The following is a 52,999-nucleotide window of genomic DNA, read 5'->3' as shown; positions in this document are numbered from 1 at the left end:
CATATAAAATCACACCTCAACTGTGAATGAAAGTATTTCATGCTAAAATGTTCTAAGTATTGTCGTAAGTATTGCTTTATTTTATGCTGCTTAGAATGCTTTCATTCAGAGACCTCTGTTAATTGTAACTGGAATAATTACTCTCTCATTGATAAACCAAACCTGCTAATTGCCCCTACTATTTAACCAGCATCTGTCAGGAGCTTCAATGGCTTGAAAATTGATATAAACTGCTTGTCTCCTGGAATACATTTTCAGTTCTGCTTGCTGTTAATTAGGCTGAGTTTTACATTGCACCCAAAGGTCTTAATTAAACTCTGTCCATTTATTTTTTATTTGTTACTTAAGGATTTTATGCACTATCAGGCAGCTTTACAAAGTATTATGTTTTTCATTATTTTAAGCTGTAATTAAAATTCTCTATTTTATATTTCACAGATGTTGATAAGACATGCAATTTCTGGCTGAGTCTATGTAAATGTAGATTTGATCTTATTGTCTTTCTCAAAACTTTTCTTAACTCATTATTTTTGGCACTGCAAACACTGGCTTTCATTGTAGTCAGCACCCTGTCATTCCAGATTTCTAAAGAGAGTCACATGTGTTTGGAAGAAGTATATTAATACCTTGCTTACAAGCCCTATACTGCATATGACAAATGCTTTGTCCTAGTAATATTTATTGCTTTGAATTGGGTTTTCAATGAGTGTATGTTTGTTCATTGGTAACCTCTAAAACAAGATCTACTGTATGTAAGGAATGAAACTTTCTTTCTTTTATTTGTAAAAAAGAATATGACAAATGTTATTATTTTTTCATTCAGTGCCACTCACTAGTTTTATTTTAATAATATAGATGTTCTGTTGTTAGGGGGTATTGATGGTGGGATTATGGAAAAAACTATCCAGCCATGTTGTCCAAACTTAAAACTGGCATTTTAAAAAAAAAAGAGCTGGGTGAGATCCTTAGATACTTACTACGAAAAGGCTTGATAGCCATAAATGGCCTCCTTAAATTTGGAATCATTATGTTCTTCTTCAGGCAAAAACACCTCTAAATAAATCACATATTTATTAGAAGAAATTAAATACAGGAGGTCTTTGTTTCTTTCCCACAATTACATTTGAAGCTTCAAAATTAAACAATTCCATAATCTTTCGAGTGCAAGATGTCGTATGAAGAAGTTGAGTGTTTGACTATTCACTACTTTTTTTTTTTGCTGATAGCAGGAAAAAAACTTCTTAAACTTAATTTATGTACAGTTTTAACGAGTTTACCCAGAGGGTACATTTTTAAAGGATTTTTTTATTTTATTTTAAATTAATCTATTTGAAATGTCATCTTTTTCCCCCCCAATAATTAGCAGCCTCTTCACAGATTTGGCAACTGTTTCGTTTGAAGCCGTTGCCACAGGGGGTAAGTGAAGCAGTGTGGGGGCACATTGTGTACAGGATTCCAGAAGAGTTACGGGGACACATGGAAATTAACGTTATCCTCCAGCAACATAAGGAAAGGAAGAATATAATATAACAATCCATAAATATTGTGAAAATTATCAAGAGGACTGTGGTAAATGATGGTGATGGCTTCGACAAAACGAATGAAGGTAGACTATGACAGAAATGTTTTTGACGGTGAGATAAATCACAATTAAGAGAGAATAAATCAGAAGCACTTTGAACCACGATACCAGAACAGATGCAGTATATCTCCCATGGGTCCCTTGTAACTTTGGTCTGACTTGTCATCTTCTTGAAGAGCTCAGAGTCTCTGATTAAAAGAACTTCTATTTGACTCATAGTTAAAAAATTAAAACTGACTGGTGAGTTAGCAATCCATGTAGAAGCCTACCATATAGTACCATACACTTTCTTACACTATAACCATATTTACTGAACTGGGTTTATGCCTACTGTCACATCCACAGCTGGCCTTATACAACTGCCATTGCTCTAATTAATAGACAAGTAATTAACTAATTATCTTTGCATAAATGTCATAAATGTAAGAACTCTTTTCTGCCTTTAAATATCTTCAATCTCTTTTAATTTTAAAAAGTCTGTCTTTAAATGTGCATACACAAAAATCTTCAAATTTTGTGTTATTTATGGGTTTGATTTTTAACACTTCCCACAGCTTCACTTCTTAATTCTGGAGCTGTAATATTCCAAACAAAGATAGAATTACAAGACATTCCTCACTGATTTTTGACTTTCAGTGCCTTTGAACTGTCTTCACAGGCGCACATAATGCATATGAAATGCCAACGAGACAATATAATCTAATCATTTACTGAGCGGGTTCTCACTGCCACATGGGATAAAAGAAACAAACAACATTCAAGAGTATTTTGAAAAATTAATTTGTCCCCGGGAACATATTTATTCAAGCCAGGAAAACATTATCATCACAGTATCATTACTGTAACAGAAATCCTTAATCTCTTATGTTTAAAGGGCATTTCTGAAATGACTCTTTTTTTTCGCTACATATTAAAGCTTCTCTTTTGCAAGGAAGCAACAGTACTGTAAGTATTTGCTGATTCATAGACATAGACAATTCATTAAGAAGAGGTCATAGTAATTTAGGGGTCTATTATTTGGGGTTAAGAACTCGTTACTGTAATGATGAGATGTGTTTCTCATAGTCAACATGCTTGGTCCAATCATATTTGAGCTAAAGATTTTAATTATTCATTTTGCAGAGCTCTTATCCTCTCAATGCATCCATAACCATAAAAGCAGGAAATTTACTTTCTTGATCTCTCAATAACTATTTTCTGAGATTTTCTGAGAATGTTACAAACATATTCCAGTTTGTAACATTTAGACACCTTATACATTTAAACTCTTTATATATTATATTTATAAATAAAATATAGAAATAAAAAATTAGTAAAGAAAAACAGCTGAATCCGAGTCATGTATGTTTTCAGCATTATAAATTATAACTGCACCTGTAGACAGTCATGTGTTGCTGTTTATAAAAATGCCATTTGCCTATGATTTGCAAAATCTATGTTGAAACCCCTGCTAAACTGCACTACAAAAAATGTGTAGGCATTAATAACTCTCCACAAAAATGTAGAAATGTAATTCCCTCTCACAAGCACGACTCTTGTCAGACTTCACAGGAATAAAAGAGACTTTCTCTTTAGCCTCTGCTTCATTCATCCCAAGTCTCTCTGCTCTGTGGCCAAGAGATTTAAGAGTGGAATCCAGAAAATGCCAATATAGGAAAGAAGCTCAGGCAGGAGGGAGGAGGAATATGGCAGAAGCTCTACAGAAAGCCCCCATGCTCTTCCCAAAGGATGTTCTGCAAACTGTCCAGCTGTATCTTTCCTGGATAGTCAGAACAGTCTGTCACTAGCAGCAAACACAAAGAAAGGCCCTAAGTGAGCAGTTCGTTCTGGTGGAGGCTGAATTTGATTCAAGGCCAATCAGAGCTTTAACTGTTCAGCTGTCTCAGGGTAGTCAGATAGCGATCATAACAAAACAAAAAGAAAAGGTAAAAGGAAAAGGTAAAAGAAAAAGACCAACACTACAGGCTGAGAGGCTGAATTATTGGCCATTCTTAACTCGAAAGTCACACTAGCTTTAAAATCTCTTTAACTACATCAGAGAGAGAAACAATCTAAGAATAATGTTATGTCGCTTTGTAAATACGATGAATGCCCCAGTCAACGGTTTGGTTATTACCAACTGGGCTGAATCAAACAAGCAGAATATACAACAACCATATACAATGCAGGTCTAGTGTTATATCCAGCCACATAGTCTTTCATCCAAACACACTTGGCAAACAGGTCTATCTGTACAGTGGTCTGATTGAGCCCAGGCCTGTCTACGACAGTTTCCATCACAACTCAAACACAACAGGGTATGCATAATCCTTTTAAATTTATCCATTGCTATAACTAAAACTTCCTCTTTGTTTGATTCTTATTTAACTCTTTCACCACGTTTTAATCATTCCCTGATCGGGAAAAAAAATATTGCCTCTCGATCTGTCACAGAAAATCAATAGAAACAAGCATTTCCAACTCAGATCTCCTCTGTATCTCAAAGATTAGGAACCTTCCCTATAGGACAACAAGCAACAAGGAGTTTCTTTTGGAAGACCAACTTTGCTGTCATCTTCCTTCAATATTTGAACAAATCCCATCCTGGAAATTGCTAGATAGATATTCCAAGAATAGAAAGGTCTTTTTCAGATGACGAGTCTATTTTTCACTGTAGAGCTCCTTCTGATAAGGATGCATTTATCTTCATTAAAATATGACAAAGAACAGTCCTGATTAATAAAGCCTGAGGTCTTTGAGTGCCCTCATTAAGAAGAGGTAAGGCAGAGTTACCAGGAAGGGAAACAAGACACAGAGCAGGGTGGGAATTTGTAAAGAGACTCCAGGTGGAAAATGGCATATCTTTCTTAAAAAGCAAAAACACAGTTTTGGGTACCTGTATCACACATACATCCATGGACTTGGGATCATCTGGTGAGTCATTTTCATTTTGGGATCATTCTTGAGATCATTCTGTGAGCTGACACTTTGTAATTTGATATAATTTGAAGTAACTTGCTTAATTCATTTTTTTTTCTTGGCTATCACATAATTTAGTAAATACATTGTTTCGTTGGCCAATACATAGTTTAGTGACTTTCTCAAAAAGCTGTGTAAAGATGGCATTTTTAACATAATGGTCACTTTAAATTCCTTTTTGGAACAAGTTAAGCAAAGGCCCCAGTAGTCTTGAACAATACGTGCAGTGGCCTCCAGATTTTTTCATTCTTTCCAAAATCACATAATAAAATGGGTTACAGAATGAATAGTATGCCTTGTTTGAAAAAACTTAAAATTTACTTTACTGTAATCAGAGTACTGCACTGCACACAGGAAACACAAGTGTCACTTTTCTTCACAATTTCATGTTTAAAAAAAAACGTGCCAGAAAAACAAATTTAGAATAACATTCTGCTCTTCGAAAGTGCAACTGCAACCGCCAGAACTACGTAGAGGCTCTTGAAGTCGTGTGTCAGTTGTGGGTTGCACTCAAAAGGGCCTTTCACAAATAGAAACTGTCACGACTATAGTCCCCCCTCCTTAAGGGTGCTCCAGCCCTTTCACTTCAGACTTAATTCTGTGCACCTGACCCCTGTTCCCAGCCCACCTTTAAAGCCAGGCGCTGACGTTCATCCTGGCTCTGCATCTGGTTTCCGCACCGTGCGAGTCCGGGACCTGGAAGCGCCTGGTCCCGTTAAGGTTTTAACCTCTGTTCCTGTTCCTGTTCCTGTTCCTGTTCCTGTTCCTGTTCCTGTTCCTGTTCCGACCCGGTTCGTGTTTTTAATTCCTTGTTTGGATGGATCTCCTGGCTATGGACTTTCTTGCGTTTTTGGATTCCCTCTATGGATTACGTTTGGATTGTTTGCCTCGGCCACACCTCCCCCGTGCACCAGCGCACTATGGACACGCCCCCCCTGTTTTCAGCCCCGTATTCCTGCATGACTTTTTTCCTAGTGTTTCCCACTTCTTCGGATTGTGTCGTCCGCATAGGGTCCGGAAAGAACTGTTCGTTACAGAAACCAAAGAGACTGAAGGACACAGACGTGCCAGAACCTCACTGCACGCTACCGGAGGTGACTTAAATAAAGACACAGGAAGAAACCGATCTGCTCCTTGTCATCAGAAAAACAGCCTGCAGTTCCTAACCTTGCAGGATGTTACAGCTAAGTCAATGGTAGACCATGTTCGGAGAGACTGTAAGTTTCTATAAGACACCTCACCAAAATCATGGGGAAATTAGCTACAGTATGTGACAGTCGGAGCAGGAATGTCTAGTTGCAAAACTTGACCTGTAGTGACTGGTGGCAGCATTGCGTACGTGGATCAAGTGCCGAGACCTCCCCTGCTGCCCTTCCTGCAGGCTCATCCTGTTGTTACAATATTCCTCGAGGACAACACACGTCCTCACGCTGCTCGTCTGACACCTCCCCGTCTCACTATTCTCCTGCTGCTGCCTCATAACGTTCACAGCACACCTTCTGTTGATCAGGCCTGTTGATGAAAGATTTTAATCGGCATAATGAATTTACCCGTGTCGTGTCTGTCAGTGCATCTGCAACAAAAACGATTTTTCTGATAACCTGTTGAAGTCGTTGCATTTATAAGTGATCCGTTTCTCTGGATGATCAGTGTAAATACAGTACTGAAAATGGGCAGAAGCCTACTGTCTAAACCATGCAACTTTCTACAATTAGGCAATTCCCAGGAGCCGTCACTCAATTTCTTCCCATCTCCGATGTTCTATTTTTAAAAGCATGAAGACGTACAGCTCTGTCTGGCAGCTGTCTGGAAGTGTGTTAGTAGATTTCATGTTCAGGTTTTTCACTGAAACTCAGAGAACACAAGAAAAACTCACATTGTTGCACATTTGTATTGTCATTGGCTAGCACCAGCCAGGTCAAGATAAGGAAAATAGCAATAAAGAACGACCAGCTTGACGTTCAACTCAACAGCCCAACCTAACTCCACTCTTTAAAATAATACATTTCCTATTGCATTCTCCACAAGTCTTTCTTATTTAAATAGATAAGGGAAAAATGAACAAGGGCTTTATTTTAAGTTCACTGTGGCAGTTTGAAAACTCTACACTAGTGCCTTTTAATCCCACGAGAGAATAATGTTTTTCCTGTGTTGTGGCACAGTCAAAAAGAGAACATCAGCATTGGGCTTGACAGTTCATACAAAATCTTTCACGCAGCCGTATCCAAAGAAGGAAGTGTTTCATTGCATGTCCTGAGAGTTATGGAAAGACAAACCATGTCAGGTGGCAAGAAAATTGTGTGTTTTTTGATCATATGATTTTAGTCAATCAAATTCTCACTCTATTTTTGTGTCATACACCTAAACTACACCTTCCCATCTCAAAATGTTCCATTCAAAAGGTGACTAATGCCATCAACGTAACACTTCAGTTTTAACCCTGACTGCCATGGCTGGTCAACACTGCCCTTTATTTTACTATGTTTTCAAACTCAAAAATCTCTCATCACAGCCCTAATGCACCTCAACATTTGCTTAGCTTATTGGTGCGCAAATAAAAAAGAGTTCCTTAGTGTGAAATGTATCCTTAGGCATGTTTTCATACCAGATTCTTTGAAATTTTGAAAATTTCTCAAGCCACTGGACACTGTGTCTCATTTCCATTCTCAAATAACTTCATTTCTAACATTAACTACTCAGCTAAACCAAGCAAAAATATTATTATATATAACTCTAGATACCCTATGCCTTCTTGGCGTAGTGGTAATGTCATCAACTTGTATGCCCTTAAAAATTAGGCGACGCTTTTTTAACTTTAAGGAAAACGGCACTCAACAGCATCTGCTACACCCTGAATTTAAAAATACAGATTATAGCCACTTAATAAAATAACAATGTACAAAACATCAGATTATAATAAACTTAAATAAAATAACCCAAACTCTGTTTTGGGTCCTGTGGGCATTTTGAAAACAACATACATACTTCAGGCAATGGTATAAGCTTTTTTCTTGGGTAAAAAAAAAAAGCCAAGGGCATAATGCATTATTTAATATTACCACCTACAAAAAAGAAAGTAACTCTATTATTTTTGCAACCCTAAGAAATGACAGAAAAGCCTGCTGAAATTAAAGGAAGGGGAGTTCTGCACAAAACTCATTATATGAAGGAGAATAACCAATTAATATCCTGTTTTGTAGTTGTTTCCTCGTAGAAACGGGTCCAACATTTTGTCTCTTTTATTAACTTTTATCATTTTCTCCAGGGGTTGGGTAATATTTACATAATAAGAATAATGAGTTCCAGTCAGGATTCTGTTTACTTCAATCTATGAACATGTATTTTGAAGTCAATCTGCTTTCTTAGTTTATTCTCCCATCTCTAACCTTAAAAAAATTTAACTTGGTAGAATAGTGCTGCTTTATTGGGCAAGAGATTACCAAAAGGAACAGTCAATTATCGACTTTTATCCACTTCTTTTTTAATCAAAGCTTTCACCTATCCATGAACAAAAGTTAAATCTTATTTGCTGTAACTCTACCTTGAAAATGATCACCACAATAATAAATGTGATATTATCTATTCATACAATCAATAGATTGCCTTTATAAAGTGGATTTTTAAAATGTACAAAAATTGCTTTGTAACCAACCCTCTACAGTTCAAAATGGTTTTACAAACAATAACTGCACAATAATTCTACAGTCATAATTCCATAAATATATAAAATTATACAATTATACACAAAACGTCTTACACCCTATTTTCCATGTATATCACAGAATGTGTAAAAGACAATTTCAAACATAACCCTAAATCAGTTAAGAATCAAAGTCCATATACAGCAAATCCTTGTTTTTATTTAAATCTGGAAAATATCTAAAAATATCTTGGACAATGATATTTGCTCTGTTTCTTTGTTTTTTTTTTCATTCCTCTTAACCTTCATTCTGTATTTGGTTTGTATGTCAGTAGAGATACACTGTAGCTAGAGGTGGGATTTCTGAAAATTAGGTCGTTTTTTTTTTTATTTTGCTACACATGCCAAGAAACAAAGAGACAGGAAAATTAGAAAATTGTAGTACTTAAACTACCACTAGCTGAGAGGATTTCAGACATTTTCCTTGTTCACATTCAAATTACTTATTGGATAATATGATTATCTAGATAATTGAACCTATACACTAAGCATCAAAAGAAAGGCACTATCCAGATATAGTAGTACATGGATTTTAGATGTTTATTAAATGTTTTTGGCATGATTTGAATTTGATTATCATACATCAGTAACTGCGATAACCTAACTAAATCAAAAACAATTAAATGTACCTGTAGTATAAACCAGCAAGTCATCTGAATTGTCCATATTGTTAGTGGCCTGTCATTCAATTTTGCAGGCAGAACCCCTCCAGGCTCCTATATTGTCCATTGGTCTCCTTCCAGGAAAGCCCTCACAGTCTTATTTGTTGTTTGTCTCAGGCCTCCACTCAATTAGCTATCTCCATATCTTCACTAATCTACTGACTCACTCTATATCACCCACTTTCACACTGTTTTACCAAATCACTACAACAACTACTCACTCATTCACTCTTGTCATTCCTAACTAAACTGGTCGATCCTGTTTGGCCAGGGACATCTCTATCTTCAACAATCACCGCTTACTGTATATTACTGACACAGCAGCAGCCAGGTTGTTTTTTCCTAATACTTCACACTCTCTCCCTCTGGGACTGCACTCATGCTATCGAGACCTCCAGGCTTGTAGTGCCCCTCAGTATCACCTACGTTGTATCTTCCCAGGCTGCCTTTGCTCACAGAGTCCTGCACAGCTGTAAACTAACTCAAACATTGCTACTGAGCCCTCACTCTACCCTTCTTCCCCTCAGGCTGGAGCCTAGATCCAGACAAACTTTTTTTCCTCCTGGCTGTTTTTATACATCATTCCTTTAGCCCAGGCCTGTGGCCAATCCAATTTTGAGCCTATCCTGTCAGCCCTTTTCCACCCATGTGGAATTTCATTCACTATGAGTGCCAGTTACTCAATCAGCTTGTTTTTACAGGTTTTTTCTTATTGGTTGATGACTTTCTCTAAAAGCCCCTCTCTCTGCCTCACAATAAGAAAGCTAATTATAGCTTAAAAATCTCAGCCATCAGCACATTGAATATTGAAAAACACATTCTGTGTTTCAAGGCATTCTTTAGCTTATTAAATTCATTTAAGGTATCCACTGACAGTGCTGATATATTTAAAGGACATGATGTCACAGCCCATTTTTCTCATGAGAGATTAAATCTTCCTTTCTAAGCTGAGTGAAAGAAGACTCAAAATTAAAAGAATACAATTAGTGCAACAAAGAAACCAGAATTAAGCCATAATAAAAATAGAAAAGATGAAACTTTCCCAAGTTCATTTTTTGTTTTTATTTGTGTGTGTTGGGTATATTTCAGATTTGTATACAGCATTCCTGTAATTCGAATTATAAAGTTTGAGACCCTTTGAATCCTAAGGGTTTCTAAATGTTTTCTGATTATTTCTTCTATTTGCCAGTTACTTTGTTCATTTTGCATAGCACAAGAAGATGCATTTGTACCGACTTTGTTTTACATCTGCTGTAAGTGCCTTAAATTTATCACTTGGAGCTTAAGTGGGCTGTAAGTCTTCTGTGTTAGTACACAGTTAGTTAATCACTGTACAAGTGCTTTATGATGTCTATTGACAGTAATTGTAATCAAAGTGGATTGGGTTGTTAGTGTGAGTAATGGTACTTTATCACATCAGTGGATGTATTGCAACAAAGGATTAGATTGCACAGTATAAAGTTTCAGTGGTTTTCTCTTTCTGTGTGATTTAGTACTCCTCCTCCATTCTCCAGGTTGGATAGCTTGTGTTGATTCGCAGCATTTAGATTTGCCCTGTAGTTTACATTCTATATTCTGCAAGCAACCAGGGATGGAGTAAAGCAATGAAAGGTACATTTTCCGCATCTTTGATTGCACAATGCTTATGTTGTACAGTACAGAGTTCCCTTTTTAACTTTTCAGAACAGTCAAATCAGCTTCCACTGTATTTATTACAGCATCAGATCATACATTTTCTGGTGGTTTACCTCATCTAGCAAATGGCAGTGATATGATATTTTTCTTTTAAAAAGCGTCAAAATTATTGCTGGTGCATGGAAAGACCATGCTTCATCATTCTTCATTTAAGTCTTTCAGAGCACACAAACCTTTTTATGATGTACCTACAATTTGAACATGCAGGGTCTCTTGGCTCTGTCATTTAGGTATGAAATGAGCTCATTTAATTTAGAGTCTGTCATCAGTGATGTAAGGGATAATATTCCTGATGAATACCTAATTCTGAAATTAGTGGAATTGGGGTATACATTTTCTGTTCTTTTCCTTGGCATTGAGCTTTAGTCCTCCATATTTGCTGTAGCTGGATGGATCATTGTTAGCTACCTGTATCTCGGTGTCATAATGCAGACAGACTGGGACAGTATTTCTGGGCTTTTCACAGGAGGTGACTCAAGGCTGTTAGTCAGGCGTCCGGCCATCTGCTGCTGTAACATGTAAAGAAAGACCCTAATGGGAATTTGTCTGTTTATACTGTATATTCATTAACATATCTCTTAGAAAAAGAAAAAAAGTCAGAAAGGGGTTCCAATTATAAAAAGAGCACAGAGGCCAAACCTTAAGGTGAAGTCACTCTTGTTTGATCTTCTCAAGAGGCAGGAGAGTGAAAGACGGAAAGAATTGACATCTTATACTGGGTCTGCCATGAAGTTTTTTTTTTTTAAATGAAAGGTACCCATTTCACTCTTTGTCTATGGAGAGATGACCTGTTTTCTGCTACAGACCCTGACAGCTGGAGAAATTATACAAAGCTGAAGGGATGAATACTATAGGCTTGGCAGATTAATGTCAAGCATCTGTCAACAAAGATGTTATGTAGCTTCCATACACGGTAAATACCTATCAACAGGTATGGAGATTACTTGAAAAACACTTAAAACAGCCTCTAGTTTTAAAGTGACAAGTCACTTACTAATAATCAAAAACATTTCTCATCTATTTAAATTATTTCATCATCTTAAAATTATGCATGAATGCTAACAATCAGGCTAAGAAATGCAACTAAGTTTCACAAGTGAGGCAGTAATGAGACCTCATATGAAAGTTATTTGTGCTGTCTTGTTCTTCATCTTAAAACCTAGAAATGTTCTGGATCTTCTATGAAACACACATAAAATGCTAGATGGACAGTCACAGATTTTCTTGCATATCATTAAAAACGTAATATTTCGGATATTTTAAGAAGAAAATAAAATCCTCATCTGTTTTCTTTTCTTAAAAGCTTTATAATTGAACCAAGTCGCCCTCCCGTCTTACAAATTAGTTGATTTGTTCATTCTCTGCCTCGTGGAATTCTTCTGGAGGTTAGTTTGACTCTTAACTATAAGCCATGTAAAAAAGGTAGGAGCAGCATAAACAAGTAAAAGAGCTGTTTTTCTTCTGATGATGTTTCACATCAGTCAAACCAATCAACCTCTCTTTCCTATTTTTTGACCTTATCCTGTGTTATTACAAGCTTTCACTGAATTTTCAACAAGGTAAAGACTCGGAGGCACTATTAATAAGGAACGCTGTGGTTTCTGAAATTCCTCCTAATTGTTTAAATCAGTGTTGATCTCACGCTTCTCTCAAAGATGCCTCTGTCTATGGGAATCACACGATTAAGGTGCACCAAATCACCCCCTTCCATAACCTCAGTTTTACCTCTTTATCAATTCAGCCAAATTCAGCAATTTCCACACGATGGACATCAGCCAGGAAAAGGCCAGCAATAGACTAAACAAGATTGGAATCAAACTGTTCAATCAGGCTTTCCTGCTAACGCATTCCTACTGAACAAACCGTGTTGCGCAGCGTTAGCTATCTCCTCAAGCAAGGTTGGCGAGACCCCTCTGCCAGAGGTGCTCATCATTTCAGCATTTTGAAAGTACCAAGCCATCCATTTCCTGGCAACGTCATCCCATCCAGGGTCACAGGGGAGCTGGAGCTTATCCTGACAAGCCATGGGCACAAGGTGGGGTACACCCAGGACGGGATGCCAGTCCATCGCAGGGCAGACAGAGACACGTAGTCAAGCACACATTCGCACCACAGCCAGTTTTCCGAGAGGCCGGTTAACATACCAGTCGGTGTTTGGACTGTGGGAGAAAAACGGGGGATGAGAGAAAACCCACATGAACATGGGGAGAACATGCAAACTCCACATAGATTTTACCCCAGGTCCAGAATTGAACCCAGATCCGCAAGGCAGCCATTCTAACCAAGACGTCTGTGACCCCCATTCTGAACCTATGTGAACCTTTTCAGCAGTCCCTCCATTTTTACACGGTGGACGGTCATCCTCCTCAGCTGAGCGCCACACTGACATACAGTAAGTTTGTCAACTTCTGGAACCTGCAACGGCTCTACTCCTGGCAGAGCTCATAGCACCCTGACATTAACTTGTCAAAGTGGAATACTCTCCTGTTGCCGTGGTGATCTGAGAATGTCAAGGCTGCCACTCAGCAGTCCGCCACTCATAGCTACAGCTAATTGAAAACCACATCACATGCACCATGTGACTCGGCACAAAATGTTCAGATGCTGCCTGTTAATAATCTCCATTCCATTTTTTTCCAGGGAAAAAAAAACAGGAGGCCGGTGTAAAAGATGCTACAGATGTCAACACTGAGCCAGAACAGCCTGGCTATGCTAGCTTCTTTGAACTCGTTTCTCTCTTTTCACAAAAAAAAGTGCTTCCTCCACTCTTTTGTAATGAAGAGAAAGCTAAGAATAGTGGATCAAGGAAGATGAGATGTTAAACCTTCAGACATCATCATGAGCAGTTGCATTTCTTTAAATAGAGTTCCAAGGTCTACTTATCATGCAGTGTTAACACACAAGTTCTTTTCCTGCAGTGCAAGGCGAGATATTCATGGGTATATTTCAGCACAATGGTGCTTTTACCCCCGCCCATCCAGTACAGTACTGAGAAACATCTCCCAGATATGAAGCTCAGACTATTACACATTATTCTGAAGATTCTAACACAAGCTTTATTAGATTCAAGAAATCTGGTGTAATTTTACTTCAAGCCAGATCCTTAATACTTTCAGCATTTTAAGGTCTACACCCTTCCATATCTCCCACACTAATCCTAAAATACAACTCAAGAGATGCTCATTATTTTTCTCCATGCAAGGAAACAATCAAACACAGCTGCACTTTTCTGCCATATTAACACAACGTTCAATGAAACACTAGGAGCTTCACACAGCACTACCTGTCAACCGTCAAGACGCTCCTATAGAATACCCTGCTACAATACATTGAACATGCTGCTGCTGCCACCTACTGTTGAAAGACAGCACTTCAAGTGCGCTTGCACCACCTCCAAATCAAGTGTAAAACTGAAGGAATGTATTGAAGTATTGTAAATTACTAACAGATCAAAACAAAACTCTTGAGCCTTAATACCTTTAAGAAGTCAAGATCAAAAATTGGAATGCCTCAAAACAGATAAAATGTATCCTGTTAGCCATACATACAAGTCCTTCATAGATATAATTCAGCGCTAACAGCCTTCCTGCCACAGAATCAGCACCATGAACAAAGATACAACGCAATTTGTTTAAAAAATGTGAAGATATCACAGATGTTTGAGTGATATGCATCAAATAACTCCACAAAGTTAAATTTGGACTTCAGGGCTATTCAGAAATTTTGCAAGAAAATTTGCAAAAAGGGCAGTTATGTGAAACATTTGAGCTACCGAACCACAATCCCTCTGAAACCACCAAAAGATGCTGATCCTCAAGAGAAATGAACGCTCGCACACAAGGCATTATTTAACTGTTGGTGCTTTTTATTGAAAGTTCCATAGAAACTACTGCTCATTTCTTCTTATCCACATCCTGCTCTGCAGCTTCCTTTGCCCTCTTGGCGCGGATGCCAAAGAGACGAGCATTGGCACGGGCCATGCGCAGACTGGCAAACGCCTTGAAGTTCTTCTCGTCCTCGGAGATCACCCGGGCCTTCTCTTTCTTATACACCTGTAACGCAGAACAAAGTCAGGAGCTGCCAACTTCACAACCAGAACTCTCAGGTCTAACGTCAGGAAAACTCAATTCTGAGGGTCATCTGCTTATAACTTTCAACAGTATACAACCTGTACAATCAAGGTCTGATTCACTGCAATAAAAACTGTACCCTAGCATTATAAGCTACCTGGAATTACAAAACTGATACCAAGCACTCCAACATGGAAAAGCATTCCAAAAGATGTCACATTTAATTCACTCATGACATCAAATGACCACAGGGAAACATGCTACCTCTTAACCCAAGAAGCACACACACACGTACACTTGCTTTCTTAAGCAGGTTTGTCTTTCCTAAACCTAAAAATGTAAATCTTACAGAGGAAGTCTCTTTAACTTACACTTCTGATTGGCATAACAGGCCCAGTGAGCTGTGTGGCCATCTTGATCTCTTCAGCCTGGAGGGAAAAAAATATGTATTCCAAATATGAGTTTGCATTGTTGCCAGCATTCGGAAACGCATCTCAAAAGCAGAGCCTTTTAATTAAAATAAATACACTGCCTGACAAACATCTGAAAAAAAACCCAAGCCCACTCAATTCCGACCAATTCAAAAATGTACTTTACTTTGTGGTTGGATCTTATTTCCACTAAGGAGCAACTTAATACTGAACAAGCAGGAAGGATGTAGAGAACAAGATGAGAACCTTGTTTTCATGTTTACTGATTACTGTTCAAACCTACTTAATCCTGAATCTGTCTCTGCAAAAGTTTTTTTTCCCCACCAGAAAAAAGGGGTCACCTGGAGGAGCAGAGAAGAAATGCTATCCCCAGATCATTTGTTATTTTATCTCTTGATTAGTAAACTTGTCCAAACCTGCAGCAGTTTCACTTTAAGGAAGGCAGACATAAGGGCATTTATAACCACATATAAGCAGTCAAGATTACAAGGTTTTTATGCTTTTGTTTTCTCATATAAATGTTTAGAACAATGTAACAAGTTCCTTTTATAACCCTTCAGTCTTTAAAGACCTTCACTCTCTCAAGGAGAGCCAGAAGGACCCAGAGTGCAGTTAAGGGTGCACCTTGCCTGATGATCAACTCACTGGGAAATTAGAGGTTCCTATAATACCAGTTCATAATTGGGGTATGAAACAGACCAGTCTTAATTGTTACTGGTAAAGTTATCTCATCAAGAAATAATGATCATCACACCATAACAGATGCATGCCAATAGCTCACCCTTATCTATAGAAACCATTTAGGTTATGGTAGCAAGCAACCTGCAAAAATCTGTAGACAACATAGGGGGAGTTGGAAATAGGAAGCTGCAGCCAGGAAATGCAATATTCAACAGGAGACCTAATTTAACTTTGAAAAGAGTAAGGTAATCCACAGTACACACACTTAAAGAGCATTGCATGGTTGATTCAATGCTGAAGGAAAACTGCAGTGAAGGGATCAGGTGATCAGATAAGATTGTCCTCATCAGGACATGAGGAAACAAAACATACAATACTTCGCTACAGAACACAAAGCGTGGAATTGAAATACATGGATGACCAGCTTTAAGACGCAACAGTAAGATTGAGAATTCAGTGAAGGATGACTCCTGGTTTCAAGACCGTCAGGTAGAAAGGCTACAGAAACTAACAAGAAAAGAGATCTGATTCATGTAGTTTTAAGGGGTACACATAGGGTCAACCCAGCACAGTACGTCACACTAGTAGTGAAATGAGGGACACGTTTAGAAATTAAATCGTTTTAGGACATAAAAAAAGGAAATGTTTCTTTACACAAAGTTGTGGAGCAGACTTCCCATTCATATAATAAAGGCTCCTTAAAGAGGATGACAATTGAGTTGTTTAGCTTCATTTTACAGGCTATCTCTCATGATCGAGAACGGTGGTGTTATTAACTGAATTTGCGTTTGTGGAAGACCAATGCAGGATCCACAGACCCTGGCAGGAAGAGCAGGATGTTGTCTCCTTGAATTTCCGATTGTGTACTGTGCAATCCAGCTCGTTGATGCTCTCACCTTGCCTCTTGAATCTGACACCTGCGAGTGTCAAAAGTGCTGGGCCCATCCTCTGTTAAACTAACAAATGTGATTTTCATTTAAACACCCAAATCAAGTTCACTTCAAAACCGACTAGTGGGGATGGATCATGACATGATATGCAATCAGGTGGGTCTGATTCAAGAAGCTTCTCTGAAACAGTCTTACAAACGACATACAGCTTCAGAGCACTGAGTGCAGTCCTACTGGTCAACGTCACAAGTGCAGTCTACTGCCACCTCACCCCCAGCTCTACACAAGTTCTTCCAGCGCTCTAGTCCGCTCCGATATGATGCAGGTAACTTACAGTGCTGTCTCCTTTCCTGGGGGCAGAGGCCTTCCTGGGGAACAGGATGAGTTTGGAGCGGTACTCCTTCAGCCGCTGCACATTGGCCTGCAGGGACTCTGTTGATCTGTTGCGGCGGCGGGGGTCAACAGAGATGCCAATAGTGCGGGCCGTCTTTTTGTGGATACCAGCTGCCTGAAAGACATTGCAGAGTGGCATGACGTTAGTCTTTACAAGGACAGAAGAGAACAGCATGGGGTTGGCTTTTTTGATGTGATAACACGCTTTCAGGACAACGTTTGGGTTCAGCCAAGCGGTGACAGCAAGAAAAAAAAGGCCTCTCTTCAACATGTGCAGATTAAGTGTAAAGGATCCATCCCTGCATCTGCCAGGAGTCAGACCTGCATTTAATCTGCTGAACCATTACATGCTCCTCCTGGCTGCTCTAGGAGCTAGCGTAATCATTAAGAGGAAAGCAAAAACTTATTCAACTTCTGTCTCAAATTACCTACTCAAAACATAATTAAAGCAACAACCAAAGAAAACTCCTTCTTCGCATAGTGTCGCCATGAAAAACACCGTCATTAAAAAATGGCACATTGGCTCTTGCAGAGGATTTAAGTATTTACAAAAATCTCCCTTCAAGAGTTGTGAACCACTGCAAAACAAAACATAAGCTCTGACAGCATCTTTTCCACCCTCACACCGAGCACAGGGAACAGACAGCCGGAGCAGGACAACACGGGGGAAAGGGCATACCTTCAGCTCCTCCAGGGTGAACCCCCGGCCAGCACGCACTTTGGTGTGGTACCGTATCGTGGGACACCTCACCGCAGGTCGCAGGGGTCCAGCCGCGGGGCGAGGAGCAATCCGACGAGCCTTAGCCTGACGGGCCCTTCGTCTGGAAAGGGGAAGGAGCTGGATGGTTAGACTGTGCTTATTAAATGCACCTCTTCACTATGCATCCCTGGGACCCATGAACACAGCAAGCTTTACATGTGAGGGCATTTAGTGAGTTATTAATGCGCACTTCACGCTACATTCTCTCAGGTTTGTTTCAGGCCCGGAGTCATCAGATCAAAAGGGTTCAAGAGGAATCATCAATGCAATTACAGAGATTCCGGAGATTTATCATCACGTGACTGGGGTTCACAAACCTGAGGGTCACCGTAATTAGTCTACAACCACCCTCCATAATACTATGCTCAACTAAGGCATCTCTAGTCTTTATGGAGTGAATTTCCCAAATGATTTTAAGTTACTTTCACAAATCACCAGCAACTGAAAACAATTTAGTTCTTTAAAAACAGATGACTAACGAGATGCACATTAACCAGCCAGACTAGGGCTCTCTAGGACCAAGGATGGACTTGGGTTTATATTTACATCGTATTCTTTGAGAGCCATAATGCAAAAAAACATGTGAATACCCTGCAGTTCTTTATTCCCTGTAAGAGAGGACTTCATTAAGCGAAGGGATACGTACCTGCGGGACTTCCTGGCAGGCTGGTTGAACCAGGTGCGGACTCTCTTCTGCCAGTCTTTGTGAAAGTGAGGGTTCAGAATCATGCCATTCCGACTGGGGGCCATGGTTACTTATTTCCTTTATTTCACAGAAAGGGGAAAAATGGTCAATCCCACTTATCCTTTAAGCACCCTCGCCGTAGGTAGTATCACACCGACATAGAGCATTTCCTTTTTCACTGGACTACTTGTCAAAACAGAATTCATTCGCTTTGCAAAGGCTGCATTAAATGTAAACGGACATAACTCCTACCAATCCTAACACTCTAATTCAACTTCAATGATTCTATTGCCTCTTCTAATCAAATCGAAGAGGGACCAGAAATTCACCACAACCTACATATCAAGGATTCATTTTGGTATCGTACTAGACCTTTTATGAACTCGTCAGCTGTAGACTACAGTGTACAAGAAGTACAGCACAGCAGAACAGAAACTTTTTACCCCCCATGGTGAACAAGATGTTTTCTTACTATATCTAACGGTAAAAGGACACATAAACAGGCACAATCGTTGCAGTTTAACACATAACGAATAAAGCACCGGATGCTCCTACTTGTCACGACTTTCTCTTTAAACAAGTTAGCTTACGACTCAAAAGCTAAAAAAATCTTAAATCGTTGCGGTGCGAGTACTAAAAACGTTTAATAAAACAGACAAGCATGGTTGTCTCGGAGAATGCTTAGAAAGGAGATGGGATCCGCACCAAAAGTTTTAGCCACACGGATTGCTATCCACGCGCCGACAAACAATATTCACATATTTACAACCGTCAGATAACCGTCTATCTATTTTAGCCTTCTGGAGCGAAAGGTTTATTACAAAACTAAGGATTGATTAAGATTTTTCAAGCAAAGTCTGAACCCCATTTACACGTACCGTCCAAGACGAAAATGGCCGAAAGGAAAAAGGAAGTAGAGGTGCTGAGAATTGTGGGATATTTTCAAGGCCAGCCAATAAGGTGCAGACATTGTGGTAGTGAACCGGAAGTATTCGAATAAGTGCAAGTGTGGCTTCATTTTTTCCTACAAATATGTCTGCTTTCTATGATATTGATGTATTCATTTGTTTTGCTCTGATCATTCGGATTCCCGACTTTTTAAGTTAAGTGGTTGTGATTCAGAACTCTGTACAGAGTGTAAACCTTTCCCCAACTTTTCCTTCCCGATAAAATACAATAATTCTGTAATTTAATAAAGTTGACATATTTAACGATTGAGGTACAGATTATATCCTCCACACGAATCGTGGATTTTTCATTCTAATCACATTTAAGGCAGTTCCATTTCAAAGCAATACGGTTAATACTTTAACTAAGGTATTCACGGTATAATGTGAATTTGGATTAAATTACCAGGGTTTCCTTACAGTATTCAATTAGTTGAATTTAATTTTAAAAATCACACAATCTACAAATATAACTGTTTGGGATGCACTGATCTAAAACATAGTTACAAAATCAATAATGATACCTGTATGGGTGAGGTACATAAACAGTTAATCCGTCATGTTCTGCAATTGAAAGGAAACGCAGGAGCTAATTTGAGCACGTGCAGGACTCTAGGGGTGTCAGATGTCAGCACTGCGCTTATAAAACAGTTTGAGGGAGGACTTGTGTAACAATCACCGAGTTGGTTTGGTAACATTGCCGTGTAAGTTAGGGAAACACACAGACACACATCAGTCACTTAGGTATACTTGAAACGGCAGCTTCACTGAAGTAAATATATTAATATATGGAAAAGGTAGAGACTAATTTCATGCTGTTTAGCTCTCTAATGAAAATATGAACGTATTTAATTGGAATCCACACTTAGAACAAATCTAAAAACAGGCATAGCTTTATTTTGAACGCACAACATAGGGGACACAAAAGAGATAAACAGCTCCCAGAGAATCCTGTGCAAAACTATCATCCCTGGGATCACTACAATTCCTGACCCATTGGATTGCAGAGCTAGTAAGAAAATCTTTTTAAAGAAGTGTACCAGGAATACCAGGGAATTGGATTGCTCTTTGTCAAGGGGATACAGAGTGACGCAAAAAAAAGAAGAAGGAGGAAGATCAAGATCAATCAGAAGCAGCATCGTGTGGCAAAGAGCGGAAAACAAGATATTGACCAAAAAAGAAATTCCATAAACAGAGACCAAGGGAGTGTATGCTCAGCACACCGGCTCAACAGAAGCCCTGGCTCCCTGAAGGATGTGTGACACAGGGGGAACAGTGATGCTCCTGACCCAGGTCCAGCAGATGATGGCTGAACTGCAGCTGGGTGAGCTGGACGCAGAGGAGTTCTTCTGTCTCACTTTGTCCTTGCTGGGCCATCAGAACACACAGGAGCAGTTTCTGGAGCTGATAGAGCCCCTGGCACTAAGACATGAGAAAGAGCACGTGTGTCTCACTACCATCTTCCTGGAGTACTTCACACAGGTATGGCTTAACTCTTTCTCTGCCAGCTACATTTACCATTAATTCATAAATATCCTCTAGTAATCAAGACAATCCTGTTCAGACTGGACCTATAGATCCTGCATCTGCATCATTTATGGGATTGTGATCAATTGTGAACTGCTTTGATAACTCTGAATTAAGTCAGCTTGGGATTGTGCACATTTTTAAATATCAGCAAGTGTTTTCAAGTCATTTTGGACTGACATAAGGTAAATAAACTTGAATAAAGTAAAATAAACAAATGTAATGATTGTGTTATGACTTTAAACCTAATTATATTTTTTTATTTATCTGATTACATTAGGTACATACTGTAAATATTAATTTATTTCCTGGTGTGACAACTATCCTGCTTTTAACAGTTTTATCAGTCTTCTGTGAATACACAAATGACCTAACACCTGCCAGTCCATGAAAAAGAAAAGTAAAGGGGGAAATGAAATACTTAAATACTGAGATTGTCTGATAACTATGCCTGGAATGAGAAATGTAGGTGTGAGGGGAAATCCCCCTGTGCTTCACTCTGACAATCTTCTGTGCCGCTGCGTGCTGCAGGCTCAGGCCCCAGGTGTGGAGGAGGAAGAGGTGGAAGTGGCTCTGGCTCTGTCCCTGCAGGAGCTGGGAGTGAGCAAACAGGAGAAACCCCAGCCTTCCTCACATCCCGGAGCAAGGGAATCACAGAGGGAGACTCCCTTACAATCAGGGAGTACGGACGTCTGCGTCAACGTTGCTGGTGAGGCGTCTCAGCCTGGGGCGGGCCAAGGTGCCCAGGCATTGAAGGCAACCAGTTCCAGTGGAGAATGCGATCCCAGGCTGGAGCAGCTCAGCAGCAAAGGCTGTCGGCCCCACAGCAGGGAAAGGGCAGGTGGTACACCGCCGGGCAACACTAGCCAACCAGATGGGTCCCGGTCCTCCAGGAAGAGGAGAACCAGGAAAAAAGCTTCTTCGGTTCATCGATCCCCCTCCATGCCAAGACCCGTCCTAGTGTGGGTCAGACGGGACCTCCGCCTGTCTGATAACCCTGCTCTGGTTGGCTCCCTGGAATTAGGGGCCCCTGTTATACCAGTTTTTCTTTGGTGCCCCAGAGAGGAGGAGGGCCCCGGTGTCACTGTGGCAGTGGGCAGTGCCAGTAAGTACTGGCTACATCACGCCCTGCTGTGCTTTATCCAGTCCCTGCACAAGTTAGGCGGCCACCTGGTGACACGGCGAGTGGAGACAACAACCCAGCAGGCTTTACAGAGCCTGGTCTCTGAGACCGGGGCTGACACAGTCTTGGCCAATGCGTTGTATGAGCCCTGGCTAAAGGAACGCGACGAACTGGCATTTTCAGCACTAGAAAGCCAAGGGGTGAAGTGTCACCTGTACCATTCATACTGCTTGCGAGAGCCAGGGTCTGTCTGCACTGAGGGAGTTGGGCTCAGAGGTAGGTAATGTCCATAACATTACTTGACTGCAACATGTTTATTTCTTCATTAGAGCATAGGAAAGAGCATAGCTCGTTTGGTAGTTAGTAGCGATTGATCTGATCTCATCTAGCCTTTTGGTGAAGGAAATTATTGGCTTTGACAACATGGCTGTGCAGCTTGTTCCATACTGCCATAAACCATCATGACCAAACACATCAAGCATTTATGACAATTTTTACCTGTGATACAGAGAAGCTTTAGCCAAACCTATATTTTCTAGTCTAGAAGTAAAAGTGGGATCTAGAGGCAAATGAGGCCCCTGACATGCTAAAGATAAGCTTCATTTTGTCCTCACACCTCTGTGCTTTCTGTAGGAAGTGGCTCCGTCTCCCATTTCATGAGCTGCTGTCAGCATAACCCTGGTCCAGGCCTGGGATCAGTCCTCCAGGCCCCTGCCACCCTCCCAGTGCCCTCTCAGTGGCCCCAGTCCAGTCCACTGGATCAGCTGGATCTGGCCAAGATGCCACGCAGAAAGGATGGCACAACAGTGAGTAAAGACATTTACATCAGTAGACTGTCCTTACCCTACTTTTAGTTTTGACAATTGCGTGCGAGAGAAAAAAGCTGAATCCATGATCACATCAGTGTGTTCTCTGTTTAATTCACCTGCCAGCACTTGAATTTTGCTTACTATACTGCTGTTTTTCTATGAGGTTAGGCTGGAGCCCAAGGCATTTAGAACAACGCATTGACTTCCGATTCCCTGTGTGTTCTGTGATGTGACTCAGGTTGACTGGGCTGCTACGATCCGCAGCTCCTGGGACTTCAGTGAGGAGGGAGCTCATGCCCGGCTGCAGGATTTCCTCTGTGATGGTAAAACGCCAGGCGCTAAGTGTTCAGCAAAACCACCCCAACCAGAACAATATGATTGCTGAACCCATTTTCCCCCAGGCCCCCACAGGCCATGTCTGCCAGGCACAGAAGTTCCCTTAAACATCTGGCATTATCCTGGAAAGTAGAGGCAACACAGACCTCGCTTAGGCCTTGAATTCAAGATCAATTCTTGGAAATCAAGTCTCAAGCATCAGCATCAGTGGTTTCATGTCATACTCAGTACACTCATTAAAAAGGAGTCCCCCCCCCCCAAAAAAAAACAAAACAAAACAAAACAAAAACAAAACAACAAACCTTTCAATTTCTGTCTTCAGATTTATTTTTTTCAAGTTGTAGTACATTCAGTGACATGGCTTTTTTCCCCCGTGCTTTTCCGATGTGTCTAGTCTAGATGTGTTTAGTACTTAGGGAAAAGTCTGAAACCAATGGAAGAAACACATCGAATTCTACACGAGGTTTTATCAGTCCAGGAGACATCTTAGAAGTGCTGTTTGCAGTGAGAGCTTCGACCACAAGATGGCAGCGTAACATGACAAGTGGCAACTTCGTGACATTTCAGTTTTTGTGAGAAAACTAGATCGTTCCAATCCAGAAATATGCTCCTCGCTGAAGGTGGTAATCAGTATCAGGCAAATAGTTTAAATAAAGCTGTACAGGACACCGGTCCATCACAGGGCACACACGGAAACGAACACACTCACACCAGGGCAGGTTTTCCGAGAAGCTCATGAAACTACCAGTTTATATCTCTGGACTTTGAGAGGAACTCAGAGCACCCAGCGAAATCCCATGTGAACACAGGGAGAAAGCAAACTCTACAGCACCCCATGTCCTGAATTGAATGTGGAGCCCCAGCACTTCGAGGCCACAATGCTAAATACTGAGCCACCGTGGTACCCTAGGGTCAAAATGAATATGAAACTTCCAGTAAAAAATATGATCTTTATTTCCGTTACTGTCATTAACAGCATAATGTTTTATTCTGTACCATGCTAATAGTAATTATTTCCTTCCAGGAAACCCAACTCTGTGTGACATTTTAATAATCTTATAGCTGCAAAATATACAGCTTGTCCTTTCGTTCATGGCAGACGCTTTGTGCTGTGTGTTAAATGGGAAATAACGTGAAATAATGTGAAATCTGCTAACAGAGTTTGTCACTCAGATCCTTCCTGCCCCTCAGGTTTGAGCCGCTACGAGAAAGAGTCTTGTCGCGCAGACGTACCCAACACCAGCAGCCTGTCTCCCTATCTTCACTTCGGACAGCTCAGCCCCCGCTTTCTCCTGAGGGCGCTCCGTGCAGCCCACCGCAAGTCGCCCAGATTCCAGCGCAAGCTGGCCTGGCGAGACCTGGCTTACTGGCAGCTGAGCCTGTTCCCACACCTGCCCTGGGACTCCCTGCGCCCGCCTTACACCGTAAGGACCCGTCCGCCGCCGGGGGGAAGCACAAAACACTCGCGGAAGAAGTTCAAATAGGAACCGCACTGCGATGTCGAAGTAATCAACTCAGATTTGAATCCGCATGTTTATTTTTGTTTAACAGTGAAGTTGACATGTGCCTCTTCTACACCCGTACAATCATTTCATGAGTGTACTCCATTTACACACTCTGCCATAACGTTTCTGTATGAACGGCCAGTATGCATTTTCATTGCATGTGTCTCGATAATGATAATTGATATTTCCTTACACTCTTGTAGCACTTTTCTGAACCCTCCACCAGGGGCGTAGCCAGGAATTGATTTTTGGGTGGGCCTGTGCAAAAGTGGGTGGCCCGGGCTCTAACTGACCGTCCTGCCAGCATAGGGGCACCCCTCCAATATACAATGCAGTCTTCGAGCGGTATAATCTAACAGCAGAATTAGCGGAACCTTATAAATATACTGTCTCTCTCTCTCTCACACACACACACACACAGGTTAAGCATTAATTACCTAGGCTGCCGAACGCTACTGTGCCACGGCGGACCCACACTAAAAAACAATCAGTGCCTACCTCTGTTGTGAGGTTTTGGCCTTGTAGACCAGACGCAGGTGTCGGGGCTTGGAATTGAATATGGGGAAAACAAAACTGAAAGCGGATTATAATAATATAATGATCATATTATTGGCACAGCGATGCCAGGCTGGCATGGAAGCAAGTCGCCAGTCGTGAGGTCTTGTCGCCATGGTATCCCACATAGACTTTACGTTTCTATTCATTTTTGAAGTACAAAGCAGAAGGTGTTTCCCCTACCTTAAATATACGATTAAAATTGTTCAAATACCATGTATTCGTTACAGAAAGCAGCGGAGACAGTTATATTGCAAATAAAAAAAAATATTTCGAAGAGTACCGGATATTGTGAATCAATAAAGACGTTAAAAAATAAGCCAATGTAGTTATTTTGCAAATAAGTAAAGCATTTTAAAAATAGCTTCTCATTGACAGTAAACAAGCCGATCCACCTGGCGCTGCTGGCTTGAACAGCTGTCAGAGCCGTGATTGGCTAAACCCCCGAACAGCTCGGGCCGCGATTGGGTGAAGAGTGAGAATCGACACTCTGATTGGGTAGAGCGCCACAGCGGAAGTTCCGAGACCATGTAGATACACAGGTGATGGATGTTCTTCCTGGTCCAAATATTGTAGCCCCGGTGAACCGTGTGTGCTGTATGAGCACGCTGGATACACAGTAACACATCCATTGGTTTCCAATTACTGATCAATCTAAGAGAAGTCGCAATGAGGTCAAAACTGAATAGCAGACAAAGAATGTCATGGCATCCACAGCGCGTTCACGACTCCGATAGCATGTCACGATAGGAGTGCGCGCATCACGATCACATCGCGATACCCATTGCGATTGGCGCATCACTGTCACGACATTAAGTCCATATATCGCGATATAACATACCCCGACAAAACGCCCCCGCCCCCATGTCGCGACATAGAGCCCGCATATCGCGATATGACAGACGCCCCCGCGCCCATGTCGCGACATGAAGCCCGCATATCGCGATATGACAAACGCCCCGCGCCCATGTCGCGACATGAAACCCGCATATCGCGATATGAGATACTCCGCCAAAAGTGCCCCGCCCCATGTCGCGACATGAAAGGTCTATATCGCGATATGACATACCCCGACAAAACGCCCCCGCCCCCATGTCGCGACATGGAGCCCGCATATCGCGATATGACATGCCCAGCCAAAACGCCCGCCCCCCCATGTCACGACATGGAGTCCATATGTTGCGATAGGACATACTCTGACAGGCTATGCTGACCCCATGTCATGACAAAGTTATTGCGACATGTCCTATCTGGGTATATGATGTCCTGATATGAGACCTTTGTTGCGACAGCGGTGCCAGGGTGGCATGGAAGCAAGGCGCCAGCAGTGATATACACTGCCGCGATATACATGGGGTCCCTATCATGACAGGCTGCGGAGATCTTGTGGCGATGGTATCTCACAGTTACGCGTTTGGCGACTGCGTGTCTCGGTAGGGAAAGAGAAGGAAAACTGCCTTAGAAAATAAAAACCATAGATCTTACAATCACGGTGATTTTACATACATTACAACCACAGGTTTACAGTATGTCATAGATGGTTAACTTGTTGGCCTGCGTCATGTCTTAGTATTATTCAGATCTAAGGAGGCTCATATGTTTATGAATATTGACTGTCTTTAAAATGTTAAGGATACGAGCTAAACTGTAACAGATCTTGTTTGATCCTTCATGATGCTTTTAAACTTGTATGAAACCCACGAAATTAGTATTTATTTTTTTCGATGCCAAAAGACACCTAATTTAGAAATTCGTGACTTCCCACAAGACTTAACACTGAATTGTTATAGTCGCATTACAGTGCTAACCAATTCATCGTACCTTTAATTACAAGAATGGTCTGCTAATAAAAGCGTCAAATACATACTTTGGATGTATTTTAGCTCTGTAAACGTCGTTCACTTAAACTGCAGGGCATTTAGAGGCGATCTGAATAGATATCTGTAAAATGCACACTCGCATCTATCCGTCAATATTATCTTAATGTTATTCATGCATTCCAAAACTTGTAATTTGTTTACAGGAGAAATTTTAGAACCTCTTCGTGCTTAACTCCTACAGGTCGAGCGTGTATCGAGCTGCTACAAGCAAACGCGTGCACTGCCCCTTGCGGTCCAGAAACACTTGTATTCGGGAAGCCAGTCTGTTCTCCTTAAAACCCAAGATGCCTGTAGCATCTCGTGTGTCTTATTTGTTTCGGGACTGGTCTGGGCATCTACAGGCGGCTTTTTGAAAAACGTAGATATGTGCATTTGTTTTGCCATGTTGGCTAATAAACCCAAAACCTAGCGCTAGACAGCTCTGAGTGTCTGAGGACAACGATAGGCAATTAGGCTACAGCTACGCATGCACCGCCCCACGACATTTACAATAATTTTCTTATTGGTCACGAAAGATACAGCGAGAGAATAGCAAATCACATACGACGATAAAAAAAAATCAAACACGTGTAACGCTTACGGCCGTCAGGTACTGTGTAAGAGCCGGCGTACCAGAGCAGGTGACGTCACCGCCCTTCCCTATGATAGCAGGACTACAGCTACTGGGCTGGAAAGAGATCTCTCTTTAGCTCACGGGGCTGGGTCGCTGCAGAGAGACGCGGAAGTCCCGGGTTCGAGCCCCGGACGGTGTGGGGCCGACCTGATGCGGCAAGGGCGCCCGCCTGAGCCCCCGTTGCGTTACATTGGTGTCAGAAGCGGGGTGGGATAGCCCTTCGCCGGGGACGGCGATTTAAGCGGGGGAGAGTGTAACGCTTACGGCCGTCAGGTACTGTGTAAGAGCCGGCGTACCAGAGCAGGTGACGTCACCGCCCTTCCCTATGATAGCAGGACTACAGCTACTGGGCTGGAGAGAGATCTCTCTTTAGCTCACGGGGCTAGGTCGCTGCAGAGAGACGCGGAAGTCCCGGGTTCGAGCCTCAGTCGGGATGGGGCCGACCAGATGCGGCAAGGGCGCCCGCCGGAGCCCCCGTTGCGTTACATTGGTGTCAGAAGCGGGGTGGGATAGCCCTTCGCCGGGGACGGCGATTTAAGCGGGGGAGAGTGTAACGCTTACGGCCGTCAGGTACTGTGTAAGAGCCGGCGTACCAGAGCAGGTGACGTCACCGCCCTTCCCTATGATAGCAGGACTACAGCTACTGGGCTGGAAAGAGATCTCTCTTTAGCTCACGGGGCTGGGTCGCTGCAGAGAGACGCGGAAGTCCCGGGTTCGAGCCCCGGACGGTGTGGGGCCGACCTGATGCGGCAAGGGCGCCCGCCTGAGCCCCCGTTGCGTTACACACGTAACATTAAAAAGCAAAACATGTAACGCAAACAAGGGAAAAAAATATTAAATTACTTTCGACTGATTGGGTCAATCACCCAGGCCCACCTGTTGCTGCGCCCCTGCCCTCCACTCAAAGTGCTTTACGGGTAATGTGGCCTCCCCTCCACCACCACCACCAGGATGATGCGATGGCAGCCAGAGAGCACCAGTACGCTTCCCGCACACCAGGGGTCAGCAGGGTGCAGAACTAGAGTAATGAAGCCAAATCACAGATTCTATTTCTATGAAACCCCTGTGATCCACAAAACAGTCAAATATAACCAAAACATGTTTTTTTCTGTCCAATCAAATGCAAGGTAGTCATTTTGCTTTTGTCTACCCTTTTGCCACTCAGGCCATTCGATGGAGCGCAGACCGTGCCCACCTGAAGGCCTGGCAGCGGGGCAGGACTGGGTACCCGCTGGTGGATGCGGCCATGAGGCAGCTGTGGCTGACTGGCTGGATGAATAACTACATGCGACATGTAGTAGCTTCCTTTCTCATCGCCTACCTGCACCTGCCTTGGCAGGAGGGCTACCGCTGGTTCCAGGCAAGGGTCAAGCCATCCCAACATAGATCCAAGGATCAGCCCAACTCCAGTCCACTGCTGCAGTCTACTGCTTATTGCCCTTTCTGAGATAACACCCTGAGAACACAGCTCGAAACCCAGTTTTAATACAGGCACCCAAATTTTTTCAAACTAAGAAAGCACCATCACTGGCACAGAGAAAGGCAGATGGCAGGCACATCTCCTTCAAGTAGTTCAATGCGCCAGCATGTGTAGGCTGCAAAGGAACAAGTCAAGGTTTATTCCATGCTGAAAAGAGTAGAAAAGAAACAACATTTAGGCTGTGGAGCCTTCTTTAGGCATGTCACACTCCTTCAAGATGTGCATTGTAACGGACAGCTGTGCAATTATAAGATCACTATTAGCCATATACAATTTCTTGCATACCCCAGCTTGCTCTCCATGAGACACACAGACACACATATAGGGAAGGAGAAGCTTGGGGTCAGAGCGCAGTGTCAGCCATTTATATGGCACCCTTGGAGCAGTTGGGGTTAAGGGCCTTGCTCAGGGGCCCAACGGAGTAGGATTCCTCTGCCAGCTGCAGGATTTGAACCGGCAACCTTCCAGCCACAAGCGCAGATTCTTAGCCACAGTGCCACCGCTCCGCCCAGTCTTGCATACCACTACATCACTTGTGCGGCTATGCTCAACCTCTCTCTTTATCCTTATGGTCTTGCCCAGGACACCCTGGTGGATGCAGATGTTGCCATCGATGCCATGATGTGGCAGAATGGAGGGATGTGCGGCCTGGACCACTGGAACTTCGTCATGCACCCCGTCTCCGCGGCGCTGACCTGTGACCCCTACGGGTCCTTCGTGAGGAAGTGGTGTCCAGAGCTGGCCGCCCTGCCCGACGAGCTCATCCACAAACCCTGGCAGTGCCCAGCATCGGTGCTCCGCAGAGCTGGTGAGACGTTGATTTTCCCTCAGGAAAATATGAATCCTCCGACACAACTTGCCTGAGTCACAAGTAAAGAGAGCACTGTGGCTGATGAAAAGTACTTCATCGTTTTACACAGATTACTTGTTTCTTGGATATAGAATTGCTGAAGTGAATAAACATTTGCAACAGAAATCACTTTTAGTGTGCAACAAGCACTGTCATATTACTAAAATATGCCAGACAATTCTGACGTGCATTTGGGGGCAGGGCAGCATCATATACACTAAAGACAATCTTTAAAGGAAGTCATGACCACAAAAATGTGTGTTTCCTGTTCTTTGCTGAGATACGTGTACATCTTTGTTAGTTAAGGCAGAGAAATATCAATATTATCTTTATGACCTCTTTATACTCTATATTCACAGGTTAAACTTTCCTGAAAAACGCTGGGCCTAGATGAAGTAATAAATTGAAAGCAGCAGTCCACCCAGTCCTTACTTTCCCTCCCTCTGCAGGAGTGACTCTCGGGGGTGATTATCCGGAGAGGATCGTTACGGACCTCGAGGAGCGGCGCGCCCAGTCTCTGCGGGATGTGGCCACAGCGCGCCAGCAGTTCGCCGGCGAGTACGTGGACAGGCGCTCGGGCTGCGACCTGCTGCCCCTGCCGGACAAGCTAGTGAAAGAAGCCCTGGGCGGCGGCGGCGAGGTCGTTCAGCGCGGCGGCCGCTTCCTCCTGCCGGTTATCACCCGCAAGGAGTTCCAGCACCAGGCGCTGGAACCCGGATCGCAAACCAACCCCTTCGACGCCGTCCTGCGGGGCTACGTCAGCCGCAAGCGGGACGAGGCCGCGGCGTTCCTCCGCGAGCGGGACTTCACGGCCAGCGTGATGAGCGAGGGCGGCCGCCGGCTGGAGCGGCAGGAGAGGGACCAGCGCATGCTGGAGGGGCTCCCCCCCCCTCCTGCACAGAAGAGCAGAGCCAGGAGGACCCCCAGAACCGACCCCTTCAGTGTGGTGCCTGGGGGAGCCCCCATCACGCCCAGTTAAGCCCAACGGGTTTTCTTTCTATTTTCAGAATTACAGGGGCAGTGTTTGTTATAAAACTTTTAAATGAAGCTACTCCCTTGACAAATATTTTATTAGAAGATGCCTAACAAATTATTATTTTTTATTTCCAACTACCTACCTCTGCAGTTACAGAGTTATCGCCAGATCCCGATTTATGAAAAACGTATTCATTAACCTCTCAATTTAGAATAACAAAATATTATTAGAATTTTAGTATTACAGAACTGTAACGTCTGCAAGCATAGTACTTTTGATTTTGCACTACACATCTGAATTCTGATGGGGAAAAAAAACTTTTTACGGCGCGTCTTGCTGGAACGTGCAGTGGAAAACTCCACTGCAATCAAATTCTAAAACTGCAGGAATGAAGTACAGGTTAAACCGGCTTTAGGAATAGCGACAGCATCACCGAAAAGTTCTGCTTAAGGGACTGATCAGGCTCTGTGAAAAAGCTCTGTGAAGCAAAAAACTTGCTCAAGTGTTTTTAACCAATAAACTGAGCAAACCTTCTACACTCAAAAATAAACACAAGAAATGAGTCTAGAACATGCTATAATACTTGTGCATGGGGGAAGTAGAATTACTCTGATTACTCTGCATGATCTCCTTCCATACCCAGGGGACTCAGATACAGTTGTAAAAAACCAATGAGCAGATTGTTAAAGAAACCTATCTAGGGATGACCATTAGTGATGACCTCAGGTATGCCACTTTTGTCAGGGAGGGAAAAAAAAAGTCAACACTCTAAAATGTTTGAGGCTTAAACTTTTATGGCAAATTACAAATGACAATTTAAGTATTTAGGACCTCTCAATCGATAAAAAAAACAACCCTAGGACCAGGAATCTTTAACCCATGTCCTACCAAACAGCAATTTACTTAACTAAATCTCAATTGCTTTCAGATCATTATAATGATTAAAAGGGCCTTTCAAATGAATTATGCCTGATTAGCAAGAAAATCAGAAGAGAGTTTTCTCAGGTGAGTTGAAAACCCGCTGCTTGCAAAAGCTTTTTTCCTAGTTTTTAAACCTTCGCTTATATGCGACAAACTGAATTACGCAACATTTTCTTATCAAAAGAGCACTCCGTTGTCACGATCTGTGGTAAATACAGAACGAAACAGGCCTGCAACTGTCCTCATTCAATAACCTCAAATGTGGAATGAAAACTAACTTTTGGGAACTTGCAAGTGTGCCCAACTTTGATGAAATAATTTCTACACATGCCAGTTGAATTTCTGTTTAAAGGTCCCAAGGGTAAAATGGTTAAAAATAATAATAATAAAAACACCGAAAATCCAGTTAAAAAACTCGTCTGTGTTTTATTTGTCGATTTCCATTGATTCTAGCTCACCCTCTGCTTGTGGGCCTGCAGTAGTTCAGGGGTAGCTGGGATTAGTAAATAAAATTCTAACCATTGTTTTCATGAGAAGGGGGAATGGAGACTTCCAGTGGGCCTCCTAGTCCTCGATTGATTTGATATATTTTTCATAAGCCTCTTCCTCCATGAGCTCCTCTAGCTCAGACGGGTTGTCGATGGTCATTCTGATCAGCCAGCCTAAGAGACAGATAAAAAACAAAACACCTTTAATAAGTCTGTTGCAAGTCAATGTTTAAAATCCTACAACGTCTGCCAAAATTGAAATGCAATACAGTACTTAATGACTCAGCCAATTAAATGTACTACGTGAGGACAGGATATAATTAAAAGCAAGAAAAAGTGCAATAATGAGATTTGGAAATGTCATACAAGTGTAAATGTACACAGCTGGTAACTTCACAAAAAGAATAATTCTATCTTTACAGATACACAAATATCTCAGAATAATGCATATTAAAAAAAAACTTTAACTGACTTGGCGCTAGTCTTGACTTGTACTTGGAAAAAAATAAACAAGTGGATCTAAATCCTTGATAACTACTTCCTGAATTTGTTTTTTGCAAGGGCGGAGTTCTGGATATTAAACCTGGCACATTGCAAATGCACTGAATCAGCAGCAATGCAGTCTTGCGAAAATTCGCTTCAAGGCAGGGCTGTGCTCACCCTCGCTGTAGCAGGATTTGTTCACTAGTCCAGGGTTGTCTGCCAGGGCTTTGTTGGTTTCTGTTACCTCCCCAGTCAGAGGGGAGTACAGCTCACTAGCAGCCTTCACACTTTCCACAGCACCAAACTCATCTGCAGCACAGGAGACACGGAGAAGAAGTTGCATTTCACTAGTGAAACTGGTGACACGGTCGTGCAAGTCCCAGCAGCAACAATGATGTGCATTACGAGAAAGGCAATGCTCACCCATTTTGTTGAGCTTTGTGCCGACGTCTGGAAGTCCACAATATACCACATCACCTAATGCTTCCTGTGGAGCAGTGACAAAATTGACTTTATTTGAACTTTGCCTAATTAGAAATAAAATTTAAAAATAGATTAATCAAGAACTAGTGTTTTTTAAAAACTACATAGAACTATATATCTCAACTAAATTTAGAAAAGTGTTATTGATTCTCATTGATTACCAGAATAACCCTATTTGCAATATTGCAATACTGCGGTATCCAAAGGATAGTACTGCAAAATATTAAAGCTGCAGGACAGGCCGGGTTCTGTCTACCTCCTCTGCTTAGTGTCTGTCTGCAAGGAGATGCGTTTTTGTTGATTGACTGTCCTGTGAATTTGAGGAATGTGGTTTCTGAAAGGACAGCCAGCAGGTTGCATTAGACAGATATGTAGCCTGGAAGGCAAATGACTTTTTTGCTTAGTCTTTGTTTTACCTCACAAATGGAAATGCTGCCTATTTTACATTAAAGATAAGCTAGGTACAACCTCTGTTTGCTCCAGTTAAATGCAAATCAAAGGACAAAGCTTGTAAAAAGTGACAGCTTATTCTGAGGATCTTTCGTGATCTTTGGCTGATCTACTGGTTGTCTCCACATTCCAACCACAGCATGTGCTCTAATCACCCATTTTTTCCACTAATTATCATTCAAGAATAAGCATGTTTTCTTTCAAACATTTGAGTCAAGTCTTTGTACCTGGGATGATTCCTTTGGGGACAAGCACAAAAACAAGCAGCTCAATTGCTTATGGTATCAGACTGAGTAACTGAGAAATGATAAGCATTTATCCTTAAAATAACAGTTCGGTAAACTGGATCAAGAAAGGCTAAGTCCAAACTCCGCACTGTGGGACAAAGGACTCAGTTGTGACAGGGGATTACACACACGGGGGCATAAAAGAACACGGCAGGGCAATTACTATTTGTGATAAAGTTAACTGCTTTTCCTACGGCGCTAAATTTTCCACTGTGGGTAGTTCACAATGACTGTGATCAAAGTAGAAGGTCCACAATGGGAGGTCTACTCACCTGGGCAAAACTGCTGATGCCTACTGTGCCAATGCCATTTTCCACACGCACCCACTCATGTTTGTCCGTGAATTTAAGTGCTGGAGAAATAAAAAGATTTCAGTACTGTTAGACCAGAGTATAACCATACAGTATTACATCATCTTGTATGGCTTTCTCCATCCTTGGCTGATCGGTACTTAATCTCCCATTGCAAGCCTTGGGTGACCTGCAGCAAATGTACACATCAAGAGGTTCAAAGTTTAACTAGAGTGGCTTGTCAGGAACCTATAGGTTATTAAACAATACGGCAATACAGGAACGCTAGAATAATTAAGAAAGAGAATAAAGTGAGATTGTAAAAACACAACAAATGAATAAAAGGGACATTTAGTGCTGCTATTTTTCTAGGTCATCTTGACAAAATCGCACTGGCTTATTAATGCAAGCAACAGCTTTAGTTGATGAATCACTGTTGGCTTAATCAAAACCCAATGGTAAAGAGACTTAAAGGACTTCCCCTTTTCCTGCAGTCACGCAGGACTGTTAAAGACAATTCACTCTTAATAACAGCATAAGGAAACTATTCATTTGACAAACGGCATGTGCCTGTTTTGTACTTTACAGTTTCAGCCTGGAGATACTGTAACTAGCAGCCCAGACTGGCACCAGACCCTAAAGAAAATGAGGAAATCGGAGAGCCTCTTATTGAAAGGGGACGGTGCTACAGCTCTTCCTTTAGGGTGGGATACAACAGAGAGGGTCTGCCTGAATCTTAACACACACACAGAACCAATGGCAGTGCAAAGTACACGTCGGTACAATCCGAACCAAGGCCAAAGGGCATTGCACAACATATTTCACCTCCTAATATGGCAAAACAGAGCAGGATTACAGACTAATATTGGCTGCTCACACTTTTTTTAAAACCTAACACTCCTGAGCCAAAATGTTCTAGCCCTAAAATGTGCAAGCATCCCAAGGGATCCTTGCAATAAATGATAGGAAACATGTAAACTGTTCAGCGTGTCAGGGAGAGGAATGGGTGACGTGAAGATTCACATTAAACACCCAGCATCTCCAGCCCAATCTCTTCCACACTGGGAAGATTCAGTTGGAATATGGAGTGCTGCATTACACAGTCTTAGCTTTGTAAAAGCCACTTAATGAAGGCATATCTTCTACATTCCAGAAATCTCAAACAAATTCAGCATTTACAGCAATATATAAAAATGAGTAAATATCCCACCTCCGAATTCCAATGTAGTCTTGATTAGGCCATTTCCCTTGCATTCTGATACCCCTGGGGGCAATTAAAATGCTTCAACAATTTTCCAGGGCTGAGATCAGACCATGCAGAAATATACAGGTTTGAACCAGATCTTAAACTGTGCTGACTGATGGCTAGATACTGTGTGAGAGAGAGAGTCTCTCTTTCTGCATGGGTATGAGTGGGTCATTAAACTGGAGACTGTTACAGGTTTATGGATTTTGTAAAAATTAAAACAACATTCACATTTTAGCAATTTGTTGTCAGGAACTTTTTGTCGTTTTCACTATAGCAACAGTTACCTCTCAACACTTAAAAAGGAATCCTAAAAAGAAAATAATTTAGCTCATAAATTGTGAAATATTAGATATTATTAATGATCAATCTTGATAATATTTCACCACACTGAGTCAATATTTTTTAAATTACAGTCTTAGGAAAATGTCAATGCTCATGATCATTTTGAATCTCTCCATATAGGTACGTGCGAAAGCAACATAATCAGGTATAAGCAGCACTATTTCAAGCCTACTGGCATTTAAATGGACAGATTCAATGGATGACGTGCTCTAGACCTGATAATATACCCAGTGAGGGTTTTTGTATTAGCAGAATTAAAGGACAAATCCTTTTCCTTTTTTAAATGCTTGTTCTAAGTTATTAGGTTTTATAAACAAAGCCTGCTCACAGCAAGGAGCTCTTTTTCATATTTTGTTTGAACTGGCTTGGACTAATTTTTTTCCAAGTATTAGAAATGAAATGTTTTTCAGTTAAATATCTGAAATAGTGGATTCTTACGTTAACAACAACTGCATTTCTTGTTGAAAGCTTTCCATACAGTAAGAATCAAAGTGGATTACCATGTTTTTTTTTACCTTCCAGTCTTTATCCTTACTTAGTACATGGTTGTAGAGGCATTTTTATGCATCGTGTATACAAATTTGTCAAGATCCACTTGCAGAACACACAAACTGAATATGCAGTACTCACAGCAAAACAGATATGTTGTGTCAGGTCATTCTGATGTTTAAAATGCAGAGGTCATGCAATACTCAGAGTACTGTATCTGCATGTGTACATTCATCTTTTCAATGAAGGCACAGAAAATAGTAACTATAGCGAGCCAGCAATTACAGAACTAACCCTTCCGCATTTTAGGAATGCTATTTTAATTTAAAACATATGATTACTTAAAATTAATAGGCTCAAAACCTCTTTAAAATACAACTACTTATCAGCCATGAATCTGCTGCATACATGGTATTGTCTCGATACGAGGTTCTGAAAATGTAATAGTACATCTGTAATCTGTAATAAACAGCAGCCGAAGTTCAAAGACTTTTTATATGCAAAGTCAGCATTTCTTTATTGTTTGTGCAATTTCCCACATTAACCAATGGTTGCAGTCGCACTAAACGAATAGTTACACGGTTTTCATCTGCTCCTGCTTAGCGCTGAAGGCCCAATTTGACGAATAAAAGATCATCTAGGCAGTACAAGAAAGTAGCGAAGCTTTTATCGTCTTGGTGCTGGATAACAAGGTTTTACTTTGTGGCAAATCACTCTTTCGTGCACCGTTGCCGATATCCTGCTTGTCCTAAGTTTCGATTTGCTGCTTTTTAAAAACAACAACAGCAACAACACTTCATCACACTATATACTGTTGTAAATGGACAAACTGCCGTTCCCTAAAAGTAGTTAGTTGTAAAACAAAAGCTGTTTTCAATGCACTTACTGAGCTGTGGTTTTGTAACACCATGATGTACACAGGCGCTCGCCCAGAGTACACACCTCAGCTCTGCAGCATGTTGAAAAGTCTTACCTGAGAGCAGACGGGAGGCAGTGGCTAGAGTCCGTGGGATGCAGGTCGTCCAAGGGAGCTGGGAAGGGGCTCTCTGTGTAGATCGGGACAGCAGGGACAACGCCAAAGGAAAGTTAACTGAGACGCACCGGAGCCCCACTCGCATCGCCATCTTCGCAGTGTCTCTGTCTGAGTGACGTCCTGCGGGCCGCGAGGAAAGCGCGCACCAGCCACTCGGGCGCGCTCAGCCAAGCAGCGGAGAATCGGGAACGCGCATCTCTCAGTGAGCCAGCAGGAAAGGTCCGACAAATTATAGATTGGAACCTTTAACCTGTGCACGGTAGAATAAATATTCCGCATGATAATCACACAATTGTCATAACAATTCAATAAACGTATCTATAAAGTAGCCGTTTAAAGTCTGTTCTATAAATATTGGGGATAAAATCAGCAACAAAATGTTTCGCATAGGTTAAATGTTTTATTCCAACAACAGTGTGTCTACCGCTTAGTGATCTATGCCACAAACAGTGCACCGCAACCTGAATCGCAGTCACGAAACGCAGGTAGTTAAACGTACTTTTAAGTCAATAATATTGTTTAAATGTCTGAGCTGTCCATATGAGCACACCCTAAAGGAACTTTTTCAGAAGTATTGTGACCCACTACGATTTCAAATACAACGAATACGGTGAAGATACCAAGTCCTTTGGGCAGCAAGTTATCTTCTGCACTCTTAGAGAATGAACCTTCACTATTGTGGCTCAACTAAGGAAATCTGCAGTTATCGCAGGCAGAACTGACTGTCCAGTCACATACTGTACACTGATTCATACAGAGCACATACTGCATATGAGTCAGTCGTGTACGTCGTTTCCTACTGTACACAGCCGGACTAGGGCTTGCCGAGTCAGTGCTGCCAGACGAACAGTGGGTTAAACAGCAGCTTACAATGCTTTTTCTGGCTGTCCCGTGTGTGTGTCACACTACCCGACTTTGAAATCCTTATCCGGCCGGCGCTTGTCCACCTGGCACGCTCCGAAGGTCACGATGGTGTGGCTGCGCGCCCCCCGTCACACGACAGACCTTTAGCTGAGAGAGAGTATTACAGTGCCGCAAGAATAGCGGTAGATCGTGGTGACTGCATGTTTCATTTGTAAGAAAAAGAAACGTTTACAAGTGACAGGGACTCGCCTGGCCTATGCAGCCCGTTTGGCAGTAATTTATTTATCCAAGGATCTATTCCGGCCATGTCTTGAAAGAAGTCGGGAAACCGGCTTTGCAACAAAGTTAGGTTGGTAGCTTGTTCCATACTCCCATAACCTGTAAAATAAAGAGCTGTGTCTTCTGCTCTGTTTTTTAAATGCACTCCCACAGCTTTCACTTGTGTTCTCTGGTTAATATTGACAATGCCTTGGATGATTCTGAATACTTCCAATTCAATTCAATTTATGTGCCCTCCCACTGCCTGAGGCATGTTGTTTTTTTCATGCCACACACCTGTCACTTGGAAATACTCATTTAGTGCAGCCAATTCTCTTTCATGGTCCAGAATTTTCCTACTTCATCTTTTACTGTGATAATACTCAAAGAACCTTTTATTGTGTGTTATAGCCCACATTGCGATATTCTTCCTTTGGCGTACACGAAGTCCTTCGATCCACTGAATGCCATAACTGAACGTGACAATGTCAGAACCTTGTACTCCATCTGTGTGAACCTCGATGGAGGTCAAGATATGCACAGCAGTCAGGCCATACTTCTCATGCTGGATACTAAGTCAGAGGTAGTGCATCCAACACTCCTTTATCTGCAGAGGGATATGAGTGAATCATTTTCAGATGGGAGTTTCAGACAATTCTTGCATTTAAAGTGATCCGTTCTCTTCATCCCCACCATTCTCTTCTTCAGTGGACGATGAGATGTCTTCAAGATTACCAAAGGTAGCAGAATGGCAGCAGTGTTAGTTACATAATCTCTAACCACAGTGATCTAGGTTGAAATCATGTGCTGGTCCAAGATTTTCTCATATGTGCTTACACATGGGTTCTACAACATGGTGGCCTCTGAATCATTTCCATGCAATGCTGACTCTAATGCCTGTGGTAAACTGGCACTCAAGGGCTGGACTCGCCAAAACCTGCGCTAGAATCAGATGAACTTTTTTACCAGTGGATCCCTCTAGTAATAAAACCTAAGGGATCACAAGGGATCCCTATGGGCTCATAATCTGATGATCTCATTATTTGAGTTTAATTTGATCAGCTTCTTCAAACTCTTCAGATGCTGGTGCGTTAAAGAGACCTAGAACATCTGCAGACACACTGGCCTTCCAGAACCAGATTGGGGATCACTGTATGAGACAGCGAAGAGAGGAAGTGCAGATTAGAAGGACACATCACGAAATAACATAGTAAAGTCCAATGCCTTTAAGAATTTAAACCTACTGCACACTATAGCTGTAGATATATGTAGAATTTAGAAATGATTAAGAAAAAGTTTCAATCAAGAAGGTACACTTGTCTGCAATCAAAACATTTAAATACCCAATTCCAGCATCACACTAAAGAATGCATTAAAAGAGTTCATGTTTTAAAGTATGCATTATTCTTTCAGAATTCATGATGTAAACATTTATTATTCTGTTAGAATTCATGATGTCAAGAATTCATCATTCTTTTTCTATCTTCAACACTGCAGTGAGAATTTCAGCCAAATCTCTGTCATCCATAGATTTGCAACCATTTTGGTTCTGTGCCACATTTTGTTTTGCTCGGCAAAATCCTCTGTTCACGTCAGACACGGGTCAGGCGTTCAGAAAATTCAGAAAACCTCAAAAAACAAAAACCCCCAAAATTTCCAATCTTTGTATCATTTATTCAGTTGTTAAAGTAAAAACCAGTCCCTTTCCTTAATCTTAAAACAGCCATTAAAGGATGTGCCAACATGAAACTTTGACATGAACAGACTCATCTGTTCTCATGAACAGACCCTGCAGTGATCTCTCTGCAGGTAAAAATGATCAGACGTTGCTCTGCTACACTGACGTTCCTTCAGCGGGGGGCACAGGCTTGTTGTCATCTGGTTTCATGGCCGGGAAAAGCAGCACTTCCTGCAAAAAAAAAAAACAGTGTCTGAGTGAGACGCTGCATAGTAGCTCTGAGCACTACAAGGTACAGCACATCTGCCCTGCTTGAAATGCATTGGATCACAGCCTTACAGTTCTGCTCCTTAAATAAATCGGACAGGAATACGCTAAACATCTCACTTTCCTTTGACAGAATGACAAAATTTAAGAAAGTCTTACTCTACACTGTATTTAGAATGCAAATTCATTAACTATACAGTCATGGTAGATCATTTACAAGAGCTGGGCGATGGTTTCAGTGCCCAGTGTGGCCAATACTGTTATACTCTTAAATAAGGTACTTTATCCTGATTACTCCAGTCCACCCAGCTACAAAATGGGACAGCTGCAATGCTAGCCCTGCAATGGGTTTCACATTCTCTCTGTCCACCGAACACTGCAGAATTCAGGATAAAATCTGGCCTTTATCTAGTACCAGCATTAAAATGAAAGCATGTGTAAAAGAAACTCTGCATAGTGATCAGAGCTGTTGTTCAGCGTGGGCCAGTCGTGTAAGCTTCCGTCAGGCTCACCACCTCACCTTGATGTTGTTGGAGTCCGTGAGGAACATGGCGAGCCGGTCGATGCCCATGCCCCAGCCCGCGGTGGGAGGCAGCCCATACTCCAGAGCCGTGCAGAACGTCTCGTCAATGAACATGGCCTCATCGTCGCCCTCTGCCTTTGCCTGGGGGGAAGTGGATGAAGAATGACTTGGCATTCATTCGTTCACTGAAATACACTACTGACATCTCATTGGTTCTGAGAAACAAATACCAGAAGAAAACAAGGAACTGGCGGAAAAGGAGCAGTAACTCTAATCTGTCAAGGGCTCTACAACCTTTTTTAACTTAGCAGCATGATGTAAATGTAACAAAAAATAATGATCATGCAAGCAATAACCTAGAGGTACAACTTTGTCACTGAATAAATATCTTTCCATGTATTTTCTAAGTGCTTCATCCCATTCAGGGGCGTGGGGGGGGTGGAGCCTATCCCGGCAAAGGACAGGCAACAAGTGGGGTACACACTGGACAGGATGCCAGTCCATCGCCAGACAGAGCTGAACTGAACTCGGGGTCCCTGCACTGCAAGGCAACAACGCTAACCACTGTACCACTCTTGAATACATACACAAGAAGTAAGATTATATCCAACACCTTGGGGCTCTCTCAGTATAAAGGGTCACGACTCACCTTGGCTTGCTGTTCAAACAGCTCCCGCTGTCTGACTGGGTCATTTAACTCAGTGTAGGCATTACAGATCTCCTTCTTCATTACGAAGAGCTCAAATCGCTCCGTCAGCCCCTTCTGAGATCGGTGCCTGACAGCAAAGAGAAAGATATTGCCACGTGCCTGGGGGCTACAGTAGCTGTACTACTGTGGATTATAACAGCCATTGAGCGTTCTGTACCATTTAGCTAATACAGCAACCAGGGGCAAACACAGAGCACACATCTGGCTTGCACAGGCCAGCTGCTCAGCAACTTTACTACACAGGATTTGACTTCTGCAAGCTACCTTGAGTCATTATTACTGTTTTTCAGATCAGCAGAGCATAAACGTTTCACAGTCTAAAACAATAATAGAAATAAGAATAAGATCTGTTTCTGTCACTGGTTGTCTTCAAAATTGTGTTTCTCCGTAGGATTAAAAGTCATGCTGGGGAAAAAAATAAAAACGGCCATGAGAGTGGGGATCAGATCTCGTCCCACCGAGGCTGGGTTCCTTGACAGATTAACTCACCATTTAGCCAGAGGGCTCATGATCTGAGGGTGGTCACAAATGAAGGTGGGGTTGATACAGGTCACTTCTAAGAAGTCTCCAACCAGCTGGGAAACAGTCCAGACTCAATGTCAGCAACAGGTATATAAAGCATCTTCCAGTTAAATTCACAATTTATGAGCAAAAAATATTATTTCCCCCCCCCTCCCCCAACAGAGATGAACTTGTGATATTACAAATATAACAAGATCAATGAGGAGATTGGGATAAAGTGAACTAATATGCCCCTCCTCATCACTACGGAGGGTATATTGTCAAAGAAAAGCAACAGTTATATAATATCACAAAGGCTATAAATATATACCTTATCGAGGAGGCGGGCTGTAGTTCTGGGCGAAGGGCACTCCACTCCTTTCTGGATACACAGCTCATCTAAGAATTTACGGGTCTCTGTTGGGTGATGTAAAAATTTTAGTTTAACTTAGGTGAGATGGACCAGACATCTGACTACCATAAATCCTCACACCACAAATGATGCTTAAAGCTCTGGAAAGTGCTGTACAAAACAGCTGTTGACAGGCAATCTGTAAGATGCTAATATGATGAAAAAAATGAGCATGAATAAATCCTTATGCGCCACTTTATTGGAGAGTCCTGATCCAGGGAACAGCAAGAGCATGGGTAGCAGAAAAAGGACGCCTGCTGTCCTTACCATCACTGTCGAACGTGTCAGGAGAAGGGAATTTGACCCCCATCTGCTTCTCCAGATCATGCACCATGCTGACCCTTCTGAATGGGGGAGTGAAGTCAATCTCATAAGCTTGGCCTTCTGGACCGTCAGGGTGGTATGTGACTTTATACCCCCCAGTGATGTGCTTAACCATTCCTGAGGGAGAGACAGGGAGACACTGACCTTGAGCAGTCGTGCAACAACACTTTCATAGTTTCCCATTGAATTTAAAATGAGGTCTAAAAAAAAAATCAAAAACTTTCCTCATGCTTCGAAAACAGCAAGTTAATTGCCGTCTCACCTCCAATACATGGAGAATGAAACAACTGTGTCAACCAAAATGTTTCTACACTTAAAGGCATTATAGAATCATTTTTAACCCTCATCTGCAAGAAGACAGATCACTTCTAATGATGTTTCAAGCGACGCCCAGCTGGAGAACAAGCTCTGCTTAGGGGCCCTCCCATTTCACTAAATCACAATGTATTGTGAGCTACATAAGCAACAAGCAACACTTCCACTATCTGTCACCTGCTGAGTCACTAACCTGAGAGCAGCTTCTCTGTAATCTCCATCAGATCTTGGTAGTCTGCGTAGGCCATATAGAACTCACACGTGGTGAACTCTGGATTATGCGTGAGGTCGATGCCCTCGTTTCTGAACTGCCTCCCAATCTCATACACCCGGTCCATCCCTCCGACCACAAGCATCTGCGGGGAAAACAGAACGAGATGCTGGGGGGAGAGGACGGGTTTCAGGACAAACCGAAGAGGCCCATGTTGCACCGTTGGAGGTGGATACACTGTAGAAAAGGCAAGGCATGAGGAGCTATTCCTTTAAAATGTTTTAAAAGGTATCTAAATTGTCCCGCGTTTTAAGAATGTATGTTGAATGTGTAATATCTATAAATGGATGATTTCTAAAACATACAGCAACCTTAATTAATTATTTTCTGAATACTGACAGTTCCCAAGAGAAATCTGTTTGGGCCAGCACTGTTCCCAGGGCAAAGATAGGTTTCCTACACAAATTTAAATATTCTAATAACAGGTTTAATGTTGCATGTACAGTATGCATGTGCTGAGCAGAAAGCATCTGGTTATTAGTCCCCCATGCCAGGGGCAGTCAGGCTGAGGACACTGACAGAAAGCACTACCTTGTGGTAGAGCTCAGGGGCGATCCGCATGTACAGGTTCATGTCCAGCTCGTTATGATAGGTGATGAAGGGCCGAGCCACAGCGCCCCCAGGGATCAGATTCATCATTGGCGTCTCGATCTGTCAGAAAGAGGCCTGTCAGCAACACACTTTCACACGCCTTCTCCCGATCAACCCTCCCTATCACTATCACACATGCCTTAATTGTCAAAATACTTACAAATGCAGATTGTAGATTCTAGTCGTTGAATCATTGGATCAGCTCAAGAAAGTAGGCCTTTCACCTTTTCCTGTATCAGATGCATCATCCACTAACCACAGAAAGGTTGAATCAACCTAAAATGACTGTTTGCATCATCTTGCCAATTTTCAGATTTTTTTAATGCTCTCAGTTTTCAGTGGCTTTCGCAATGCAACTTCTGCTTTTACTGTATTCTGAGAGGAAGTGAGCTGCGTGTTCTCCACAGTGGTCTGTAAAAGCAGTCGGCGTCGCCTGCTGGGACCCCTCACCTCCAGGAAGCCCAGCTGGTCCAGGAAGCTGCGCAGGTAGGTGATGATCTTGGCACGCGTGATGAACTTCTGCCGCACAAAGTCATTCAGGATGAGATCTAGATAGCGCTGACGGTACCGAGTTTCCTTGGAGAAGAGGGACAACAAAATCAAAGGGGGCAAAAACACAGTCTTGAAACCACAACAATTCTCTCCAGTCACTGAAAGTGGACCCTCGCTGATTTAAGGTGTGATAATAGAAGACTACCATTTCTTTGTGTGAAGGTTAAGAAGGAATCTCAGTTCAAACCAACTTTCAATGATAGCATTTTGCATAACATTTTTCCAAAAAGACATGGAATTGTAAAGTTGCAACAATCACCATCTGACGCACTGCAGAATATTAGCATAAAAATGTTTTGTATCCAAGACCTAATAAACACAGAAAACTACAACACACACATTCGCACACATCCTCTATACCCTGACTCTTCTCTGCAATCACGATGTAAGAACATGAGGAGGCTTGACTGCTCTTTGTGCTACAGGGAATTTTCTCCAGTGAGCAAGACGTCGCGGAGAGTCAGGCGCCTCGCTCGAGCTGACCTTGTCCTTGAGGCCGAAGTGCAGGTGGGGCAGCATGTGCAGGCAGGGGGACAACAGCGTCATCTCGATGGGGATAATGCTCAGCTCCCCCTTCTTCGTCTTCCCCGGGTTGCCGCGCACCCCGATGATGTCGCCACGCCGCAGCTTCGCGTTGATGTGTACAAACTCCTCCTCCGACTTATAGTTCCTGCCGGGAAGCAAAGCCGGGATGCAATGACTGACAACCCATGGGTGTTTGGGGGAAAAAAAAGCCCGAGATGCACACTGACCTCTGGTTATTCTGTTATCTTACAACACCTCATTACTGCTTTAATTTTTTTTTAATGAAACAAAATGAGTTCAAATATGCTGTAGCACTGCGAACAGCCCAGGAGAACAGAAAGCGAACTCAGATGGACAGAGAGAGGTCCAAGCCTGCCTGTCAGTAAATTAGACAGAGAAACGTGTCTGGGGGGGGGGGGGGAAAGCTCCTACCAGCTGCTGGGTGCCAAGATGACAAGCGAAGAGCAAAAAAAAGCAACAGTGTGAAAGCAAATATTAATAGGAACTGAGAATTTGCTTTGTCTAATTGGGAAGCAGAACAGCATGGGGTGATGCAATTAGTGGATACCACACGAATCTCTGCTAGATCTGTGAATATGAAAAATGTAATTACGTAACAAAAACAGGTTATTTAGTATTCAGATTGCTGGTATATTTACATTTATAATGCCACGTGACAATGTGACTTGGCTTGTTTCAGCACGAGTCATGTTTAGATACCTGCACAAGATCCAGTAAGGAGAATGGGCCAATGGCCTCTTCTCATCTGTAGCTGTTCTTGTGTTTTAAAAATCACAGTGATTAAGCTACACAAAAAAAAGAGAGGCTTTGGTTTTAATTTGAGACGATTCAGGAGCAGGGGTTAAAAAGATCAGAAAAGGGAAGGCTTGGTTATTTCTGTGTCAGGATGTAGATCCCACTTAACTGAACAGCCTAGGTGTCCAGGGTGCCACAAAGCCAAGAAGACATTTAGTGAAGATATCTGCTGTGTGATCAGTGCAGGCTGCACTGGTACGGTCTCTCTGAAACAGGCGCCAATGCAGACATACCTCGAGTTTGCCATCACCTGCAGCTTCACCCCCTCCCCTCGCAGGTCGTAGAACAGCAGCTTGGCCCCTGACGCTCGCTTGGCATGGACACGCCCTGCACAACAAAGCCAGTCAACGCCACAGGCCTGCACCTCGTCCGCACTAGAGACACGCAGCTCCTGCAGGAGGACTGGCCTGCTGTACAGTTCGGAGGACAGTGAAAAAGAATGCCTTTACTGCAAGGCATGGTCTTTCCATAACTCAGGAATGCTTATCCCTGAATGCCCGAGCAAACAGGATTGGTGTGGCACTTTGACTTCCAGAGCATACAACAATTAAGATAAATATCAATTGTTTCTAAAACACTCAACCCAGCCCCCCCCCCCACATAAAATTGTTTTAAGGTGGACAGTGTCTTAAATGGTACTGTTGATCACAGCAAAAATGCCACTATTCTAGTGACACCTTAAAAACAATAAATACAAGTAAACATGGAGCATTAAATACGCAGTAATGGATCTGCACTGCTTTATCAAAGACGTCTTCTTTACCAGATACATTGAGAACGACATCTGTCAGCTGGTCTCCAGGCTGCAGGTGTGAGTACTTCTCAATAAACTCAGTGAGAGACAGGTCCACATGGAACTTGTGAGGGTACGGGTCCTCTGGTCCGCCTTTCAGTGACTGGATGGCCTGAGTGCGGATCTTGAAGTATTGCTACAAAGAGAGGTAGGGTCATTCACATGGAGCATGTCCACTGCACAGGCTGAGCAAGCAAACTGGAATCATATTCTAAAAAAAGATCTAATGTCTGCAGTGAATCATGATGGCAGTAACAGGTAAAGAACAAGGGCAAAGGCCTATTGTAACTCCACTAAGGTATTGCTTTCATGTTAGAAGTGCTCTGCAATAACAAAGTGTAAAATACCCTTACACTGTATTCACCTGAGCGTGGGTTGTACATACTGCATGTTATGCTCATCATAACTATAATAAGTCTCCTGCGAACTTTAGGACAGTTCACAAAAACAGCCTTTTCCTGCCAGAAATCATGCCAATTCAGACATTTTGAAAAACAATGTTATCAGGCAAACTAACTCTGACGTTGCCAGTGTGAAAGGAAAAGATGCTCTTCAGCTCACATTAGGATCGAGCGTCTCCTCCTCAGAGCCATACAGGTTCTGATCTTTCTTCTCTCCTGACTCCTTCTTCTGCTCTGTTTGTTCTCTGGCCTTGAGATCCTTCTCTGCTGCCTTCTTCTCCGCCTTAAGTCGCCTCTTCAGTTCACTAAGGAGACAACAAGGACACGTCAGTGTACAGATGAAGCAGCACTGCACTGGAAGCAGAGTAAAAGCTCACATTATCATCAAACCTGCATGAAAAGTCAGAGAGATGTATTTAATGGCTGTGAACAGAAGCCTGGAGATACAAACCTTCAAAGAAACCGTCATTTATTATAAAGGTACATCAATTACATGGACAAATGTGGTTAACCTAAAAAAAATTTCAAAGAAATGAAATCATCTAGACACTTTCAGAACCGATTCACAGGTGCCCAGTATAGAATGTTACACTATTGATTTTCAAAAACATTTTAAGAATTAAGACAAACCAAGCCTCAGCGTCCACTTGTGCATTTGTTTTCTTACACTTTCAGAAGAGCACAATTAAATAGTTTCAGATAGAAAAAAAATCAGATAACAGGGGAAAAGTACTTCATAAAACCAGTAACAAATATGTCTGTCACAGGAAGAAAACTAAAATTCCCACTTAACAGCTGTGAGGACTAAATTAAAGCATGAAGAGTTTTGGGGATAGTTTGTCTAGCTTGTCATGAAGATGTGAAGGCCTTTGTTTCATGCAAGTCCATCATTAGCCTCTCTTGAGGATGAGAAAAGGTTGGCTGTTTTTCTCAAAATTAAAGGAAAAGCCACCAACCTTTTGTCACCTCGACATCGATTTCCCTGGAAGAACGAAGGGAAGGCGGCTGTGCTGGGGTGTGCAAATTTTGCCCTCTGACCCCTGACCCCAAAGGCCTGGAACACCTGCTGCCTAGCAGCTCTGACCATGGAAAGCATGGTGAACACGGAGTGTTACTCCAGCTACAGCACAGACCTGGAGAGACAGACACACAAAGTCACACGCTACAATTCAAGAGTGTGTCTCTAGCGCACTGAACCCAACACTGAGAAGCCACAGGATGTTCACTCTCCCAACTAATACATTTTATTAACAGGGTCATGTTGACAAGCTTTAATCAACAAAACGTTAATTGTGAGTGACAGTAAGGGAGCAATATGTGCTATGGAACTCTGAGACTAACGGTGATCTGCTGTTAAGTCAATCCTCTTTGTGCGTATGTTAAAATAAACTTTGCTGAGCTTTGCGGGGACACCATCTGTGAGAACAGTAAATAAATATCCAAGTTATTTTCAGTTGATTGCTAGTGCTCATCTATTTAACCCATCATGTCCTCCAGCTTGCCATGCTTGCAAGTATTTTCCTTGATCAATTCTATTTCCTGCTTGCTTAAAAACAAATGTTCTTGTATAAAACGTTATTATGTTCCGAGGGATTTGGATATACATTTTCACACGTCAGTAGATTACAGCCTGAATTATAGCCGCTCATTAAGTTTTATGTCTTAACATTTGCTCAAAAGACACAGTAAATGTAGTCTCCTCCACATGCGTAAGTCAATGTGAATACAACTATTTCGTCATCCCTTCGCAATGCTTAATGGGATATGGCGTTTACGTTGCGCCAGGCTTACATCTGAAACAGAACGTAACAAGAAGTGAAAACTACAAATCCCACAAAGGCAAACTGCCTCGCCAACGAATGCCTTTACTCGATTTCCCATCATGCAGTCTGGGGCCTTACTTGACTCAATCAAGTCGAGTTGCGACTAATATAGCCTCACCGGCCGGGCAGAAAAATGTTTGGGGGAAATCAGAAAAAACAACCCTAATGCGCTATGTAAAGTTAAAAAAAACAGTTTTCTCAGACCATTATTATTAAACATGCTGGTATAATAAGGGTCAAATGTCTAACTGCTTACCTTTTGCTAATTTTATTCTCTCCATCCGCTACCACCGCGTCCGCCATCTTCTCTCAGATCGCCTGCTGAAAGGGCAGCTTCCGGGCTGAGGCGGCCCCTTCAGGACGTGTAAGGAAGGCGCTGGGCGAGGCGGGTTGTTTTTGAGAAAGGACCGCCCCGTTTTTTTTTAATTTTTATTTATGCTTAACAAAAGAACAAACATTCACAATACAAACAAGAGTACATATAACAATTCCAAACAAAAATATCGTCAGGGGTACATACTACTACATCAATTCAAGTTATGAAAAAAGATTAAACAAATTAAATAAAAATAATGTCCGCACCGCTTTCATATTTTTGCATTTCGAAATAGTCTGCAAATACCCCTTTACTTCCATTTTAAAATGCTCAAACACAGGGTACCTCCCAGACCACTTCATTTTATGTATGTGATAACGTGCCAATATAATAATTAAATTTATTACAAAATAATTTTTTATATTGTTTTCACTGGGGCTGAAACTTAACATAATATCTTTTTCAACAAAACAATCAATATCAATATTCGTCTCTTCTTTTATATAATTCTGCAACTTAGTCCAAAACATTTTTACCCTGGGACATAACCAAAACAAATGCTGAATAGTTTCAGGGCTATTGTCACAAAAAACACATTTGTCATCTATATTAATTTTAAATCGTTGGGTAACAAGAGTTTTAACTGGGTAAATTAGGACTGCCCCGTTACTGGTGTGTCCTCAAGTACCGTGAAGAAGTTAGCAAAAACACCATAGGACATAATTACCCCTCCAGGCCCGGTTGGTTACCGTTTTATCGAACAAATCTGACTTTGAATAAAAGCCAGAACTACAACTCTTGACAACTGATAGCTACGAAACTAAAAACAACAACATTGTTTTTGGTGGACGGCGACTGATAACGTATTTTAACAGACTCGAATTTACAAAGTGCTGTTATTTTAAATAGCTAGGATGATTTAAAACCTTCTTAGATTTGTTTTGCAAACAATTTAGTTTTTGTTAGTACTACTCATGTTTAATACTAATTAATCTTAATAAACCGTATTGGATGCTAAATGTTGCAGCAAACATAAATATTGTACGTATCTGAAGAAATGGTTTTAATTAAATAAATTTGATAAAAACAATAAAAGCGTTAGCAGGGATGTTGGTGCGTATTGTACTTGACTTGAAAGTAATCACAGTATGACAGACATTTGTGTACCAGCAGCCATATCACCCTGCAACTCACAACTGGCAACCCCCTGAAGTTAAACAGGTGTGAGCCTGGCCAGTACCTGGATGAGAGACCTCCTGGGAAAAACTAAGGTTACTGCTGGAAGAGGTGTTAGTGGGTGGGGGGCGCTCACTCTGTGGTCTATGTGGGTCCTAATGCCCCAGTTTAGTGATGGCATATAATACGTTATCAGTCGCCGTCCACCAAAAACAATGTTGTTTTTAGTTTCGTAGCTATCAGTTGTCAAGAGTTGTAGTTCTGGCTTTTATTCAAAGTCAGATGAGACATAAAACCGAGGTCCTGACTCTCTGTGGTCATTAAAAATCCCAGGGCATTTCTCGAAAAGAGTAGGGATGTAAATTGGCCTTTACCAATCATGGCCTCCTAATAATCCCCATCTATGAATTGGCTTCATTACTCTGCTCTCCTCCCCACTGAGAGCTGGTGTGTTGGGAGGGTTCTGGCGCACTATGGCTGCCGTCGCATCATCCAGGTGGGGCTGCACACTGGTGGTGGTGGTGGTGGAGGGGAGTCCCCATTACCTGCAAAGTGCTTTGAGTGGAGTGTCCAGAAAAGTGAAAATATAAGTGTAAGCTATCATTATTATTAAGTTTTAGTTAAAAAATGGAAAAATCTTAAACCACTACTTTTATTTCATGTACTGGTGACGTGTATCACGCTGTATATTTAAATGTGTCATGATAGTACCCAGCAGATGATTAATAAAGACAACATTACATGGAAAGGTGCAGAATTGCATTATTATTGAACAGTGGAAAAGCGCATACGAGCGACTATGTTTATGCAGGCGTAACGGGGTTCCGCGGATATACAGTAGCTAATAGTTCTATACATACAGGGCTAAACTTTCATTGCTATATATATTATGTAAATGATGTGTGTTTGATTACTCCTGCAGCAAATGGATGATCGTCCAGCTATGTTCATAGCTGACACTCATACAACCCTGGGGGGTTCTCCTATTCTCTGTTCTGGAGCCACTCTGTTCTGGGGAGACTGGCAAGATAGAAGAGGAGGTGGTGTAGCGCTAAGTAGCAAAATACTATTCCGATTCAGGAACTTAAGAAGAAGAAGGAACTTAAAGAAGAAGAAAAATCATGAATCTCTGATTCTATGTGCATTTGACATTTCAAAACATTCCAAAGGTATAGTGTGATTGGTATTCTATAGACCTTCTAATGCAGATGTTGATTAAATTTCAACAGCATATGATGAAATTAAGAATTTATGTGCAAAATAATAGGTAGTTTTTATGGGAGATTTCAACTTTCCCAAAACTGAGTAAGAAAGACTTACAATATCAGAATACAAATATCAGAAGCAGAGACTGAAGCAATGGTAGGTATTGGTTAATGACTGCTTTCTTAAGTTTGTTAAAACACAGACAAGAGAATATGCTTGTACAGATTTTGTCTACAGTATACTGCAATGTAAATCATATATCTGTGTTATGTTAGTAAGACCAGGCTTTTTTCAAGGGGTGGCCAAAATAAAACAGTGTCTAGGATGAATCAAACAGACAATGGATGTAAAATAAGTGTAGATATAAAATAAAAAAATAGGCAAAGCCAATTTAATATGCAATAATTGAGCTTTTCCTATGAATTCTGAAGCTCTACAATGTATTCCAACTTAATAGCCCTGGAGGGAGAGGAAGAAGAAACATAAAAATAAAAATATTTAAGTGAGGAAACATTATTTTAATTATGGAGATGACATCCTGAAGAGAGTTAGCAAAATTATTCCATCGGGACTTTAAAGTTTATGAAAACTGTTTATATGTTAATAGTTGGAATAAAACAGTTATGGCATATCAAAAATATCTAAAGTGTTTGAGCAGAAGCATAGTCGGAAGTAGACTGCATGTCACTCATCTGCATCAACTCCAGTCAACTCCATGAACCTTTGAAGTTCCTCCTTTTCAATTTACCGTCTTTCAGTTATTCATCTTTTGCTGGCATTGTACGGAAGAAAAACATGAAAAACCATGTTTTTTTTCCCATTGTTTTTATAACACATCATTCTTTTGAGTTCCAGAATAAATTAATATACAATAAACATCTAAATTTTAGTCTTTTTTGCAAACATTTTGAAGTCATATAATATTGTTCAATAAAGGCAAGACATGTATGTACTAGGTAATGTGACAAGCAGGAATTATTGGAAGGAAAGACTAAAATGAAAGAACGAAATGAATATGAGTTAACACATGAAGATCCAACTATTTCAGAACAAGC

General features: G+C 41.9%; 4 protein-coding genes and 1 non-coding gene across 6 annotated transcripts; 1 reads left to right on the top strand and 4 right to left on the bottom strand.

Annotated features, from left to right (window-relative positions):
- Positions 1-14,441: 14,441 nt before the first annotated feature.
- On the bottom strand, positions 14,442-19,521 carry rpl13 (ribosomal protein L13). The gene is made up of 6 exons (XM_088939088.1): positions 19,386-19,521; positions 18,469-18,585; positions 17,742-17,883; positions 17,004-17,177; positions 15,039-15,095; positions 14,442-14,649 (listed from the first exon to the last, which is right to left on the bottom strand). Exons 2-6 carry the CDS (start codon positions 18,570-18,572, stop codon positions 14,491-14,493), a joined length of 636 nt encoding a protein of 211 aa, XP_088795214.1. The 5' UTR covers positions 18,573-18,585; positions 19,386-19,521; the 3' UTR covers positions 14,442-14,490.
- LOC148817124 (small nucleolar RNA MBII-202) lies at positions 18,037-18,119 on the bottom strand. Its single transcript, XR_016094632.1, has one exon. It is a non-coding gene; the product is annotated as a small nucleolar RNA MBII-202 (small nucleolar RNA).
- Positions 19,522-20,144: 623 nt separating the features above from the next.
- Positions 20,145-32,443, top strand: LOC148817122 (uncharacterized). The gene is made up of 8 exons (XM_088939084.1): positions 20,145-20,936; positions 21,513-22,380; positions 22,738-22,910; positions 23,152-23,236; positions 24,441-24,673; positions 28,968-29,162; positions 29,865-30,090; positions 30,582-32,443. The coding sequence occupies exons 1-8, from the start codon at positions 20,709-20,711 to the stop codon at positions 31,109-31,111; spliced, it is 2,538 nt and encodes an 845-aa protein (XP_088795210.1). The 5' UTR covers positions 20,145-20,708; the 3' UTR covers positions 31,112-32,443.
- On the bottom strand, positions 31,883-39,389 carry gcshb (glycine cleavage system protein H (aminomethyl carrier), b). The gene is made up of 5 exons (XM_088939087.1): positions 37,564-39,389; positions 34,493-34,572; positions 33,424-33,487; positions 33,178-33,309; positions 31,883-32,691 (listed from the first exon to the last, which is right to left on the bottom strand). The coding sequence occupies exons 1-5, from the start codon at positions 37,712-37,714 to the stop codon at positions 32,594-32,596; spliced, it is 525 nt and encodes a 174-aa protein (XP_088795213.1). The 5' UTR covers positions 37,715-39,389; the 3' UTR covers positions 31,883-32,593.
- A 1,009-nt stretch (positions 39,390-40,398) lies between these two features.
- kars1 (lysyl-tRNA synthetase 1) lies at positions 40,399-49,598 on the bottom strand. Of its 2 annotated transcripts, XM_088939085.1 has the most exons (15): positions 49,503-49,586; positions 48,380-48,556; positions 47,584-47,728; positions 46,993-47,158; positions 46,463-46,556; positions 45,372-45,558; positions 44,787-44,912; positions 44,277-44,396; positions 43,668-43,830; positions 43,103-43,276; positions 42,755-42,840; positions 42,412-42,497; positions 41,863-41,989; positions 41,211-41,354; positions 40,399-40,654 (listed from the first exon to the last, which is right to left on the bottom strand). In XM_088939085.1, exons 2-15 carry the CDS (start codon positions 48,517-48,519, stop codon positions 40,580-40,582), a joined length of 1,833 nt encoding a protein of 610 aa, XP_088795211.1. In that variant the 5' UTR covers positions 48,520-48,556; positions 49,503-49,586; the 3' UTR covers positions 40,399-40,579. The 2 variants fall into 2 exon arrangements, with proteins under 2 accessions (XP_088795211.1, XP_088795212.1); XM_088939086.1 differs by lacking the exon at positions 48,380-48,556 and having other exon boundaries at positions 49,503-49,598.
- Positions 49,599-52,999: the final 3,401 nt, after the last annotated feature.

This window comes from Atractosteus spatula, chromosome 21 (genome assembly GCF_055471065.1).
Source record: "Atractosteus spatula isolate fAtrSpa1 chromosome 21, fAtrSpa1.hap1, whole genome shotgun sequence".
In the NCBI taxonomy this organism is placed as follows: Eukaryota; Metazoa; Chordata; class Actinopteri; order Semionotiformes; family Lepisosteidae; genus Atractosteus; species Atractosteus spatula.
Note: the sequence above shows the minus strand (reverse complement) of the source record. Positions and strands in the feature narration are given on the sequence as shown.

What these genes read in the sequence shown, in the direction of transcription:
- rpl13 (XM_088939088.1), bottom strand. Translation starts at nt 18,572, where the DNA reads ATGGCCCCCAGTCGGAATGGCATGATTCTGAACCCTCACTTTCACAAA. An exon ending in CCAGGAAAGGAGACAGCACT is followed by an intron (nt 15,096 to 17,003) that starts GTAAGTTACCTG and finishes TTTTCCCTCCAG; the next exon opens with GCTGAAGAGATCAAGATGGC. An exon ending in CTGTTATGCCAATCAGAAGT is followed by an intron (nt 14,650 to 15,038) that starts GTAAGTTAAAGA and finishes TCTGCGTTACAG; the next exon opens with GTGTATAAGAAAGAGAAGGC.
- LOC148817122 (XM_088939084.1), top strand. Translation starts at nt 20,709, where the DNA reads ATGTGTGACACAGGGGGAACAGTGATGCTCCTGACCCAGGTCCAGCAG. An exon ending in GCAGAAAGGATGGCACAACA is followed by an intron (nt 22,911 to 23,151) that starts GTGAGTAAAGAC and finishes GATGTGACTCAG; the next exon opens with GTTGACTGGGCTGCTACGAT. An exon ending in GCAGGATTTCCTCTGTGATG is followed by an intron (nt 23,237 to 24,440) that starts GTAAAACGCCAG and finishes CCTGCCCCTCAG; the next exon opens with GTTTGAGCCGCTACGAGAAA.
- gcshb (XM_088939087.1), bottom strand. Translation starts at nt 37,714, where the DNA reads ATGGCGATGCGAGTGGGGCTCCGGTGCGTCTCAGTTAACTTTCCTTTG. An exon ending in CACAAAGCTCAACAAAATGG is followed by an intron (nt 33,310 to 33,423) that starts GTGAGCATTGCC and finishes CCTGTGCTGCAG; the next exon opens with ATGAGTTTGGTGCTGTGGAA. An exon ending in CAAATCCTGCTACAGCGAGG is followed by an intron (nt 32,692 to 33,177) that starts GTGAGCACAGCC and finishes TCTGTCTCTTAG; the next exon opens with GCTGGCTGATCAGAATGACC.
- kars1 (XM_088939085.1), bottom strand. Translation starts at nt 48,519, where the DNA reads ATGCTTTCCATGGTCAGAGCTGCTAGGCAGCAGGTGTTCCAGGCCTTT. An exon ending in CAGGTGATGGCAAACTCGAG is followed by an intron (nt 45,559 to 46,462) that starts GTATGTCTGCAT and finishes GCTTCCCGGCAG; the next exon opens with GAACTATAAGTCGGAGGAGG. An exon ending in CGGACTCCAACAACATCAAG is followed by an intron (nt 40,655 to 41,210) that starts GTGAGGTGGTGA and finishes TTTTTTTTGCAG; the next exon opens with GAAGTGCTGCTTTTCCCGGC.